Raw genomic sequence first — 72,089 nt, forward strand, 5'->3', positions numbered from 1 at the left:
CACTATGCTCCAGACCATCTCGCAAGACCTTCTGCCCTTCATTACAACTATCGCCAATAGATCCATAGCATCTGGTCAGGTACCAACTACCTTCAAGAGAGCAAGGGTTATTCCCATCCTGAAGAAACCTGCTCTGGATCCATCAGACATCAGTAACTACAGACCAGTATCACTTCTCTCGTTTCTTTCAAAAATTCTTGAACGCATTGTCTTTAATCAACTGTCTGTCTATCTCTCACAGAACAACCTCCAAGACCCCAACCAGTCTGGCTTTAAAGCAGCTCATTCCACAGAGACAGCCCTTTTAGATGTCTCTGAGAAACTACATGCTGCTAGATCAGCCAATCTCTCATCCGTCCTTATCCTCCTTGACCTTTCAGCAGCGTTTGATACGGTCAACCATAAGACTCTCTTAGCCACCCTCAGGAGTCTTGGGATTTGCGGATCAGCTTGGGAATGGTTCGCTTCCTACCTGGAAGGACGCTTATATCAGGTAACATGGAGGGGAGTGACATCTGCTCCACGCAGACTCTCCACTGGCGTCCCACAAGGCTCAGTACTTGGTCCTCTTCTTTTCTTCCTGTATACTCACTCTCTTGGTGAAGTTATTTCCTCACATGGGTTCTCTTCTCTTACCGCTGCTATGCTGATGATACACAACTTATCTTCTCTTTCCCACCCTCAGATGCCACAGCTTCTGACCGGATCTCTGCATGTCTGGCAGAAATTTCATCATGGATGACTGCTCATCAGTTAAAGCTCAATCCTAGCAAAACTGAGCTGCTCTTCATCCCAGGTGATTCATCCCCAGGTCATGATCTTGCTATATCCTTGCACAACGATCTGATCTCCCCTTCAGCCACAGCTCGCCTTTCCTCTCATGTTGCTAATGTGACTCGCTCATGTCGGTTTCTTCTCTACAACATTAGAAGGATTCGACCATTTCTGTCCACACAGGCTGCTCAGGTACTTGTTCAGTCTCTTGTCATTTCTAGACTGGATTACTGCAATGCACTGCTGGCAGGTCTACCTATGAACGCAATCCATCCTCTGCAAATGATCCAAAATGCAGCTGCCCGGCTTGTTTTCAACCTTGCAAAGTTCTCGCATACCACCCCGCTGCTGCGATCCCTCCACTGGCTTCCGGTAGCTGCACGCATCAGATTCAAAACACTGATGCTGGCCTACAAAGCCAAAAATGGACCAGCTCCCTCTTACCTCAAAGCCCTCATCACTCCTCGCACTGCACCCCACACCCTCCGATCTACCAGCACTGCTCGACTGGTTCCACCATCTCTCAGGGTAAGAGGCAAGTATACTACAAGACTCTTCTCAGTACTGGCACCAAGGGTTATTCAGGAAACACTTCAACTAGCACTTCTTTCATTATCTTTTGCATTTAAAAAAAAAAAAAAAACACACACCTTTGACACTTTCATTGTAACTTTGAACAAATGTTTTAAACTCATGGTATCTTAAGTATGTAACTTAGTGAGCCAGCATTAATGTATTCAATGTTAGAGATTTAAGCACTTATGTACGTCACTCTGGATAAGGGAGTCTGCCAAATGCTGTAAATGTAAATGTAAATGTAAATGTAAATAAGAATTTCTATCAGTTACTATACAGGGAGAAAAATGTTAGCACACTTTAAATTATAAAAATAAAAATTATATAATATAGTTTTTTTGTGTTATGTTTCTTATGTTCTGTAAAGCTGCTTTGAGACAATGTCCATAAAATACATTATCTATCTATCTATCTATCTATCTATCTATCTATCTATCTATCTATCTATCTATCTATCTACAAATCAATTTCAGTTGAATTTACTATTAATATTTCTCCCCTTTACAGCAGAAACATTAGAAAGAATGAAAACAAAACCCCAAAACAACAAACTTTTTCTTTGCACATGAACAAAACAACTCACTGTTCCAGTGGCCAAAAACATTACTTAAAAAAATAAATGCTTCAGCTTCTAGTCTTATTTTTCTTATGTAACACAATTTTATTATAAAAACTGAACTTAAACATTTTCCCAACAGACCTAATATTTATGTTCACTTCCAGCACGTCTGACTCCAGGAACATACTGTATGATGGTAGAAGGCTGCTAGAGCTGGATGTTTAGAGACGATCTGATTTGAGGAAAATCCTTTTAAAATAATGAAAACTTGCTTTAATTCTGCAAGCAACAGATCACACCGCTACAACTTCAACACACACTGATGGAAAACATCCTTCACTTTATTTAAACTGAAAAGGTGATCAACCATCTACGATTAGAGCTGGGAAGGTGGGAGTCAGATGCCCAGAGATTTAACTGTTTTTATTTTGTTTTGTTTTATTTGGATTTTTAAAATAAAAGCAAATTTCCAATTTGTTGCTTTTTTTAGTTTGTAATTAACCACTTTGTGTTACAGTCACAGTGTTTCCATTGGTGTTATTATTGCACTGATTGAAGGAAGCAGTTACTCCTGCTGGGCCCTTGAGCAAGGCCCTTAACCCTCTCTGCTACAGTGGTGTTGTATCATGACTGACCTCCAAAGTTGGGATATGTGAAGAAAGAATTTTAATGTGTTGTAATGTAGATGTGACTAAATTAAAGGCTTCTATTCATATTAATTTTTTTTATTAACCCTGAACATCTATCATGTAACCCAATCCTCCTATCAGCTCTCTCTCTCTCTCTCTCTCTCTCTCTCTCTCTCTCTCTCTCTCTCTTTCACACTTTTTAATTAGACTGTTCAAATAATAGATCAATATTCACAACAGTAATCTCATTATTATGCAGAAGTAAATAAAATCTCATGAATAATGTATACAGAACAGAATGTGTTATTTGTAACCTTTATGCAATTCTAATTAACAAATAAATGGTTGGAGATAATCTGATATAAATGCTTTAGATTGTTTGAACTCAAGGTTTAGATTTGTCTGGTCGTGACAGTAAATACGTTTGCTCATCTTATAGATTTAGATGACATGCTATTATAGGATTTAGAGACTCTTAAATGTCTTAATGTCAGTCAACAGTAAACAAGTGGATCAGAGCTTGAGAGCTTACAAAAACATGAACATGAATTACATACATTTGAGTTATATACATGCCACACTGAACCAAGTTCTTTTTTTTTAAAGTGTATTAAATAATTTCATATGTTTAATCTACACATTTAGCTTTGTTTATTTTCCTATGTTTTGATGTTAAAAATCAAATGAAATCTTTTAGATTTAAAAAAATATATATTCTGAGATCTAAATACAAATTCTTAAAATGAAACAAACAAAAATAATTTATGAATACTGATTTTATGGAAATTAGGTTGATAAACCTTATAGAACCTAAATAGAAGCCTGCGTCACCTCTGATTTTATTTAATAACCTAAAATATAACTCATTACATAAATTCTGTATTTATAATTTTGGGGGGATTTTTTTAATGTTTTTTTTTTTTTTTAATTTTAATTTCTGGGATTTTTGTTCAGGGTTGAAGGTTTCAAATATTAAATATAATAAATAAATACATAAATAAAACCACAGCTCTTCCCAGCTCTGTACAGTATGCTTGTTGCTGCATCTCTCTCTCTCTCTCTCTCTCTCTCTCTCTCTCTCTCTCTCTCTCTCTCTCTCTCTCTCTCTCTCTCTATGTTCTCTCTCTCTCTCTCTCTCTCTCTCTCTCTCTCTCTCTCTCTCTCTTTTTCTCTCTCTCTCTCTCTCTCTCTCTCTCTCTTTCTCTCTGTTCTCTCTCTCTCTCTCTCTCTCTCTCTCTGTTCTCTCTCTCTCTCTCTCTATGTTCTCTCTCTCTCTCTCTCTCTCTCTCTCTCTCTCTCTGTCTCTCTCTCTCTCTATGCTCTCTCTCTCTCTCTCTCTCTCTTTCTCTCTCTTTCTCTCTGTTCTCTCTCTCTCTCTCTCTCTCTCTCTCTCTCTCTCTCTCTGTTCTCTCTCTCTCTCTCTCTCTCTCTCTCTCTCTCTCTCTCTCTCTCTCTCTCTCTCTCACTCTCGCTCGCTATAAGACTCGGTAACAGGAGGTGTATGAACAGACCTGCTCGGGGTGACAGAAAGCAGACAGAAAGCAGACAGCGCTCACTTTCCTTTCTCCGTCTTGTTGGTGTTGAGTTTTTGCGCGTCGTTTCTTCAGCTCCGTATAAAAAGCTAGAAGTTTACAGGTCTGAAGCGTTTCTCCCATCACACAGAGCCACCATCACATCATGGAGCTGTCCACTGCTGCTGATGCTGACATTCCCGACCTTTACCCCGTCATCCCGTACAATGTCACCTTTCCGGACGATGTGACAGCCTTCGTTCCGGATGGACAAAACCAAACTGAACAAAACCCCACGAAAGGAACAGCGGGGATGATAATAGCTGTGTCCATTACTGCTCTCTACTCCATCATCTGCGTCGTGGGACTTCTCGGGAACATCCTTGTGATGTATGGGGTGGTCAGGTAAGAGCTCCCAGCACTCACATTCACATTCACGTTTACGACTAGGATGAAGTCGGATTTGTTTGCACTAGATCACAACCGACATGTAAAAATGCAGCACTTTTTTTTTTTTGGTTTTGGTTTAAAATGTACTTGTATAAAGCACGGCATTGCACAGGCTGATGGTAAAAACAGCTATATTTATTATTATTTATTTGTTTGTTTGTTTGTTTATTTATTTATTTATTTTTACAAAAGTGTTTTTAAACATCTTATAAAAACTTATTGATCATTTCTTGGGAGAAAAAAACATTTTCCCATAAAACAAATAGCTTAAATAATAATAATAATAATAATAATAATAAGAAGAAGAAGAAGAAGAAGAAGAAGAAGAAGAAGAACAACAACAACAACAACAACAACAACAACAACAACAACAAGAAGACGAAGAAGAAGAAGAAGAAGAAGAAGAAGAAGAAGAAGAAGAAGAAGAAGAAGAAGAAATAGCAAAAAATCTAATTAGCATGGCAAGGTGCAGTGCTGCTTAGAAGAGAAGAGAAGAGAAGAGAAGAGAAGAGAAGAGAAGAGAAGAGAAGAGAAGAGAAGAGAGAAGGAAAACAACAAAAAATAGAACGGAATAAAATTTCAATTTTATTTATTTAGCATAAATAAATGAAAAATGAACATTGTGAGCATGCTGAATGGCAGCAATGTAAGATGTTCACAGAAGCAGATTACACATCGAGGGTTTTCAGTGCACTCAACATCCCCTGTGTGGAGAAACAGAGGATGTTGTAGTATGATTATGTAGGAGAAGCGAATGAGGGGGTTGAGAAATTTTCCTGAAGTCAAATCCAGACACAAAAGGGATGAGAGCTACTGAAGAAGGAACTTGATCAGTGTTTGTTTATGTTTTTATTTTAGAGAGTTGACAGAAATGCATTTCAATGGTTATTTTTTAGAAAGACAGCCGTGATCTAATTGTCTGATTATTGAAAACCATAAAAGCCATATTGTTATGGGTTTTGCTGTTGGGTATTTTAATAACCATCATTTCTATTTGATATGATGTTACATGACACACATTCCATATGATTGATTTAAGGACCAAAGCAAATTTCCAAATCATAAATATTTCTCAAAAAATAAAAAATAAAAAAACAATTAAAAAAAATATATGTTGTGTAACAGTGTGTTGCATAAGTGTCCACCCTGCTTAAATTTCACATGTTGTAATGTTCAAACTTGAAACTGAAAAGCGTTACTGCATGTGTTCCCTCCATTCCTGTGAAATACAGGATATATCTGTCAGTTACCATGAGAAGTCACATTAAGCTGAACAAAGCAGATCTGCGAGGAAAGTGTCACGTGATATCAAAACAGATTATGGAGAAAGTTCTGGAAATGTATCAATGTAAGAGAAAAATATCCTGAACATTCTCTGGAAATAAACTGACACAGCTGTGATTCTGCCTGTATAGATGCCACCATCCACCAATATTCACATTCAAATAATATCAACATTAGTCAAAGAACCACCAATAAAGCTACTCATGAGTTCCTGGTTTTTATATTTATTCACATTACACTCAGAAATCTTGATTGCGTTATTTTTCTACAAGTCCGACTCTCAGGACTGTCTCGGCGTGTTAAGTGGACTTCGGTGTTACAGAGTTGGCTGGCAGCTGGGCTCTGTGCCCTTGAGTGAGCACCAGACTGAGTTGGGAGATTCCCGCTGAGAGAAATGGAGAGAAATATAGAGCTGGTGGAACTGAAGCCTCTCCTAGATGAATCCTGCTGGGTTTGAGCTTGTTATACTTATGTTTGGTTCTGGATTAAGGGATAAAGTTGTACTGAGTGCTAATATTACAAACCCCACAATATCATATTATATTATATCATAAAGGAGATTGAGCAAGATAGTCCATAAGATAATACAGAAGTAAATAGGTTTTATATCTAAAGTCCATTTCCAACAATAACGGTCCAAAGTGATGCACATATTTAGGAATAAAAAAATAAAAGATTAATGGATACATTAAGAATTATAATTCCAAATAAAATTGGACAAAATCCGAAAGCAAGCACGAAAATAAGCATGTTTAACTGATGAGGCACTCTGATAATATCTAAAATAGCAGATATTTAATAACGGACGGTGTGATGTTTAGTGTCTGTTCATGTGAGAGAATCTCTAATCAAGAACACACATGACTTTATTCAGTCACTGATCTCATTATCTGACCTCAATCTTTCTTCTCTGCATCTGATCCAAAGTGATTTGATACCAAGTTTTTCCCTGGTTTGTTGAGCAGTAGATCAGCAATTTATTTTCTGTTATGTGAAGTGTTTAACAAACACAAACACACACACACACACACACACACACACACACACACACACACACACACACACACACATACTCTCTCACACACCCACACACTCTCTCTCTCTCTCTCTCACTCACTTTCCTTTTATTAACATGCTAAGTGGATGTTAATTCCTAACACTTTTTGTTTTAGCCTACGCTGTGCTTCAGCTTTTAAAGGTAATGGATATGTTGTGACAAGGGATTGTCCTATCCAGGTCTGACTGAAGCACGTTTTAATTATTGCTTGATAAGTACGGCATAGTAATAAGTCACCAAAATTATTAAAGCATACACATGACTGTCAGTGTCACACATCCCATATGTTACCAGTAGAGGTCACCGACTCCAGAATTCTGAAAAGTCAGTATCCAGTGGTTACTGCTGATTATTCTCACCTGCTTGTAATTAGCTTCCATTAGCCCCTGCTTTTACGCACCACCAAAAGATGTTCCTATTGTGTAGCTGTGAATCATCTTTTTTTCACCTTTTATAATTTTTGATGTGTGTGTGTGTGTTGCAGTTCATAGGCTTATTTCCCAGGTTTAGTTTAGCTCACTGCTTTTCACCTTGTCATTCCTCCCATTCAAGATTTGAATGTAACTTCATTCCAGTTTCCATTAGGATTATTCCTTCCTTCTTCATTCTAACTACAGTCCATCTAACCAGTTAACTGATTTGACAGAATAAATCTGTAACAAAGCTCATTGCAGCTTCTACTCTCTGAGCTCTGATCCCAGGCACAGGGTCAGACAGACGGTAAAACCCTGAACATCACGGACGTGCGTGACGTATGGGACACTGGAAAATTAGTGAATGTTGGATATCAATAAACTCGAACTTTTATTCCTCACTGATCCTTTATTTTAACTGGTCATATGTTGTGTTTATCCAGTCACAGTTGTTGACATGGCTGATGAAATGATCAAGCCAGGGTTTAAAAATCTACAGTGTGAAAAATCTGATTATTAATAGCCACGATAAGCCAGGATTGTGCATGAGAAGCCTTGTTGTGGATTGCTGTGTGTTCTCCTCGTTTAAACGGGTTTCTACGGGTGTAACATTGCCGCTGTTGTGTGAATAATTGTCTGTATGCATGTGTGCTTGGGCCATTTAATGGACTGTATAGCTTGTTGTAGTGCAATATTGTGTCCTGGGAGAGAATAAGATAAAAGTTAATAAAGATAAAGGAATTAATGAAATGCTTCTACATCCTGTCTCTTGGAGAAGAATCCCTTTAAATGAAACAGAACTAGAACATATACAGGATATGGGCTCAAGTGGTTAAGAACTCTGGGTTGGTGATTGACGGATTGGCGTTCAAGCCCAAGCACTGCCAAGCTGCCACTGTTGGGCCCTTGATCAAGGCCCTTAAGCCTCCCTGCTCCAGTGGTGCTGTATCATATCTGCCCCTGTGTTCTGACCCCAACCTCCAATGTTGGGATATGTGAAGAAAAAAATTCACTGCGATGTAATGTAGATGTGATAATAATAAAGGTTTCTAAAATACCGAGCATTCTATGTGTTTCTGTATGAGAACATTTGGCCTCCATATTGATAACTGTTGTATTTAAAACAGTGGACGTTGGGTCAAGTTTAAGGTCATTGTGAGGTGAACAAATATATAGCATAGTGGCTCCATAGTTAAGGCTGTGGGCATCTGTTCAGATCCTTAAGCTAGTCTCATAACATTTAACTGCTGAGATCAGCTGTAAGTTTATTTGGCTCAATGCATCTGCCAAATAAATCAGGTGATAATGATTATATCATAACATCATTCCGTTTCAGGTGATCAGAAGGTGCTGAATCATTTTTAGATCAGCACGGCTTTGCCTCTAGTGTTGGCTGTAATCCAATTGAAGCTGACTTTCTATTAACGAGCTCATTTTCATACGTTGTAGTTTCTCTAACACCAGTTCGTTCAGAGGACTAAGAAGGATTGCCTGTTTTATGGACATTTAAAAAAAAAAAAACTTTTATTTGTCACATATTCAACCATACAGAGTACAACATGCAGTGAAATGCTTTTGCATACTCAAGCATCTGAGTCATTCACCATTTTATAAGCTACTCAAAATCAGTCGACTGATAATACATTTTTATCCTGAATGATTTCTTAATGGTGATAAGGAAGAGTTATGTGCTGTATGTAGACACAAGGTTAGGGGCGAGAAAAATAAAACTAATTTTATGCAGGAAAGTGTGTTGAATTTGTTCACAAAACTGCACACTGTTGGCAAATTAGGCTTTCTCTGGGCAAAAAAAGAGTCTACAGAGACTTATCTTATTACAAGCCAAATGAATTTTACTCAACTAATTGACTTTTGTCCCTTTCATTTGGTTGCATATTATGGAAAAAAAAACTGTATTCTCAGATGTACTGTAAATGCCAGTCTGCTTAGGACTTCACAGTTTTGTGATTGCAAAAAAATATCTGGAGCAGCTTGCAATTTTTTTAAATTACCGCAGATTTTCCACAATTTTTCTTCGAAGACGTGTCATGTGATAACATCACAACACACTTTTACAAAAAACGCTGTTAAATGTTGGTGGTGCTGGGGTTGTTGGTGGTATTGATGGTGATAGGGTGTGTGTGTATTTGTGTGTGTGTGTGTGTGTGTTGGTGGTGTGTTTGTGTGTGTTTTTGTGGTGTTGGGGTTGTTAGTGGTATTGGTGGGGTTGGGAGTGTTGGTGTCTGGAGTTGTTGGTGATGTTGGGGTTGTTGGTGGTGTTGGGGTTGTTGGTGGTGTTGGGGTCGTTAGTGGTGTTGGGGTTGTTGGGGTGATGATGTAGGATGGTTCTTAAAGATTATTTTATTTTAAATTATTTTATTTTTACGTTTACTTCCATTAACATGACAAATAATGTGTAAAATTCGCAAATGGTTGCTCAGTCAATCTAAAATCGTTTTCTCAACAGCACAATCACTGTTCACTGAACAGCACTGATCATGTATGAAAATTGGCTTTAATATTTTGTATTATTCAAATGAATTAATAACATTATATTTACAGCTGTAGGTACAATGTGCAGGTGAAAGGTGGACCTGCTCTCTGACGGCCATAACTACCGCACATGCTTCATGTTGTACAGTCACTGGTTCAAATTCTAAAGGATTGTTTTCATAAAAGCTTGTATAATGTCGGGCTCAATATGTGACTAAGTCCTGTAAATGGAATGGCACATTATAATCTTTTCCCCTCTGTAACCTCAAGCTAATCAGAGCTACTGCTGCATGTACACGAATCACAAAAGCCAACATGCTAACAGAACATTTTAGCATCCAAAATTCACAAAAATCTTAATATATGTACTATACATCAAATAAAAAATTACATTCTATCACCATCACACCACACACCAAACCATTACAGTTTTCCACAGATTACTTGTCTATTTTTTCTTATTACTATTATTATAATTATTATTTTTATTTTTAGTTTCGTTTTTAAATGTGCACTGGACAACAAAAAGTAAACAATGTGGCAAAATAAGACTGAGGATTGTCAGAAAATAGGAAAAAGAAACACTAAAGATAACACAAACTAAACCAAAGACGAGGACAACGTGAAGCAACATGCAATGCGGCTGGAATAAAAAGGCAGGGGGAGGCATAAGTGGGAGCGAGTAGCACAGGAAGGCATAGGGGAGGCATAAGGGGGAGCGAGTAGCACAGGGAGGCATAAGGGAGGCATAAGGGGTAGCGAGGAGCACAGGGAGGCATAAGGGGGAGCGAGGAGCCCAGGGAGGCATAAGGGAGGCATAAGGGGGAGCAAGTAGCACAGGGAGGCATAAGAGAGGCATAAGGGGTAGCAAGGAGCACAGGGAGGCATAAGGGAGGCATAAGGGGGAGCGAGTAGCACAGGGATGCATAAGGGAGGCATAAGGGGGAGCGAGGAGCACAGGGAGGCATAAGGGAGGCATAAGGGGGAGTGAGTAGCCCAGAGAGGCATAAGGGGGGAGCGAGGAGCATGGGGAGGAATAAGGGAGGCATAAGGGGGAGCGAGGAGCACAGGGAGGCATAAGGGAGGCATAAGGGGGAGTGAGTAGCACAGGGAGGCATAAGGGGGGAGTGAGGAGCATGGGGAGGAATAAGGGAGGCATAAGGGGGAGTGAGGAGCACAGGGAGGCATAAGGGGGAGTGAGGCACATGGGGAGGCATAAGGGGGAGTTTGGATGTATTGTGTCCGAAATAATAATGTCAGTTACTTGATATCGGTTTCTTGCTAAAAGAACTGTTGCATAAAAGCAATTGTGTGGTTATGCTGAATACCAGCTGTGAAATACAGCACTCTTGCACATATGTTCTTTGTGTACCATGAAAAATCACACGTTTTACATAAAAGGCGACTGGGAACAGCATTCGGTTTCAAAAACAACAAAATACATTGTGTATTTCATGACCCTAGGCTTATCTAACCGACTCCACTAGCTTCTGCTGGGTGGACAAAACGTGTCGAGTTCTGATAGGAAAGGAGACTTTCTATCACCCGGTGGTTTCTGAAAATGAAGAAGCACAGTTTGATTTCTGAGCTGAAGCTGAGCCTGTTTCTCTCTTTATCAAGAACATTAGACTCGAATAAGTGGACTGGAATGTGAAGATTAACGGAAAGGAAATATATATTCAGCTACAGAATATTGGTACCCTTGATAAATAAGGTGCCCAAAAGAAGTCTGTGTTGAATCTCATATTGAAATGAGGACATGCAAAGAGGAGATGCAGATGCAATTTTTTAGGAACACTTTCATGCTGAAGGTGTTTTATTATATTCAGATCAGGTGACTTGGAAGACAAGTGAAGAACACTGAACTTATCTTCACATTCATGAAACCAGACTTTGAGACCTTCTGCTTTGTGACATGGTGTATTATCGTGCTGGACATAGCCATTGGAAGATGAAGAAATTGTTGGCATAAAGAAATACACACAGACAGCAACAATACTCAAATATGCTGTGCCATTCAAGAAACAATTCATGGGCTCAAAGTGTGCCAAGAAATCATCCCCTACACCATTACACCATTGCGTCAGGGGCTGTGGGCAGGGCTACTGTTAGCGCATTTGATAATGTAGCTTAAGTATACTAATGTTTAATACACTTTTACTTTACCGCAATATGATCAATTATCAGCACACGATAGTAGGTAGCTACATGCTAACTTTTTTCTGTTTTAATGATAAAATGATGTTATGTACTTTCTCGATTACAACCTCCGTTTATACAAATTACATGGAGCTGCACGTACATGTTGTATTCGCCGTGTTTGGATACCAGTGTAGGTTCACAAAGCCATGAGCATTAACAGTAAAGCAACATCCGCAATTGTTGATGTTGAGTTGGCAGCTGCTGCGCTAACGTTGCTGTGTAACATGACGCGTATACAGTGCGGTCAGACTCGGCTCTGTGATGGCTCTCTAGCCAATGGAACGGCAAACCGGTTCTTAGAAGGTTCGCCAGTGGAACCAACTTTGAACCAGCACCAGCACTAGCTCTAAACCCTCACCCGGTTCTTTTTGGTGGAAAAGGGGTACATGTTGTTGTCCAGAGGATTGGAGTTCAAGCCCTTGCACTGCCAAGCTGTTGCTGTTGGGCCTTTAGCAAAGCCCTTAACCCTCTCTGCTCCAGGGGTGCTGTATCATGGCTGACCCTCTGTTCTGACTCCAACCTATAAAGTTGTGAACTAAATAATTTCGCTGTAATGTATATACTGTATGACAAAGTTAAAAGGCTTCTATTTTATCTTGGTTCCTTTAAACCTCCTATAATCTTGAACCAGTCTGGTCATTGCAGAACTGCTTTGCACTCGATGTTTTCTCTTTAATGCACTATTCAAATGAAACTCTTGAGACTGTTGTGTGAAAATCTAAGACAAGCAATTACAGAAATATTCAAAACATTGTTTGTAGATCAGACACATTTTCCCCCATTCTGACATGTCGATATGAAGAGCTGTAAAGTCTAGAAGATGATGTTTAGTGTTTTATTCCCCTACACCATATACAGTAGATGGACATGCATTTTGAACATACTTTAAACATACTTTCCCTCCAATGCTTGTTTTAGGACTCCTCCAAAGTATGATACAGCGTAAACAGTGATGGTGTTGTGACTTCCAATAAAGGCTTTGAGGAGCTTGTTCATGGCTTGACATGACCATCCCAGTCACATCACTTTAATTGTAGTGGAAACCTGTGGGCTTGAGTTGAAGAAGGAAGTCAACAAGAGCAGGATCTAGAGTTTCTGGAGAGATTTTGTATTGGTATTTGTATTTGTAACTGGTCTCAGATTCCTTGCTCTGTTTTCCTTTAATACATTACAGTATCTCATGAAGCATTTTAGGAAAAGACTCAGTGCTGTTATGTTGACAAATGTACTGTAGATTGCACAAGAAAGAAAATGCTGGATCACCAATACTTATTTAACCCATATGGTTTTGTTAATGTTATAAACAACACAATCCTAAGGTTAATTATCCATAGAACATCAAGTGCTTTCATTTAATATGCGTGTTCTCTCCCTTAGGAGAATCGCATTGATGTAAAACAGCATTCTGATCTTGAATAATTTAAAGCAATTAAGGAAATAAAACAGCTCCTTATTGACTCTAGCTTCAAACTGGGGGTTATTATAAGAGGATGATTTTTAGTGCTATAAAATACTTTGTTTACAATGAATCAGAATGAATATAATGTGATAGATTTACATCTATTTACACTTATACCATGCCTTTGGAGGACAAATTAAAGGAACTGGCAGGGTTTTAGCTGCAGTATTTCCCTTATGGGTAAAAGGTCACTACAATTCAATACAAATCAAGAGTCACTGCAAATCAATCAAGTTAACCTGACTGATCGGTTTCCTGTAATGGACTATTTTTATACGTATGGGAGTGGTCTCTTCCAGGATGACCCCGCCCCATTCGCAGGGCATTTCGATCTCATTGAATGGTTTATCAAATAACATAAATCACACTGATCAGATCTCAAGGAAGGGTATACAGTGTAAAACCTGTGCCAAAATCAAAACATGAGGATCAAATGATGCTCTGTGGCAAATAATGTGCAGCCGAAGGATAACAACAACAACAACAACAACAACAACAACCTCATTCATCAGATCTCAACTCATTTAAAAATAGGTAGGAAATTTTAGCTGGCATGTTATGCAGTGCTTTTAATCACCATCATCAAAACTAAATATATGGATGAAATACCTTTACAACAGTGTTTATTCCTTGATAACATTTCCAGAAGATGTATAATCTGGGTTTTGAAGCTGTTCTCGCAGCTCACATGGAGGCCCATGACACTTGGATCAGCGTGTCACGTAATGTAATAGCAGGGATTATGGCATGATATTGTGAACAGACGAGCTCCCAAGTTGAACAGCATGTTCATGTTTTTATTGGACAGATAAGATACATTAACTGTAATCCCATGGGCAGACTGTTTACAGAACAGCTAAGAAAATCTGATTTGGCCAACGCACCACTACACACACGAGTCAGCATGGACCATGAAACATATTCTTTTGATTCTGTCAACACAGAGGCTGAATCGACCGCAGGGGCAGATTTACTTGAAGCAGCCTGAAAGTGTGTGCAGATCTCCAAGCTGACTTTTACGATTTGCGTGCTGGCAGGCTAGTGTAATTGAATCAATTTTCACATTCATTTAGAACTAGATTGATTAGAAGAAGGTCTGAATTGACACAAATAATGTAATCGGCAACAGACTGCATGCTTCACACCACAAATCTACACTTGATTCAGTTGATGTCAAAAGTGCAGCCTATTTGTGTTCCAACTGAAATACTCCACATTTAAAGTGGAGTAATATTGATTGTCATTGGACTGCTGCGCTAGCAAAAGTGGAAAGTGCTGTCCCTTTTTATGAGAACTAGAGTATGTGAGCTAGAGTTTGTATGAGTTCACCTTTCATTTCAATGCCATTTTCTCCAAAAATTGCGACAAAATGCATGTTTCTGAATATAGTGTTCAGCAGCAAAACTATACTTCCATGTCAGTAAGTGTAGATCTGTTTCTAGATTAAGAAAAATGCAATATCTACATATCTCTTATATCAGTCTTGGGCTAGCATGGTGGTTTTGTGGTTAGCCTGTCTGCCTGCACCTTGGGGGTTGGTTGCTTTGATTGGCACTCACACCATGTGTGTGGAGTTTGCATGTTCTTCCTGTGCTTCAGGGTTTCCTTCCTCGGTCTAAGGACAATATTTCAGCTGATTGGCATCATTAAATTGTCATTAATGTGTTAATGCGTATCTTACCAGTTGTGCCCAGGACACATTACAGGACACATTACAGCTTTTTTGTGATTTTTTGATTACAGGACACATTACAGCTTTTCTGTGAACATGTGTAGGATGAACGATAGAGAAAATGGATGGATGGATGGATAGATGGAATTCAGTTGTCAGCCACTCGAAAGAAAAACAAGCAACAGCCTCCACATTGCAATTCACTGTGTGATTCTAGAGACAGAACTACACTTGTGGAAGACTACTGTATGTAGTACAAGCACTGCAATTCTTCTCAGTAATAATGTGCAGAAAACATTACTCACTCACAAGCAAAACCTATGTTGCATTGCTGTAGTGTAGACATGAAGATGATATCATTTCACATTCACTTTCATCTCTATTGTAGTAGTTTTACACTGAAATGCAGTCACTGTCCAATCAATTGTAGAGTCGGGGTTGGCATTGTCATCTATATAAAGAATCTCTCTCTCACGTCTCACTTCTCACACTCTCATGTCACACTATATGTCCTATTACTCTCTCTCTCTTGCTCTCTCTCTCTCTCTTTTCAGACATGATCATCCAGGACAGATTTGTTTTGTCTGCCTGTAATTTACTGTTACAGGATTATCAAGGTGACACACAGCAGCTCAGGGACACTGCCTGCAGTCTCTGACTCATTCATACTGATTATGTTTGTTTATTTGCTTTCCTTTTAACCCTGTAAGTATTTATTTCAATTTAAATAAAAAAAAATGTTTTAAATTATTAGCACCCCACTACCAATAGTTGATGTATTGTTTGTAAGTGGATCTTGTTCATTTACTTTTATGGCATTTGACAAATGCACTTATCCAGAGTGAATTTACAACTGAGGGTTAAGGGTCTTGCTTAGGGTCCTGGCAGCCTGGTGGAACAAGGACTCAAACTTTCACCTTAAACACTAGGTTTCCACATCCCCCAAGCACGATTTAGCTTTTTAGAGGTAGAGGGAAAGCAAAGAACCAGCAGGGAACCCCATAGAGACATGCAGAAAACATGCAAAACCTATCATAGAGGAGAACCAAAGCTTGGATTTAAATCCTGGATCCTACAGCTATGCGAATGAAGCACAGCACTACTTGCTTCCACACAGGTTTCCAAATTTGTAAACAGAAAAAGCATGCTGATCTGCAATCATTTCTGTGTTGACATGCAAATGATGTGTTAACATGCAGCCTGTTTGCATATGTTGCATGCAGCCTGTTTGCTAATTACTGAAGATCTTGGCAAAATGCCTTTTTTAATCGTGTGCACTGTTCAGTCATTGTTGGGTACAGTGTGTAAGCTGTTGTTTAACTGATGAACACACAACTGACTGCTGTCAGTACTGCACGATTAAGAAACCGAATGAAGAGTAAAGAAAAGCAACCATGCGTCGATGTCTTTGCTAATTAGCAAGCAAGCCACAGATGACAATGTTGAGAGTCAGTTTGGGCACCATGTGTCATGGCTGGTTAGATGTTTGTGTATTATTTGTAAAGTTGATGATTTTTAAATTTGACAGCCACAAAACTACAGTGTTTGTCATTGTTTCTTGGACTCCTTCACTGTGTCATTTGGTAGTATGTTCATGCATCATGTTCATTCATTCATTCATTCATTCATCTTCTACCGCTTATCCGAACTACCTCGGGTCACGGGGAGCCTGTGCCTATCTCAGGCGTCATTGGGCATCAAGGCAGGATACACCCTGGACGGAGTGCCAACCCATCGCAGGGCACACACACACTCTCATTCACTCACGCAATCACACACTAGGGACAATTTTCCAGAGATGCCAATCAACCTACCATGCATGTCTTTGGACGGGGGGAGGAAACCGGAGTACCCGGAGGAAACCCCCGAGGCATGGGGAGAACATGCAAACTCCACACACACAAGGTGGAGGCGGGAATCAAACCCCGACCCTGGAGGTGTGAGGCGAACGTGCTAACCACTAAGCCACCGTGCCCCCCGTCATGTTCATGTTCCTGTTCCTGGCAAATGTTATATACAGTGGGGGTATGAGACCCTGTTGGAATTCTTGAAATAATCAAAAAGAAAGGAAATGTGCCGAAGAATTTTGCCAGATTTCAAAATATCCAAGTATATTGTTTTTAAGCCATTATGACACAAAAGCAGTGTAGACTCTATACCATTGCCATGGTAGCTCACAAAGGCCATTGAACAACATTTCCCATCAGTCCTCGCAATTCAACTAATCACTTGCACCTGTGGCACATTTTCACCGTAATTAGCTCAATTATATATGTTCCTGTGATTCAGTGTCTATATGCTGCTGTTTGTTGCTGTGCTGTGAACCATTGACTTGCTCATCGTCTACATGCTTTCTGTGTATTTTCTGTTTAGTTTCATGGTTCCTGAGTTCAGATTTAGATGTTGTTTATAGTTCATACATTAAAAATCTGCACTTGCTTCCATCACCTCAAAGAATCCTTTTCAGCCATATTATAGAAAAGCAAAAAAAAAAAATCCTTTTCTAATTGACATCCTGGAGCCAATCCCAGAGGAAACCTCCTAAAGCACAGGGTGAACGTATAAAACTCCACGCTTACAGGACGGAGGTGGGAATCAAATCCCAACCCCAGAGGTGTGAGGTACACATGCCAACAACTAAGCTACTCTTAGTATTACAGTAATAAACATGTATTAATAACAAAATAATAGAAAATTACTGCAAATATTACATTACATTACATATTATTACATAATGCACATCTCTCTGACAATAAAATGCGCTTGACAAAATAATATTTGCTTTGCGTTCTATTGAGTAAGTTAGATAATGAGTTAGGGACCAAGGAGACAGGTCCATAAGCTGCTACAGGTCTTCTGGGCAGACGATCCTCTCAGCAGTTGGCAAATGATTGTGGGATGAGTTCTCTCTTCACGAGAATAAAAACTGCTCAAGATGTTGTGACAGAAGGCAACCCTGACATTATTCGCTGCTATTTCTTGGAACTACATGTTTGGTGTCTCTAGGATTGATTGCTAGTCTCAGTTAGCAGCAGGTAGATTGATGAGATTGAACTGTAAGTCTGACCTCCTACTGGACAGAGGTTAAGGCAGTCAATAAGACAATAATCTGTACCTGTGAACAGTGTAGTTATCACCCTAAGCTTTCTGTTGCACACGTAATTCAGATGTAATAAGGAAAACTGCTACACACCGTAACAAGCGGATTGTTATTGTGGAGTAAATGCTAATAACTCAAGATAATTTGAGCTAATGTTTGTAAATGTATTATTAAAAAGAACAGTGAAATAAATCAGACACCCCGAATAAGTGTGGCTGGATGGACACAAAACAGAAGGCATAATACTAGAATAGGTTTGTTTCTTTGCTTGTGATAAATATTTCATGTATTTATGACTGTGGTTCAATTGAAATATATCTACAAGGTTAGATTTGTAGATATAGACCTTTTTCCATATTGTTATCATGCTGCTACTGCAACTAATCTGACTATTATTACAACATCTACTACTAATACAGTAATACACTATTCCTTCTATTCTGACTTCTACTACTGCAACTACTATTATTATTACTATTAGTAGTTATACTACTAATATTCAAAATAACTAGTAGATATCGGATTAATACCACAACTACTACTACTACTTACTATTATCAACAACAACAATAAGAAGAATAAAAAGAATAATTTGTGGCTGATTATAGGCTGATATTAGCATAAAATAAAAAAGTAATAGCCCATGTTTAATAAGCTACAGTCTTAATAATATTATAGAAATATTATTAATATTCTGCACTCAAATGCAGCCATTATGTCTGCAATGGTGGAAGAAAGAAAGGGCTTCAAAAAGAGCAGATTTAATTAAAAGCAGATAAAAATGTCAGAATAAAAAACGTCCAGAAAGTCGTAGCAGTGATTAATTTAAATGAACATTTTCTTTGTGAAAAGCGAGGCGAGGCGATTAGACGAGCATGTGCAGTGCATGTCAGTGCTTTGTTTGCATACTGATGAATAAAATCCACTGTGATCGATCTGGTACACATGTTCAAATTCTTACTGCAGTTCATATTTATGAACACAGAAGACCCGAGGTGTTTTCTCCATGAAATACCTGTTCAGTTATATACCAATTTGCACTAAAAGCATTGCATACACCTTTTAACTCAACTTAATCAACAAATTCTGCATTCCTGGATTGAGGGAAGGGCATTTAATATGGAGTTGCTATGGTTTGCCTTTACCGCGTTGTTCCCAAGGAAAGAAAGAAAAGTGGGTGATCCTGTAGAGCAATGAAATTACAATTATAATGACAACCAGACACCAGGCACACAACCAGACACCAAGTAAACAACCATACCCCAGATACACATCCAGACAAACCGGCACGCATCCAGACACCAGGTAAACAACCATACCCCAGGTACCTGACCATACACCTGTAACAGTCACTGCCTGTCACAGGGTTTATCACAGTTCATCCTGGCCACTAGGGGGACACATAGGGATATGTCCTGTAGGGGATAAAACAGGAAGTTGAAGAGTAAAATGGGAGATCATTTTTGAAGCTGCCTCATGCTCTGTTGTGATGGTCATCTTAACCATGTTTTGAGAAACTTTATTGTTTTCCTGCTCAAAGAGAATTATTTTGCTCATCTGCTGTGACGATGGTGATGGTTATGGACAAATATGCTGCTTACTTGGCTGAAGAAACTCTCTCTGGGATTTAGTTGGATTCTATGCCACGGGCCTTAACATCCAACGCCTTTTTATTCATCTTCAGATAAGACTTTTCTGTTTACTGGACTGTTTCTGATCTCACCTGTAATAGACTTAATGTCAGTTTACTATATATATACTGAAGCCTATGCTCATGGAAGTCTTAAGGAGTTGTATTTATGTATATATTTGTGTGGTTTGACAAGTTTTGGGATGTGGATATATTAAACATGTAAATATTTTGAATACAAATGATGTAAGCAACAAAAGAAATGTTTCCCCCGTTGTAATTTCTTATAGCATGAACAGTGAAAAGTAACTGAGACTGTTATACATCAGGCACACATACAGTCAAATCGGCACACATCCAGACACCCAGGTACTCAACCAGACACCCAGGTACTCAACCAGACACCAGGCACACAACCAGACACCAGGCACACAACCAGACACCAAGTAAACAACCATACCCCAGGTACACATCCAGACACCAAGTATACAACCATACCCCAGGTACTCAACCAGGCACACATACAGACATCAGGTATACAACCATACACCAGGCACAAATATAGACATCAGGTATACAACCATACGCCAGGTACTCAACCATACACCATTTAAATATCCCAATCACTTTTAAAGGAACTAACCAGTGATCCAGCTTTCCTTGTATTAGCTTCACTTTTCTTCCAGCTATATCAGCGTTGTTTTACTGGTGAATCCATTACAAAAATGAATGACTGCAATCAAAGCCACTGAATTAGTGACACCTATGTTTAAAAACACGATGTCTTGAAGAAATACCTTCAAGGGGCTCTTAACTTGTGAAGGAATAAACATAAAATCTGGAATAAAGCATCAACTTCAAGACAGAATAAAAGGTGGTACACTGAGTTATCTGAGAACAGTAAAACTATAAGAAATAAGAATAAACATTAAAGGGAAAGAGTAAAAAAAGAATTAAAAAACATCATTGGGCACCCTTCACTCTGTCTTTCTGTAATTGACGGTTCGGAGGAGCTGTTAGGAAGAAAGCAGTCAGAGGGAATTTAAAGCATCAGTTTTGCTACTGGCTGCATGCACTTTGCTCATTTTTCTGGTTTGATATAAATAATCCACGAGACAATAAATCCTTTCGCAAAACATTCACCTCTTTTCAACTTCATTGTAGTAAACAGTGAATATGTTCTGATTTAAACCTAACATGGGCGTGGCCTAAACATTGCTTCTGACAGTTTCTCAGCTACGTCACTTAACTCTAGATGTACGTTACACTTCCCAATGTTAATAACTGTATTATTGGGGTCCAATCACTCAGTGCAGGAACATTATTGTTTAGTGATGATTGTCAGACCATGCATTCTTCTCAAACCATGCAAAATAACTGTTTAGAGCATTTAGCTCTACCCCCTCGGAATTGCTAGAATTTGTCTAATGTGGTATACCTACTTCTGCAATCTAGCCCTAGAAGTTTTTGCCAATCTTTCCAATTTACATGTCAAACTACCCAGGAGTGTGTGAGAGTGGATAATTATTATAAATATGTTGAGAAGATGATGATGATGATGATGATAATGATATGGCCACCAGATTTCAATAAATTCTTAAGGCAAAGCTAGTTTACACAGATAGGTGAATGAATGGTTAGAAGGATTTGTACCAAACTTGAGACTTCTGAAGGTTCTGAGGACAGCTGCATAGGTTAGGGTGTGGTAATTGATAAGGGTGGAGTTCAAATGTCTGTTGCTTTTACTAAACTGTACCCAGATTTTTAACCATCACAGGATTACTTTAAAAACATGGCCACTTAGTTTTCACACAGCTAGCATAAATCTATCATCACAAAACTTGTGTATTTATTTATCTGTGGACTTTTTATTGTGTGGTATAAAATGGCAAGAGCTGACAACTGGAAGCTTGCACAACTCCATCATCATCACAATAAACCCATTATATTAACCCAGATAAATGGTGTTGATCTTATTTTCTGATTACATTGTAGCTATTGAAAGAGTATTTTATACATTCATTCAATATTAACAATATGCTACTCTGTGTATTTGTTTTTTGCAGATACACCAAGATGAAAACTGCCACAAATATCTACATTTTTAATCTGGCTTTAGCTGATGCCTTGGCCACGAGCACACTTCCCTTCCAGAGTGCTAAATACCTAATGAACACCTGGCCTTTTGGCGAGCCCCTGTGCAAGCTCGTCATAGCCATCGATTACTACAACATGTTCACTAGCATTTTTACGCTGACCATGATGAGCGTTGATCGCTACATTGCTGTGTGCCACCCAGTCAGGGCGCTCGAGTTCCGAACTCCCGTCAAGGCCAAGTTTATCAACGTGTGTGTTTGGATTCTCTCATCTGCCATTGGAGTGCCCATAATGATTATGGCAGTTACCAAGGTTACAGATCAAGGTAAACAACAATGAATCAAATAATTCCTTTTTTTATAAATTCTTTTCTAACTATAGAGACATATATTGATTTTATACCCAGCTGAATTTTACAAATATTTCCTAACAGGAAAAACAGTCTGCACTCTGAAGTTTCCAGATCCTGACTGGTACTGGGACACAGTGACAAAAATCTGTGTTTTCATCTTTGCCTTTGTGGTGCCAGTTCTCGTCATCACAATCTGCTATGGGTTGATGATCCTTCGCCTTCGCAGTGTTCGGCTTCTCTCTGGTTCCAAGGAGAAGGACAGGAACATGCGTCGCATCACTCGCATGGTGCTAGTGGTGGTGGCAGCTTTTATCATCTGCTGGACCCCCATTCACATCTTCATTATTGTCAAAACCCTGGTGGAGATCGACCAGAGGAATCCCTTTGTCATTGCCAGCTGGCACCTGTGCATCGCCCTTGGTTATACCAACAGCAGTCTCAACCCCATTCTTTATGCCTTCCTAGATGAGAATTTCAAGCGGTGCTTCAGGGAGTTCTGCCTGCCATTCCGTACCAGGATGGAACAAAACAGCCTTTCCAGAACCAGGAATGGCAACCGGGAACCAGCATCAGTTTGTGCTCCATCCCAGGCAGGAAGGACACCGGTATGACTAGGCCTGGAACGGATCCCATCAGGATCCCGCTCACGAGTCCAACAAGACCTGCAGTCAGAGGTCACTCAGATTACCACCACTGAATTTTAGAAATGAATTTAGTATTGAAACGAGGATGAAATGAATACACTTCATATACCAGATATAAAAGTTTCCAGATAATAAGATTCGCATACCAGAGTGAATCCTAACTCTAACTAACTACTTATTGCATCAGGCATGAAGTAAGATACTCACTGTATTCTCACAGTGTATGTCAAAAGAGATGAGCTCAATGGATTTGATCAATCATAGACCATCAGTGGATTGGCTGTGCCATAAAATACAGATCGATTGAATTTTTATTTTGGAACAGACTTTATCCTGAGGCCAACACACACATCATGCTCTATCTTGCTGTATGGATTATTTTGCACCGCCAACTAAAGACTGAATAAATCTGAATGAGATAAAGAATTATATTTTCTGAAGAAACCCAAAACATGAAGAATGTGAATAAGCTTGCATCATTAAGAAAACATTTCAAATACTTAAACAAAACACTTGAGATGAAGAAACAATGTCACTGTTTTCTTGGAGGCCAAAAAGGAATAGTCTGTGATATGAACAGAGACAATATGTGCCAATGCGACGTCATCATATCTTTTTTTGTACTGACCCTAACACATTCATGCTCTGCATTACCACTCATTAAGACTGAAGACAACCTGAAGGTATCACAACCTTATAGTAACTATTCAGTGTTTTTCATCCTCAGAACCATTACCTGGACTTTGTACAGCTCTACGGACTTGGTTACAACATTCACTCTGACTGAATCAGTATAATATCATGAACAATTATATTTAGAAGGTAAAACAATCCAGAAATAATGCAACAAAATGGAATATGGTTGCATTAGATCATTAGTGTTTTCCACTGAGGGCTGGTGTGGCTGTAGGTATTGTTTTATTTCAAGCAAGCAGGAGCCAATCCTGATTCTTCTTCTAGAATTTGAGCTATACAGTCAGTCCAAAGCACTATGCCAAAGTAGTTGTATGTCCATATTCTTACTATTTAACAAAGAATAGGTGAAAACTACAGAATCTTCTACAGCCTCTGCAGTTTAAGAGAAATGGAAATTGCATTATAACCTAAGACAATGGGACTGGTTCTGAAGAGATATAAGAGGTATTAAACATGGCTTCGTAACTTGTTGAATGTTTAAGCTAGATTATGCCATCATAGATCACATGACAATGCCGATATCGCAGATGTAGGATGTCTGGATTGTGTTCATACTACACAAATATACTGATCAGTATGTTTAATGTTTCTAAGGCTGACCAGAAGGTAATGAATCAGATGCAGTATGTGCATGTGTATATGTTATAGTGTTATAGTACATGATATTGGACACAGGCTCCGTTTACAGATCAATTGAAGTCAGGCTCTGAATAAGAATTAGAATAAAAGTGAAATAAAAATCTGCACTCACACCAGCCGATTTTTGGATTGTTTATAGGATCGGCCTTTCCTAATCTAAATCTAAATCTAATGGAAAAACATTACATAAATTTGGTTAGAGGTTTGTAGCAATTATTTGATATTTAAATAGGGCAGCGGCTCATTATGGCTCGAATAAATACCATAAGCAAAACAAAACCTCTGTAGGAGTGTAGACAGTCACATCCCAGTAGTGTATTTAAGCAGTGCAGTAAGTAGTGCTTACATCAGAATAAAGGAACTTCCATTGTATATAGTATAGAGCATATTGTATATTACACTGTGAATATGTGCAAATAGATGCTTACAGAGTAACAATCATAGCGAGGTTGCTTTAGCGTTACACTCAGAGCAGTAGATACCAAGCTCTCTGTGCTTCTACAGAAATATATGTAAAGTGCCTAAAAATCTGTAGTGAAAATATCTTTTTTTTTTGTTTCTTCTTTATGAGCTGGATGTTCTCATTTGCTTGAATGGATGTTAAATGCTTCTAGCACTGTTATTTATTTTTTATTATGTTTATTTTTTCTGAAATAACATGTTTTGACATCACATGGTTGACACTGGTTGGAATTTGCCCTATCAGTTGTAAGATAAAATACAAACACTTCAAAATATTGTATTTACTCCTTGACCCTAACGCTGATCCATGTCCGTATACATAGACACTTACATTTATGGCATTTTGCAAACACTCTTATCCAGAGCTCTCCATGTTAGTTTACTTTCTATGAGCTAACTTTCCATGATCTCGTCCTAGTTATCAAAGATAGCTACAAACATGCAAAGGACATATTGATTTGATATAACTGCCTACAATTATTATAGTCTATTCATTGTCTGAGCACATAACCTGTTGCTCAACATATTTTGATCAGTAAGTGATGCACTGCACATCTCTGAATTCTCAGGATCTATCCTAGCTTGAGTCTCATGCTTTGTCATGTATATAGTGTCTCGCAGCATCAAAGTGACAAGACACTATTTATTTACAATGAGAGCTGGAAACTTCCGGCGACATAAATGACAGCGATCATAGGCTACTTGATGTGGTCATGTCCAGTGACGCGACAAAGTTGAGGAATCTTCATGCAAATTATGAAGGGACTTGTCGATGGAAGCCCAAGAGAGTGGAGCGCTATGATCTGTGACAGGGAGCATGTTATATGATGAATTTTATACACAAAAGCCAAATATCATAATACCAGATACTTCACCCACTGATAACTACCAAAACAACTATGAAGTACAGCGCAGTACAGCACTGCTTGACTGGTCCCACCATCTCAGGGTCGGAGTTCGGTATACAGCAAGACCCTTATCTGTTCTGGCACCAAGGTGGTGGACTGAACGTCCCCTAGATGTCTGAAGAGCTGAGTCACTGGTAATCTTCAAACCACGGGTGAAGACCGACCTCTTCCTGAAACACTTAAACTAAGGTCATCATATACAGTATCATATACAGTACAGTATATATAAACCCTGAACATAGTTTTAGGTTGATGGTATCCTAAGTCTGTTACCTAGTGAATCAGTGTTAATGTATTTTATTGATTATTGAGACTTTTGCACGTTGCTCTGGATAAGGATGTCTGCCAAATGCCATTAATGTAAATGTAAACATAGCCTGTGGCTCAATCTTTAGTCAGTCGAGCAATGATTGATTGTATTTAGAACTGCAGGAGCAGGAAATTAATTAGCATTCTGCCATGCTGTGTTTCCAGTAGCACACACTCATATGATCACAAGCTGGGGATAAACACAGAACTGAGTTAAACCTTGTTAAAAAAAAAGGAAGAAGACGAATTCTGACACTTTACACACTTACTTTTTTTTTAAAACTTGTATATATACAGTACTTTCTTTAAAATAGTATGAATACAGTGTTTAGCAAGATGGTTACCATCTATTCTTTGTTCCTTACTTCTATTCGCATTTGATTCTTTTTCACTGCTGCAAAATTGTTTTAATGCAAAATTGTGGAACTTATAATTGTGCCGCCTGAACTAGACTTATGGTTTCAATATTGTACCCAATTTGCTCTTTTCCTTCTAAGGTATATAACAAGTTTCTGTGCAACATCCTGAGGCTATTTATTTATTTATTTTATTTTATTTATTCTGTTTTCACATTCGGTTCACCGTCCTAAACAGTTTTTTTATGGACCTCGAATCATAAACAGGTGGTCTGTAATTACTTAGTTGTTTTGAAAATCACAAACCAGCATTATTACGCATTATATTTATTCCCGAGGTCCATATTCTACTTTTATTTCAAACCTTTATCATGGAGATTTAGACAAGGTTTTTGTTTTGACATTATTATTTCTGTTATATAATTCTCAGTCACGACAGAATATGCTCATCAGAAAACTGAGCTTTCAGATTAAACCCAACCAACTTATACGGCCCCACTGTTGCTATAGCAACTAGCAACACAACAGAGCAAAATACTCAGCATTAGCTTAAGTGTTTTTAATAAACTTTCAATGCTCATGAATACTGAAACTGACTGAAACTGGGTATCTTAGAGGACATCTTGTACAGTCATGTATAATTAATAATGAGTGCTAGGGTGTGTAAATATATTTATAAATATTCAGGAGAGTTTTGGATTGAATTTTTACAGTGCAGACAGGCCTATTGCAAACAAGTCACTTCAAAATAAAAAGGCACGCTGTTCACCTTCAGAAATGCATTTGTACGAGTTTTGTTCATATTTAACTACAATTTTGGGATGCTAAACCCATTTTTCTACATAATACACTAAGAGTACACACTCAACTAAATAACATGAGGGATTAAAGCACTGGGGAGAACTTTGCAGTAGCTAATCAGTCCCCAAGTGCACAGTTAAAGAGATAGTAGCTCAATGTAGCTTGTGAGTCCATACTGGTGCTCATTTCCCTGATCTAGATACAGCTATAGTATGCTGGTGATCTGGAAGTCCTTGGAGGCAGGAAAAGATCAAACTAAAAGACCTTCTTAAAGTTAATCACAGGCAGATGTGTGTCTAGAGTGGGCATCAGGTTAGTCTGGAAGCAAAGGTAAGATATTATGTTCTCAAATTAGACAAAGTCCATTGTCCTTATTTTCTGTAAGAGATTGTCCAATTATAAGCGTATTAGAATGACTCCACATTTCTGTTCAAAGGATAGCATGGATGATAAGATCCATGGTCCCCATGGATTAAAGGCTTGTTTGACTCGATTGGCACGACATGACATTGTTTGGATAGAAAAAGGGGCTGATGAATTGAGTTGAGCAGAACAGGATGTGGACATGACCACTGATGGAAACATTGCTTTATACTGCCTGTGTAACAGAATTACAGACATGACAATGCCTTAACCCAGTCCACACTAGCCAGGACAGAAATTATGAATCCTTTCTTAAGCATACAAAGCCTGAATGTATCTACACATGCAGCAAGTATGAGAAAAAACTCTGCTATAAGACTACAAAGACCAGTTCCACCTAAATAAAACACGAGTCTATAGAAAAAAACAAAAATAGGCCTAGGGATGAACAGCTTAAGTCCTGGTGATCATGGCAACAGAGCTAAGAAAAAAAATTATCCCCTTGAATCAAAGGGGAAGAAACCTTGGGAGTGATCTAGGTAAGCAGCTAGCAAAGATATAATGGCAGTTGTGGCTTGTAAAGATTTATCTATTTATTTAGATAAATTAGCCATATATTTTGGGTAAAGAATGTTGGTCATGATGGGGGTTAGATGATGAAGATAAATCTGGAGCTAGATGATTAATACTGGTGGGGTTGTTAATGGGTGGAGTTGTACCTGCAAGAGATATTTAGGAGCAGTGACTGACTTCCTTCTGTTGTGAAACTTGCACATAGTTTAAAGGCAATGGAGTAGTTGGACGAACCAGTTACAAGAGATTAAACTAAGCAAGAGAAGAAGATGGATAGAGGGATGGTTAGGATAAGTGAAGATGTGTAAGATGTGCAAGGAATGGAATAGGATGAATTAAGATGTGAAGGGTGTGAAGGTGAAGTTGAATATCATGATAGGGTTGTGATGGGTGATGAGTGATGTGCGATTGGTTTAAATAAAAACATCGATTGAGGGTAGGATGAGGGATGAAGGGAACTGTGAGATGAAGAGGCAATGGAGATGAAGTGGAGAGACATAAGTGTGTAGATAGATATAATAAGAGTATAATAAGAGTATAATAAAAGTAATAAGCTTGCAGTTGTTTAGAAAAAGGGGCCATGGTTCTTGTAGAGAATGACAGAAAGCCATTGCTCATGATTGGGAGTGAGAGAGAGAGAGCGAGAGAGCTCTCTGGGAGAGAGAGAGCATATCTATAATTCAGAGAGAAACAAACTCTGCATCTCTTGAGAGACAAGGAGAGAGAGGATGTCAGTGATGCTTCAGAGACAAGGAATGAGAGGACGTTTAAGATGGACAAGAGGGAGAGGTTTCTGAGGGAGCGGGACTACAGTGTTTCAGGTGGAGTAAGGGCCTTATCTATGCTTCATGTGGAAAAATAAGATGTCTGCACCACTTTAGATGGAGATAGCGTGTCTCTGTGGTACTTCAGAGGGAAAGAAAGAGCATATCTGCAATGAGGAACTGGAAGCACTGAGAAATAAAAGGGCAGCAAAGCTTTGGGAGTCAGAAAGGCTTTGATCTTTGGAGAGACAAAAATGGCTGTAAGCTTAGAGAGAGCAAGTTGCAGCAAGTTGCTCTTTGTCTTTCGGTCCTAAACTTGCTGTTTTCTTCTGTGAGCAAAAGTATTTCCTGTTTCACTAAAGTTAGACAGGCATCTCTTGCCCCTGGTATAATAGGGATGTGGTAGCTTAGTGGTTATGTTGTTGGCCTACCAACTAGAAGGTTCAGAGCTTGAATCCCAGGTCCACCAAGCAGCCACTGCTGGGCCCCTGAGCAAGGACCTTAACCATTTTTTTTTGCTCAGATATATATGTATATAATGAGAATAAATGTAAGTCACTAAGGATAAGGGCATCTGCCAAATGCTTGCTTCCTCCATGTTTTTAAAAACATTCCAGTAGCCGTATTTTTTTCTAGACGATTGTAGAAGTTTATCTTGGCATCTATTTCTGATGAATTACAGCCAAAACAATGTTATTCCTCATCTGCAATGATCATATCTTCGGTTTTCCCATTGACAAGCACAGGGGCTAAATGATGTCAGACATTTTGCAAGCCATGATTGTGTAGATGCAATCAAGCTGGATTTACAAATCCATTTTAACAACATCCCTGGCACCTTTCCTTTGGCTCTCACATCAGAGGCAAAAGTCCATCTACATTAGCATGTTTTGTTCCATAAAAAAAGCTTCTCTCTTATCCCTCATGCATCTGATATCATAAACCCACAACAGTACCATATGGTAAGAAATCATGGAGCTTGATGCATGGATAGGTTGTACTGTATGAGCACATTTTCTGAGGTAATCAGCTCTTTTGTTTGTTTCAATACCCATTCACATATCAAAACCTATTTCCATGAATTGTCTTGTGGCAGCAGATGATTCCATGGATGAACAGCTAAAGAGCAATTTGTAGTAATAGTTCTTTTTAAAAAGCTCACATTACTGTATTTGTGCTGTGATATCTGCATCGAGTGCTTTCTTATCCATTTTATAAGGTCAGGATAATTAATTAATGCCCTGCAGGAACAGATTTTCCTAAAACACAGTTTTCCTGATAAACTGTCCTACCGGGGGCACGGTGGCTTAGTGGTTAGCACGTTTGCCTCACACCTCCAGGGTCGGGGTTCGATTCCCGCCTCCACCTTGTGTGTGTGGAGTTTGCATGTTCTCCCCGTGCCTCGGGGGTTTCCTCCTGGTACTCTGGTTTCCTCCCTCAGTCCAAAGACATGCATGGTAGGTTGATTGGCATCTCTGGAAAATTGTCCCGCGTGAGTGAATGAGTGTGTGTGTGCCCTGCGATGGGTTGGCACTCCGTCCAGGGTGTATCCTGCCTTGATGCCCAATGACGCCTGAGATAGGCACAGACTCCCCGTAACCCGAGATAGTTCGGATAAGTGGTAAAAGATGAATGAATGAATTGAACTGTCCTACCATCAAGATTCATTTATAAATTTTGTATAGTTGATACTCTATCACAATAGGACAAGATCACCATGACTCACATATTGTATATCTGTTTTAATGAGGATTACTTTTCAATAATAATTTAATAAATCTGTAAATAAATAAATAAATGAATAAATACTGATTCAATCAGTCGTTGCTCAATGAGAATTTGGCATGATGTCAAATCTATCTGATGAGCCCGGTCTGGGCCGTTCTAATGAATCATTGAAGATCTCACATTTGTCATTGTTTCCAATCAGTCCAAACTCTGAACATCTGATCAGCACTGCATTAACTTTTATCAGAGGAGCTCATCATCACTGCTGATACTGAATGTATCTTCAATATAAAACTGTGTGTTAAGAACCCCATGAAGTACTTGATTCATAGCAATGTCTACCATACTATAGGAGGCAATCTGCCAATCTCTCTCTGATGCTATTATGAAAAGCTATTCATGTGAAATTGGCTTTCGCTGAACTTCATGGTAGGATACCATTTGGATGACACCATACAGTTTACAATATATAATAAATCTTAAGACATAGAAATTGAAAAGAACAGTTGTCTAACAGCGAATACGCCATGCAATGGATGCTGGCAGTGCATGATTTACTGTTTCATTTTAGATGCCATAGGCAGTACGGCTTTGCAAAGAATCCCTTGATCCACAGTTGGACAAGGGAGTATGACACAAAGACCTTATTACCAGCTGCTCTCTCACATCCCAGGCTTTATGTGCACAGGGGCAGCGGTGGCCCAGTTTGTTAAGGCTCTGGGTTGTTGATCAGAGGATTGGGGCTCAGGCCCCTAACCCTCACTGCTTTAGTGGTGCGGTATCATGGCTGATGCTGCGCTCTGACCCTAATTTCTGTGCTGTACAAAATTGTACAGCATGTACAAAAATGTGACAAAATTAACACTGATGCAGTTTATGTTTCAGTGCATAGAAAATGGTGCACCACCCAACTTTATCCCATTTATGCCATTTGGCAGATGTACTCGTTTATAAAGACAAAAAAATACTAAGTGTGTTGAAGCATGCTTATTATGAGCATCACACCCTTTGTGATTATATACAGCAAATGTTTTAGAGCTACAGACAAAAGTATTTTGTGAAGCAAGGCAAAGTGTTGGATATACACTTATTTTGTTGAGTGTAATCTTTCGGATATCCATGGGGAAACATTCACAGCAGCAGAGAGTGAGTCACACGTTTTTCAGACCACTTTTAACAGATCACTGGTTAAACCCCAGAGAACAGAGTGCATGTTCATGTGGTAATGGAGTCATGGTTTGGTAAAGTGCAGTCGTGAGTCAATAAAGCAAGACCAAAAAGGTAGAAACCCTTCATTTTCTGTTCAACACTTGAAAATGGAACTGAGGTGAACACAAACGAGCACAAGAATAGAAGCTGATGTGTAGCTAATTTTAAATTATAACATAACAGGGATTTAATGGGGAAGTGATAATTGTTTATACACCCTCCAGGCAGCCACAGTCGGCTCAATTGCACACACAGCTGGCTTAAAGTGATTGGCTTTTGTTGAGAGAATGAGCATGACCAAAGCAGGAGCATCCTCTCAGGAGGGAGTATCTCAGATAGTTAAAAAACGTTCACAGCCTGAGGCTCAGGTACAGTAGCTCTAACTGTTTCTAACACAATTATAGAGCCTGAGACTAGCACAGGTATGATGGAGCCCTGATATTTCAGCACCACTTTGATCTACTGTTAGCAGAACGAAGATGGTTCTCTGCCCGTGAACTCCCTGAATATTTTAAGGTCTGAATCTAAGTGTGCTTGTTCCTGGTGCGCCCACAGCATTGGTATGGTTTCAGATTATCATCTGAAATACAGATACAGATACTGTACATCTGCATTCATCTCACATTATCACAAACTCACATGGAGCACTCACTATGACTCACCACTCATTTTGGTGCTATTATGTGCAGTAAGGATCCTCATTTCTTCTATTTCCCACAACCTATCCCTGCCACTGGTGGTACACGTGTGTTGTGGAAACTAATGATGGAATCATCAACTAAAACAGATATGAGTTGTGTTCACATTCACAGGATTTATAGCACAATTCCTTTGCAGCCAAACTCATACCACCTCCTATAGGTAGTCCAGGGTTTGGTAGCACAGTGCACTGACCAGTCCACATAACAGCATTCACATTACCATTTTTCCTGTAAATCGTGTTCTGTTTCAGACTAAACTGCCAGTGTGAAAACCCAGAGAGAGTGCAATTAGCGTTGCCTTGACTAAACAGGTTTTAACAATGAACCCTATGAAAATTTTAACAGTTTATGTTATTGACAATCTGTGTTCAAGGTAATGAAATCAAATGAGGTGTGATGGCTAACATTAGATGTTCTCTTCTGCTAAATAACTTGATTTTAAATCTTAATCTTCTTAGTAAATCTTCTTAAAAACCATTAACCACTGGTGTCAACTTATGTTACATTTTCAATCAGTATAAACAAATGAATCATTTTATGTCCGCAAGTCTGATATAAAATGAATCAGGAAACTGTTGGATTTCAGTCTAAGATGTTTTTAGCTCTGTTGTTAGAGGCTTATGAAGAAAATCTTGGGGCATCTCAGAGAGCAGAAATGGATTTGATATCAGCATTTACTTTGGGTTAAGTTTTTTGGAACTTATGAACTATATGAAAGAGAAATATTTATCCATCCATGCATCCATCCATCCATCCATCATCCAGCCATCCATCCATCCATTCATCCTCTGGAGCTGAAACCTAACCTTGAGCATATTCCAGAAGACTCGGAGCACAAGACATTTTCACACACATTCCACACACATTCACACACGAAAAGTAAATTGAAAAAACATGCTCCGGAAATAATATTGAAAAACTATAAATTCTTTAAAGAATATTTCTGTGTCTATGATTTCCATGTTTCCCTCTGATAAAAAAGAGTTATTCTTCAGTGTGATTTGAATAATACAATTCCCACACATCAGGATTATGTGCCATGTTCAGGTTTAATAGCTTCTAATTGCCAGGATTTAGAATATAGCCATGGCTGAGAGATACCGGGAGATATAGGTCTATCAAATCATTGATTCAGGACATGAGACCTTCTGGCACAGCAGAGGTGGCCGAAAGTCTATTTCTCACCCATCTTCAATGTGTAAGAATAAAAGAGTGGGAAAAAAATCAGTATGGAAAAAATACATTTCTCAAGAGACTGTTAGACAGCAGCAAATGCTCATCACTAAAGCAGTGGTATAATGAAAGATTGATGGAAGGAGCCCTAAGGGACGGACAGATGGGGGTGTGGGGGTGTGCTAGCAGAAGCAGACTGACATATGTAACGTAAACATCATTAAAGTTCATTGAGTCAAACTGTTACACAAGGAGACGTTTTAACGTATATTTGATATATATTTAAACCAGCAGATAGACATTTCTTATAGGAAATATATCAGCGAGAATCAAGGGGAAGGTGTACAGGACAGTGGTGAGACCGGCCGTGCTGTATGGTTTAGAGACTGTCACTGAAGAAGAGACAGACGTCAGAGCTAGAGGTAGCTGAGCTGAAGATGTTGAGGTTCTCTTTGGGAGTGACAAGATTGGACAGGATTAGGAATGAGTACATCAGAGGGACAGCTCATGTTGGACGTTTGGGGGACAAAGTTAGGGAGGCAAGATTAAGATGGTTTGGACATGTTCAGAGGAGGGAGAGTGAGTATATTGGTAGGAGAATGTTGGACATGGAGCTGCCAGGCAGGAGGCAAAGAGGAGGTATATGGATGTAATTAATGAGGATATGAAGCTAGTGGGTGCAAGTGTTGAGGATGCAGAAGATAGGGATAGGTGGAGAGAGATGATTCGCTGTGGCGACCCCTGAAGGGAAAAGCCTAAAGAAGAAGATAGATGTTTCTGCACTTCTTTGTGATGTACATGTATAAGTTTGCTGGCTGGCTTTTCTGTGTTTGTCAATAACAAAGACCATACATGTTTCATCTGTGGATTCAAGAGGGTCAAGAAAATTCATCCTCATGTTTTGGTGGTTTTGGAGTAGTCAGGTTCTTTAACATTCTACCTCTTAAAATGCTCAAAATCCATTTCTTTCTCAGGAGCACATGAAAATGAGTGAAAAATGAGTGAAAGCTCATGTTCGCATGAATTATTCATACATTCGGAGACGCTGAGAGCTGTATTTGCTTATGTTGTTTACTACTTTACAAACTGTTCAAAAAGAACTGGCTTTCAAAAAGAACAAAAAATAATCTCAAGGTTTTTAACACTACTATTATACACTACACTTCCACACCTGTAAAACTGAAATATGAAATATACTAATTAGTAAATGAAATACACAATTTTTTTTTATTTTAATTTCATTTTCTGTGGTTGAAAAGTGTGTTTCTTCTGCTTATTAATGATCCTTAAATTTCTGTTGTTGTTTTTTTTCACACCACATTGGGCATCCCTGCTGGGTCTAATACATTTATTATGAGCATTTGGGGAAATTAGCCTCAGGACATCACTGGTTTGCATTATACCATGTCTGCTGGTTAAAGGAGTAAAATTGATCAGTGTCTGATCTCACTAATGATCCTGTAGCCGAACACAAATCCCCACAGCACAAGCTCTAACATCTAGTGGAAAGCCTTCCTAGAAGAGTGGAGTTTATTATATCATGAAAGGGATCAACTCTGTGATGATTTGGAATGGGTTCATTTAGGTGTGATGATCAGTACAGATGCTGCAGATACTTTTGACCATAGAGTGTAAGAGTGATTTTATACACCATTGATATTTTTGTGAACCTTGGAGAACTTTGTGAGAAGGTTCCAGAGGTAAATGGCTGTATGACTGCACTATTAATTCCATATGCTTTGTGGTGATTCTTGGTGCCCATGGTTGAAATGGTGGAGAAATGTACTATATGTAGGTAAAAGAACTGCTGTATGACAATGTCCATTGATAAAAGTTTATACAAATAACAAAAGGATTGAACAGGAATGTATTCTGAACTACCCAAAAAGTGTACGTAGCTGAGAGAGAGAGAGAGAGAGAGAGAGAGAGAGAGAGAGAGAGAGAGAGAGAGAATATCCACTTTCAGATGCTCATTCACCTTTGGCATCTGCATTGAATTGAAATTGAGATAGATCTTGGTTATTTGGAGGAAGCTTTGTTGATGATTAGAGCTTTTCAGATGAATAATACATTCATCTTTCTTTGGTTTATACTCAAACCTTTCTCCCAATGCAGTGATCAAGATCTATTTGTGGCATCCAAATGCAAACTAGTTTCCATAGTCAGTAGTTTCTCATTTTCTCATCACAAAATGTTGTGAATAGCTTTTTTATTAGCTTTTTGTCTGAATGGGAACTTGCTAAAGAAGGAAACCCTCTTATTAAAAGATATCAAAGAGTATTCATAGATGTGAATTATGAATGCAGCGGTTATATAGCATCAATATCAGGTTAGTAGTGCTTTATTTACTGTTCTCATATACATTATTGTTTCAATGGACCATTCTGGATCATAATAACTACTGTAGCTGGAAGAATCTGGCTGTCAAATCCATGGGTCTATTTAACACAAGAAGATATGGGTTTATCTTAGAAACTACACAAATGTACAGCGATCAGGCATAACATTATGACCAATGATAGGTGAAGGGAATAACACTGATTATCTCTTCATCACAGCACCTATTAGCAGTATAGGGATATATTAGGCAGCAAGTGAACATTTGGTACTTAATGTTGATCTGTTAGAAGCAGGAAAAAATGGGCAAATGAAAGGATTTGAAGTTTGACAAGGATCAAATTATGAGGGCTAGATGTCTGGACCAGAGCATCTCCAAAACTGTGGCTCTTGTTCCCAGTCTGCAGTGGTCTGTATCTATCAAACATTGTTCAACAGTGGTGAACCGGCGACAGGGTTGTGGGCGGCCAAGGCTCAGTGAAGCGCATGGGGAGCGAAGGATTGCCCGTGTGTTTTCCGATCCGACAGACGAGTTACTATAGTTCAAAGTGCTGAAGAAGTTAATGCTGGTTCTAATGGAGAGGTGTCAGAATACACAGTTTTACAGTTTGTTGTGTACAGGGCTGCATAGCCGCAGACTAGTCAGGGTGCCCATGCTGACTCCTGTCCACTTCCGAAAGCACTAACAATGGGAACGAATTTCAGAGTTACTTACTTAGTATTTGGGTCGACCCATTTTTGCTTTAAAGCAAGTGTGAACTTGAAGCTGCATGAAGCTCAAAATTTGGGGTAAAACCTTGCGATCCATTTTAGAACAATTTCATCGGCGTGTTCTCTGGTGACACGCTTCGGTAGAAAAGATCGGACATACACTCTCACTCACTCACTCACTCACTCATTTTCTACCGCTTATCCTAACTACCTCGGGTCACGGGTCTCAGACGTTATCGGGCATCAAGGCAGGATACACCGCGGATGGAGTAGATCAAAAATACAGTAAAGAAAAATCTGGTCTTTTGTACAAATCAGTTAACATGCTCAATACAGCAAATTTACTTACATTTATATAAAGACCTAGAAACAATCTTCATTTTTAAAATCCTTTGTAATGTGCAGTAGCAGTAGTACAAGTGAGAGTTGTACAGTTTTTTTCTATTATTCAATGGGCTGTAAGGAATGTTGATCTTACTCATCTCTTATTAAAAGAAGACATATCCTACCTATTCTAACATGTGTCGAATCGATCGATATGTTCCCATTTGTGCCGCTTTTGCTCCTACCATCTTTACAGTGTACTTCTTTTGGCTTATTAATAAACAAAGCTGCTTCAAAGCTTTTTACCCTAAAAGCCATCTTTCAGGGTGGCCGTATTAGCATCAGTGGACGAGTGTCTGTAATTAGGCTTTGCTGCTCCTCCCAACATGCACATTCATGCTGTTCAAAAGAGCTCTAGTGTCTCTACCCACCTATTGTTATTTATCATCACACACACAAACACAACGTGATCTGTTGCACTATGATTTGACCAAATGTGGCAAGTAGGTAGTGAGAATAAATTGCTGTTAATCACCAATGTTTAGCTATTGGTCTTGATCAGAAGGTGTGAGGTGCAGCAGCATTTTCTTTCCCTAAAGATGGTGATGAATCTAATGATGTATGCTACAAAAGAGAAAACACCGACCTGCTTCATGCTGAAGCCTCTCGAATATAAATTACAGCTCAAAAAAAAAAAAATACCAGGTAATAGATTAGACATTATTATTATATTATAATGAGAAATGAAAATGATTTTTTTAAGTATAGCAGTAATGGTAGTACAGAGTAAAACTGCATGTCACAATGATTTATTTAGTTAAAATTCAACCAGAAAATGTTCTTCACATAAAAGAACTTAATATTCCCCAAAAATATAAACTATAACGTAAGATGGAAAATGATTATTCATGCTTAAAGACATGATTAAAGAACCATGGACCAAAATGTTCTTTAAGAAAATGGATTGGCTTTTTAGTGAACTGACAGAACCTTTTCTGGCACCTTTGCTATTATCCACCATAGGGTTGGAAGCAGTTCAGAAAATTTGTGACATTAAGACAATAGCTTTTTGCAAAAACGCATCAGCAGCAGATGGTAAAACATATAACACACTGGAGGGGGCTGATTGATCCATCAGTGATGCTGCTCAGCATGAGATCAGACTCCTCTGTGAAACACATACACACACCAGACAGACTTTCTCAAATCTGTCATATCCGTTAAAAATCAGAGACCCGTGGGGGCATCCAGCCAGACAAACAGACACACAAACACAGCACCATAAGGGCTTTTGCTCACTGGAGTCTGTTTTTCGCCATCACACTGGTCTAACCCCAGACAGTTTCGGTGGCTCTGTTCACTCCTGCTGTGGACTAGACAGCCAGACAGCAGACAGTCAATTCATTTATTCCTTTCAAATATGCACGGATGGACAGAATGAATGCCCTTTTTCTTGGCTGTCAGCATGAAGCTTTTGGAACCTGTAAAAACGCAGATTGTCCAAATCTGGAGCTTGTTGTGATGATGATTTAAGACATCAAGTGTTTGATAAGAGTGTTTTGTTGATTTAAAACAATCATTTCCTTTTCACACAGACCTAGTTTAAATTTTTCTAAAGATTCCCAATATGTCAAAGAGCCTTTGCCAAAATATCAGATTTACCTAATGGGACTCCAGGTACGTTGTTAATGATCCTCACAATTTGTAATTCTTTCAGAATAATGGACCTGAATGCAGTGATCATACTTTCAAAAACCTCCTCATCAGTACACAATTGTCAAAGTGTATATTTATAATCACACACTCCAGTGTCACCCAAATGAGGATGAGGTTCACTTTTGAGTCTGGTTCCTCTCAAGGGAGTTTTTCCTCACCACAGTCACCTCATTCACCTCAGGCTTTATCACTGGGGATACACAGACATTTAAATATAAGTCTAATATTAATCTTGAATTTTTGTATTATATTAATCTTTGTATAATATAATTTTTTTTGTATTATGTTTCTGATGTTCTGCAAAGCTGCTTTGAGACAATGTCCATTGTTAAAATCACTCTACAAATACATTTAAATTGAATTGAATTCAATTTCTCATTCAATCCTGTCGTATGTTTATAACATGATCGGTAAAGGAAGTAGGAGGAGGGGGGGGGGGTTTATAAAAATTCTACACAACCTCGGTCCAATAGATTTTTGTTATTAATCATTCTAAATTACATACAATCTTTTCCCCACATTTAATATGATAGAGGAAGCAACAAGACTGAAGTAAAAGTAAAAATTTTATTGTAGGGAAAAAAAACATGTTCACACCACATGTGTGTCATTAATGATCTGATTCTGATTAATCCCAAATAAAGAAGATTTCTTGGTATTATCTGACTTCTGAAGCCACGCTGAGATTAAAGCATGTACAGGATCTCTGTTGAAATAGATCGAACAAGAGAGAGTTCCTGAAGCATTAGATATACCATGGAACAGAGTGAAGGCTGTCATTAACAAGTGGAGAAAATGGAGCACAGCGGTAACATCACCAAGAACAAGATGTCCTTCCAAATTTGACAAAAGGACATGGAAGGCTGCCAAGAGACCTACGGCAACATGAAGGAGCTGCAGGAATATCTGGCAAGGACTGTTTACTGTCTGATCTGTGGACTAGGATGGATAGATGGCCCTTAACATGTAGCCTGATGAGACAAAAGTAGACCTAACATTTTTGCATATAATTCAGCACAAAAATCGGACAGATTACTAGTCAGAAAAAAAAAACACCATAAACCAGTGAAGCATGGTGGTGGCAGCATGATGGGAGCATGAGCTGCTTCTCTTTAGCTAGGACTGGGGCTCTAATCAAGATAAAGGGAATCGTTGATATCTCCAAAACCAATTAATTTGAACACAAACCCTGTAAAAGACCTCTTTTAGATAGCTGAAAAGAAAGAAAAAAATCACACAAGCACTATTATAATCGTAACTTAACCTTTAAAGGCGAATATTTAAATGTTAATCCGTTCAGACAATTTATATCAGCATAAATGAGTGAATTTAAATGAGCATTTCCAACATGGAATAATTTCTGTGTATTTATTACAACCCCATTATCACATCTATGGAACGCTTTTTTTTTAATGAAAATCATTAAGCATTGATCACAGGAACATCAATGCTGGTTTGCATTTTGGTACGACAAATCCTTTAATAAGCTGTGTGTGTGTTTGTGTGTGTGTGTGTGTGTGTGTGTGTGTGTGTGTGTGTGTGTGTGTGTGTGTGAGTTTTAAAGATTAGAGATGTGTGAAAAATCTAATTAAAGACAAGTAGTCAGAACGAACAAAAACTAAACCCAGACGATTTGAATTGAATTTGTATGTTGCTCTTGTTTACTATCACTGGCTCGTTTCTGCAGAAGTGTGATGGTGTGTGTGTGTGTGTGTGTATGTGTCTTTGTATCATTTCCCCCTGATGAGAGCCTATTGTATTTCAGTGTCTTTTTGTCATGCTTTTGTTGATGTCGTGTGGTGTTTGTTGCTTTGCCTTCCATCGCCTTGCTCAGTCGGTACGTTCTGCTGTTTATTCATTCACACACTTTGTTATTTGTATGCCGTCCACAATAAAAACCCGCACTCGCATCCGCCGCCTCTGAGAATCCCTGACACGAAGCCATTTGGCGTCTTTACTGTTCTACATACTAAATGCTGGAAATTAATTTTTTTCATTTAGATTTCTGGCATTTGGAACAGCCTTCTCCACAGAGACTTACACATACGTCCCATTTATACAACTCAGCAGTGGAGGGTTAAGGGCCTTGCTTACGGGCCCAGGGGTAGCAGCTTAGCAGTGCTAGTAATTGTAATATTCCAAAATCACAACCATTGTGCTACCACAGAATTGCCTCTCCCCTGAAAACCACAGTACAAAAAAACACACTAGAATTAATTAATTGGCTTAAATCAAAACACATCCTTTAATTTATTTTGTCTTATTATATTTGGAGTATGGGCATGCAAAAAAAATGTATTTTATTTTTTTACTGCACAATACAAGCGACTAAACAATTTCAGGGAGTTTGGTAGCATTCAGAAAAGTGAGGACTGAAAGAATTTACAGGATTCTGCCATTTGCTCATATGTCCTTATGTGTGGATTTGGTAGCCTAGTGGTTAAGCTGTTAGACTATCAATCAGAAGGCCACCAAGGTCCAGGAGTGGGATTTACATTTACAGCATTTGGCAGATGCCTTTATCCTGGTTTTATCTTTTTTTATATAACTGAGCAATTGAGGTTTAAGGGCCTTGCTCAGAGACCCAGGTCCACCAAGCTGCCATTGCTGGGACCCTGAGCAAGGCCCTTAAACCCTCAACTGCTCAGTTGTGTAAGTCAGGACAAGGGCGTCTGCCAAATGCTGTAAATGTAAATCCCACTCACCCCAGCCTAAGCATAACAATCTTATCCTCCGAGTGATTTAATCATCATAGGTTCATCCAGCTGTTTCAGGACAACCTTAACAACTGTTCTCAGACCAAGTAGCGACACTGATGGATTACAGTGGACCATCAAGGACAAAAGGAGTTTCAGGCGCTCGGTAATTCAATTCAATTCAATTCAATTCAAGTTTATTTGTATAGCGCTTTTTACAATGGACATTGTCACAAAGCAGCTTTACAGAACATAAACATAGAACAAAAGATAACATAAGGAGTAGTATAAAGAATTACTATAATAAAAATTCAAGATATATATAGTTCACAGTGTGTATGTATGTATGCATGTATGAATGTATGTATGTGTGTATATGTATTTGTCCCCAATGAGCAAGTCTGAGGAGGCTCAGGCAGCAGTGGCAAGGAAAAACTCCCTTAGATTGGTAAAGGAAGAAACCTTGAGAGGAACCAGACTCAAGGGGAACCCATCCTCATATGGGTGACACTAGATGGTGTGGTTACAAATATACAAGTATCACAGAGTCCAACTGGAGCCGGTAGATCTGTAGATGTCTCAGGATTCTCACAGAGTCAGCCTTGTTTCAGTGGAGGTCCAAAAATTTCACATACAGTAACATACAGTAGAGAGCGTAAGTCATGATTCTGATGGCATTTTAGGTTTAGTGTTTGAATGTTTGGGTTTCAGTTGAACTCCACTGAACAGAAGGTGTTTGTATCACAGGAGACTGCAATAAAGACTTCTTCTTCTCTGCACCAAGAAAGACCAACATCCTTAAACAGCAGCCTACTGTGAAATCCAAAGAGAAAATCTTCTACTATGTAGATACTCTGTAGATGCCTACTGTACAGGATTATTCAAATCCTCGTCTGTGGAAAGACATCACCTTCCTGCTCTCAACTCGCATTTGATCACGAACACACAGACTATAGGGTGCGTCATACACTATCTGTGCAGCATCTTTGATCTGAGGTGTATTAAAAGCATAGAGGACATATTCTCCTTAGCAAATACTTACACTTAAAAGTGCAGTCAGCAGCTCAACCCATACCGTTCGAACTGTATTACATTAGAATAAAATTTCGTATTAGCAGTCACGCTCTCAATCCATACGCTTCCTGACGTGTACTGTATTCCTTTCAGGTCTATAGAGAATAATCTATGCATTATAGATCGTTATAGATTCTATACTGGCTTCCAAACCTTGGTCTCTTGGATATTTCTCTCTCATCTCTCAGGTTATTTTCTTGCCGGATGGCTGCTTGATGAATATTTCTCTTACTTCTGCTAGCTGTAACTCGTTCTAAAAGATTTATCATAAATAAATAAATAAATAATCCATCCACACAATTCCTTTTATCTGTGAGTCTGTTAATTAATAAATCATAAATCATGACTAAATCACACGCATGAACAAGTGAGCCGAATCTACCTAGGAAATGTTCTCGGATTCACATGTCGCTGTATATAGTGCTACACAAACTGGAGCGAGTGCTGGTTAGAGAATTAGTCATTAGACAGAAAAATGGCTTTGTGTATCCTGTAATGACCACGGACGCAGGATAAAAGGGACCCAGATGCAGGATAGACAAACAAACAGGTTTTAATAACTAAAAAACACAAAACATAACACAAACTAACAACAGGACAACACAACAGTAGATCCACCGCGCTGCACCAGGCAACGAGGCTTAACTAAATACTACTAACAATCAAGACACGTGAGGGACAGGTGTGCAGACAGGGAGGAGCAGACGAAGGCAGGGCAGACATGTGACAGAGAACGTAAACAACAGGCACATGGCCAGAGTCCAGGCTGAGTCCTGACAGAGCTCCCCCCAAGGCGCGGCTCCCGACGCACCAACCCGTCTTGACAGTCCCGACGGGGTCCGGGTGGGGGGAGCAAGGCACACGGCGAGGCGGGTGGGGGGGAGCAAGGCACACAGCGAGGCGGGTCGGGGAAGCAAGGCACACGGCGAGGCGGGTGGGGGGAGCAAGGCACTCGGCGGCGTAGCCAGAGAGGGCCGAGCGACGTCCACAGCCGAGCTGAAGGGCCGAGCGATGTCCACAGCCGAGCTGAAGGGCCGAGCGCAACCCCCTACACCAGTCCAGAAAACCAGGAGGGGGGGAGGGCAGGAAAAGTCCTCCACCATGGGACAAACAAAAAAAAACAAACAAATAAAACAAAAATCCCCCTAGGGCAAAAACACACGGGCCTGCCACACCCCCCGCGGACAGAAAGTGGGGCGGCGTCCTCCACGGGAAAACCAGGAAGTGGAGCGATGTCCCCCACCGGACAGATGCGGGGCGATGTAGCAGAACACCGAGAGAAACAGAAAAACCAAAAAATTGGGCAGGTGACATGGACCGCAACCAGGAAGTGAGGCGATGCCCCCCGCCGAATACCGGAAGCGGAGCGGCGTCCCTCACCGGACCCATGTCACCCACAAAACAAAAACCCCAAAAAACAAAACAGTCCAAAAGAAAATAAATACTCCCACAAGAAGCCGGTCCAAGCTGGCGCTATCCTGTTGGGTTTTAGTTCGGCGGGATCTTCTGTAATGACCGCAGACGCAGGATAAAAGGGACCCAGATGCAGGATAGACAAACACAAACAGGGTTTAATAACCAAAAAACACAAAACATAACACAAACTAACAACAGGACAAAACAACAGTAGATCCCCCGCACTGCACCAGGCAACACGGCTTAACTAAATACTACTAACAATCAAGACACGTGAGGGACAGGTGTGCAGACAGGGAGGAGGAGACGAAGGCAGGGCAGACATGTGACAGAGAACGTAAACAACTGACAAGTCCTGACAAGTCCTGACGAGTCCTGACAAGCCTATAGCTGAGACATCACTCAACATCATGGGCAAAAAAAAAAAAAAAAAGACTAAATGATCTTAGAAAGCATGCTCGCTGTATAGAGCACCATTAGTAAAGAGAGATAGAGAACACAGCTATGACTCACACGTTTATTCATTTGTAACGTATTGTCCCATTTATTCAGCAGGAATTTGATGTTCAGTACAGACCTTTTGTTCCTCGTGCTCTGAACCATGGGGCAGATTTGGGTGATGTCCCAACCAATAATTTTAGCAATATAAAAACTTATTTCCCTAGAAATACAAAGCCTAGATATAAAGATCTAATGAACATTTGATGTCGTTGGTGGGAATTTATGTGAAATTTATGATTTTAGAAATCACACTCATTTATATATTGCTCAATAGCTCCTAGTTACACAATTCCACCTGATTATAAACAGTTATAGAAAAGACATTATTTAGAAATCACACTATCTGGGTGTAACCGGTGCGGTCGCGATGCCCAGTGGGACTTATGTGGTAACACAGTTGTAGACGGCTTCGAACCACCAGCTAAAAACTATCACTTCTGCATTGTGTTGAAAAACCTGAGACAAACAGATACTGTACTGAAGGGATTCACTCATCTGAACCTTTTATTCTGTGGCCTCCTTCTCCCATACTATCACACAAAGGAAAGGGTAAATTTAAGTAAAGAAAAACATAGGTAGCAAACACACAGATTAGCAGCGTCTTTAATCAAGCTGCCTTCACATGTTCTGCCTCAAATACCTTCATTTCCATGTGCCTCAATTTTCCAGACTTGGTAAAAGGGTAAAACATATCTTAAACAGGGTAAAATTACTTTTATGAAAGTACTGAAGTCTCTGAAATAGGATTATTAAGAGCAAAAATGAAATCTACCACTTCCATACAATCACACAATGAAAAGGGAAAAGGTGGAGCTAAAACAGGAAATTAAATGAAGCCATAATTTATATAATTTAAAGGAACGCACTCATTCAAACACCCCTTAAGCCAGTGGTCTTCACTATTTTTTTCATGTGAGCCACACTGATAGGACAAAGTCAATAGGAGAGCCACTTTCACTGCAAAGTATGCCAAGTTATTCAGTCTTAAGTAGCTTATCTGCTTAAATACAATGTACAATATTGCAATACAATAATTACTCGAATTGCGCATGATGCATGCTCCCCATCAGTTACCTCTTTTGTCACTGTCACATTGCTTTGTTGCTGTTCATTTTGTGCGTGGGATTGTTTTGATAAGAAATCGATCCATTTTTTAGTCCGTGTGTACAGTAAACACAAGTTGTTAACTAGCATGAAACACAAACTAGCTTCTGGCAGGCCGCCAAAAACTGGCTATTGTGCAGAACGCAGTGAGTCAGTGACGAGTCAAATAATATATAAATATATATTATTATTTGTAATAGAGCACATTCATTTTTCTATGCTTCCCTGATTGTTTTTAATGTTATTTAAATGAAAAATACATTTTAACCACATGATCATATCATCGTATTATTTACTGCCAAGCATATTAAAGCTTGGTGAGCCACAGAGGGCTCGCGAGCCGCGCAATGAATAACACTGCCTTAAGCACATAGGTTCAGACATTCACATTTTGTGTGGATTCTAGGCACATTTAGCAATATAATTGCTTTAGCGATTACCCAGATGGGGATGGGATCTCTTTGGAGTCTGTGCTATACAAATAAAAATGAACTGAATTAAATATATTGTATGCGAGTGATGGAAGGAGAACTGCTTAACTCCTTAAAGACATACTGTGTCTTCTGGAAGCAGTGACACAAAGATCTGTTGATTTGTAATGAAGCTCTGTAGCTGATCTTCAAATCAGCGCGGCTGCTGGGATGATGACATTTTTCTGGAGATGCTGAAGGCACTGGATGGTGTTGCTGTTGTCATGTCAACGCCTTTTGTTTGCTGATTATGAGATCTGAAGCCTGTTTCTTGGTTGCCTAGCGTGAACTCGTTCGGACCTGTTTGCCTGTCCGTCTTTTCAATTACAGCCATGCTTACAACCGCAGCTGTGTCTGCTGCCTTACATCCATTTTTAGCATTTATAGCATTTGGCAGAAGCCGTTATACTAAGCAGCTTACTTTTATGTTCTGCTACACATGCTACTCCAGAGATACCAGAGATCCTGAGCACTTCTGCTTTCCAGACCTGTCTGACGATGGCTTCTCATGGACAACCTGGAGATGCGTTGGATGACCTTAGAGAGCATGGTATTGGTGTGGCTCTGCATATGCCATGATCAGATTTGCACTCAAGTCTCCATCAGTTTACACCTGATAGTTTCAATGTTGTTCAATACCGTCAGACTGGCAATCTGGACTGGTGGTCCCTGTTTTGACAAGGGAACTTAAGTGGATGTTCCAATTACAGGACTCCCTCCATCTCTCAGGAAAGAGGTCTCTACTTCAGTGCTCCAAAGAGGAGCTGCAGGCTAATATTGAACCTAGCATTTATGGTATACAATATGTCTTCCAAGCATGGACCAGAGTCACTTGGCTAATAAGTGATCTGGTCTCTGTTTGAGTGACATCTATCTGAAACAGAGAGATGTCCGTTATGATGGGGTTTTCAGGTATCATCCCTCTTATTTGAAGGTGATGATGTTCTTTTGGCTTTGTGTTGACCTCTGATAAACACAAGCTTTTAGTCCATAGTTCAGGGTCTTCAAAACATCCACAAGGGCACAAGGGTTTTTCTTCAGGTTTATTAGGTATATAAGATTTATAAGACAATATGCAAGAATTAACACTAAGGTAAATAAGTTAATACTCGTATCATCTTTGTAATTATAAATGTGTATAGTGATAATGTGCAGTTGCAAAGGAAAGACATTCTGCGGCAATTTGGTCTCTATCTATCTATCTATCTATAGCTGAATGCACACCGGTAGGACTCCAGTGTCACATAGAGAGAGAGAGAGAGAGAGAGAGAGAGAGAGAGAGAGAGAGAAAAATATTTCAGAAACTTTAAGGATTAAAAATAATGAATCTGTAAGACACATTTAGTGAAACACAACCAATGAATTGACACGAGGTTGGACAAAGGCGAGTGAGGATCCAAATGCAGTTTTAGATTTTACTTAAACCAAAACAAGAAACAGGTAATACAAACAAGCAAACAAACAGGCAGGCAAAACAGAGCAGAATACAGAGCAGACAGGAGACCGGAACATCCACAACATACATACAAGCACAATGCAATAACGACCAACAAAAGGGAAGTGAACACACAGAGTATAAATAACAGACAAGAACCAATCACAGAGCAGAACCAATTAGAGACAAAGACAAGACACCTGAAGGAGAGAAGGAGTACAATTAATGTCCATGGAAACCAAAGAGTGGGCGGAGCAAACAATTAACCACAGGAAAAGACAGCAGACAGAAACAGGACAGAAACACAGACAGACTCATTACAGAGCCCCCCCCAGGAGTGGATTCCAGACACTCCAACGCAGAACCGGAGGGCGGTGGAGCGGAGGCGGAACAGGGGGCGGGAAGGCGGGCCAGGTCCATGGGGCGGCAGAGGGCAGGGCAGAGCCGGCGAAGCTGGAGGCCAGGGCGGAGCCGGCAGAGCAGGGGGCCAGGGCGGAGCCGGCAGAGCAGGAGGCCAGGGCGGAGCCGGCAGAGCAGGGGGCCAGGGCGGAGCCGGCAGAGCAGGGGGCCAGGGCGGAGCCGGCAGAGCAGGGGGCCAGGGCGGAGCCGGCAGAGCAGGGGGCCAGGGCGGAGCCGGCAGAGCCAGCGACCAGAGCAGGGCCGGAGGCCAGGGTGGTGCAGGAGGCGCTTTGAACCTATCAAGATGGACAGGAGAGGGAGAGACAGACAGAGACAGGGAGACAAAGCTGGGGATCGCTGGTTCTGTCGACCCGGTCGGTCCGGCTGGTTCTGTCGACCCGGTCGGTCCGGCTGGTTCTGTCGACCCGGTCGGTTCTGTTGACCCGGTCGGTTCCGTTGACCCGGTCGGTCCGGCTGGCTCGGTTGACCTGGTCGGACCCACCGATCCGGTCGGTTCGGCTGGTTCTGTTGACCTGGTAGGACCGGCTGGTTCTGATGACCCGGTCGGTTCGGCTGGTTCTGTCGACCTGGTAGGCCCGGCTGGTTCTGTTGACCCGGTCGGTTCCGTTGACCCGGTCGGTCCGGCTGGCTCGGTTGACCCGGTCGGACCCATCGACCCGGTCGGTCCGGCTGGTTCTGTCAACCCGGTCGGTTCCGTCGACCCGGTCGGCCCGGTCGGATCCGGTGTCTCAGCGGGTTCGGCGGGTTCGGGCGCTTCGGCAGGTTCGGGCGCTTCGGCAGGTTCGGGCGTTTCGGCAGGTTCGGGCGTTTCGGCAGGTTCGGGCGCCTCAACAGGTTCATGTTCTTCAGCAGGTTCGGGCGCTTCGGCAGGTTCGGGCGCTTCGGCAGGTTCGGGCGCTTCGGCAGGTTCGGGCGCTTCGGCAGGCTCAGGCGTTTCGGCAGGCTCGGGCGCCTCAACAGGTTCATGTTCTTCAGCAGGTTCGGGCGCTTCAGCAGGTTCGGGCGCTTCAGCAGGTTCGGGCGCGTCGGCGGGTTCGGGTGCTTCAGCAGGTTCGGGCGCTTCGGCAGGTTCGGGCGCTTCGGCAGGTTCGGGCGCTTCGGCAGGCTCAGGCGTTTCGGCAGGCTCGGGCGCCTCAACAGGTTCATGTTCTTCAGCAGGTTCGGGCGCTTCAGCAGGTTCGGGCGCTTCAGCAGGTTCGGGCGCGTCGGCGGGTTCGGGTGCTTCAGCAGGTTCATGTGCGTCGGCAGGTTCAGGTGCGTCGGCAGGTTCAGGTGCGTCGGCAGGTTCAGGTGCGTCGGCGGGTTCGGATGCTTCAGGTGCCTTAGGTGCTCCAGCCGGTGCCGTAGGGATGCCGGCCGCCCGAACCGGCACCATCGGGGTGTCCGCCAGCTTGGCGATCAGCCGGTTCCCCCGGGCCTCGTCCGAGCTCTCCGGTCTGGCACCCATGTGGACGGGTTCGGTCACCGGCGTACACAGGCTTGGGTCGGGCCGAGGTACCGTAGGGGCCTCGGGCGTCCGTGGCTGGCCTGGATCCGCAGCCCACGGACCCCGATGCCTACTGCCCCCCCCCAAAAAATATTTAGGGCCGGTGTCCAACTCTGTCCTGTGCACGGTTAGGGAGGACCCGCCCAGGAGCAACGCTACGTTGGCCAGGTCCGTGAAAGGCCCCACCTCTCGGCCCAATGGCACTAGGTAGCGCAGCCCGTCCTTCAAACCATGCCGGAACAGGTCCTTGAGGGCCCTCTCCCCAAAATCCACCTGATTGGACAAGTCCAAGAACACCTCTACATATTCCTCCAGTTTGGAATCCCCCTGACATAACCGGAACAAAATCTCTGCTGGATCCATGTGGTTGGTCGTTCTGACACGAGGTTGGACAAAGGCGAGTGAGGATCCAAATGCAGTTTTAGATTTTACTTAAACCAAAACAAGAAACAGGTAATACAAACAAGCAAACAAACAGGCAGGCAAAACAGAGCAGAATACAGAGCAGACAGGAGACCGGAACATCCACAACATACATACAAGCACAATGCAATAACGACCAACAAAAGGGAAGTGAACACACAGAGTATAAATAACAGACAAGAACCAATCACAGAGCAGAACCAATTAGAGACAAAGACAAGACACCTGAAGGAGAGAAGGAGTACAATTAATGTCCATGGAAACCAAAGAGTGGGCGGAGCAAACAATTAACCACAGGAAAAGACAGCAGACAGAAACAGGACAGAAACACAGACAGACTCATTACATGAATAAAGCCTCTAATTAGATTGCTGTACAATTAGAAATCTCTGTTTTCATTAAATCTAGGACTAGTTTTTCATTTACAGTAGAACATTTAACTGGTACAAGGATTCTCTCTGCCTTATTTAAAAGAACTTACCATTTAAAGATGAGACAGAGATAAAAAAAACAATGCTCCAGATAACTTACTGCAATTCTACTGCAATGTTGTTGATGTTGTTATTGTTTTTAAACCATGGATGCCGATAAACACTGTGCTTTTGATTGAAATATAATTATTCTACTCATGAAGGGATATTATACATACACTACATTAATTCAGTAGCTAATATGAATAAAATGGTAGAGATCTGGCAACCGTGTCATGTTTCACATCAAATCGTTGATAGGTTGACAGCATAACTGTATTATTAAATATGTTATAAAATATGTGAATTATATAGCAAAAATAAAAAAGGAAAGCAAAAATAATTCCAAATGTTCCAAAAATAAATGAATAAATTAGCAAATATTTAAATTAATTAGCTCATTTAAATAATCAGGTTGTAATAATGACAATACAAAAATGTAATAATAATAATAATAATAATAATAATAATAATAATAATAATAATAATAATAATAATAATAATAATAATAGGGGGGCATGGTGGCTTAGTGGTTAGCACGTTCGCCTCACACCTCCAGGGTCGGGGTTCGATTCCCGCCTCCACCTTGTGTGTGTGGAGTTTGCATGTTCTCCCCGTGCCTCGGGGGTTTCCTCCGGGTACTCCGGTTTCCTCCCCCGGTCCAAAGACATGCATGGTAGGTTGATTGGCATCTCTGGAAAATTGTCCCTAGTGTGTGATTGCGTGAGTGAATGAGAGTGTGTGTGTGCCCTGCGATGGGTTGGCACTCCGTCCAGGGTGTATCCTGCCTTGATGCCCGATGACGCCTGAGATAGGCACAGGCTCCCCGTGACCCGAGGTAGTTCGGATAAGCGGTAGAAGATGAATGAATGAATGAATATAATAATAATAATAATAATAATAATAATAATAATAATAATAATAAAATCTACATATTAAAATCAATAACAAAATCTGAGAGACACAACCTCACTTCCTGATTAGAGGCTTCACAGGAGATAGATTTTTGTGCAGGAGGAGTAGCATAAAAAAGTTTTTGACAATAGGTAGTAGGTTTGTTAGGTTGTGTTGGATGGTGGCGTTTAAATAGTTTTGGCCACACGGTTCAAAATTTATGACTATAAATATACATCCATATTAGACCTGGTGAAGAACTGGGGCTTTTCTGTTCCTAGCCAGTATTAGCATGCTCTATATAGTAATGTTTCATCTATATCCTCCATGGGAGAGGAGATTTTATAAAAATAAATAATAAAGAAATAATTTGACGCGTTTGATCAGTAAACGTTTGGCTGGTCGCACAGCAAACAGATCAGAAACTAAAGAGAACTGGCATAGCTGTAGTGATGCTTTCCTTGGGGGACGTGGCTTATGTAGCGAGTATAATTAACTGAATTTGTATCTCTGCAGCAAAACGTTTTCTTCTCATCTCATGGGAACACACTTTTTTGTAATGCATCAAAGCTTTGACAAAGACACTTTTGTTATACAGTATATTCATTTATGGATCTTTTTTTGTTGTTGTTTTGTTTGTTTTTCCTTTTTCATGCATGCAGTCACTTTCACTTGAGGAAATCCTTGACCGCTTAGAAACAACTATGACTGCACTTGGCATTACTCCTTACATCTAGAAAGTTTTTTTCCAAAAAAACCTCCTGTGTGGTGAAGGAGATGAAGGAGAACCAGCTGAAGAAATGTAGAGAAGGATATTAGGGAAAAAAAAATAACTTTGAGGATGAAAATGATAACTCCAGACACAATTAAGCCAACTAATTAAGGTATTAATATTAGTCTTAATAGTATTTGTGAAGTTAAGCTGAGTTTCTAGACCAAATTCTGCTCTACAAATAAAACTTGCTGTTTTATGGTATGTTTTTAAATCTCGGAAAATAGAAAAAGAAGAATATTTAAAATGAGATAATTAGTCCCTCTGCTAATAAAAAAAACCTCACGCATATTGTCACATCCACGGATGTCCTGGTGTCACCCAGTAACTACCTGCACTTCCTCCTTCCCAGTCGCTTTCTATCTAATTATTTTAGATAGTGTTTGATTAGTATGTCATGGTTCATCCCTGTTTGTTCCAGGTTTTTAAACTTTTATTATATTTTGCTTTTTTGATGATAGTTTTTTGCCTAATTGCAATTGTACCTCATATTCTGACCTGTTCTGTGATCCCCCTTCGAGATAAATGAACGTGGCGTGATTCCGTTTTAAAATAAATGCTTAAATAGACAGATACAGCATGTTCTTAACTGGAATATGAACATAACGATAAAGGGATATTGTCTCACAGTTGGATGTCTAATATTCTAATATTCAAATTCTAATACCTGCTCAACTAAGTGCAGAGCTTTTAATAAGTTAGAAATAAAGTTATGTCATGGCTCATTGCAAGATCCTAAATTCCCTACCACATATTTCAAATATTTCACGATCATATGAGATACTTCTGTAATAACGACATAGGTGCAGTGGAGATGGAATCCATATACAGAGCTTTAATCAGTAATCTGAGCATACAAATTCAAATGGTGAGAAAACAAACAGGAAACAGGCAGAGTCCAAAAAAGCAAAAAAGATCAATCAGCGTGGGAACAAATCCAAATAGACGCAAAGACAAAAGCGCAAAACAGGAAAACCTGGTCATACACGGAAAGTAAAGGAGAACGGTGCATACAAACGGTTTGGTGATGAAGGTCAACAGGTAAAACTGTGAGTCTGTGGTATATAAGCCCCACAGACAGGAAGTGAAGCATCATGTATTTGAGCGAGGAGGAGAAAGTGCCCCTGATGTCAATACAAGAATTTCAGCAACTAATATGACTAAGATCTGGCAACTCTGAGCTGTTCTAAGAGTAAACCTGGGTAAAGTCATCACTTCTTTACGAAACATCTTCATGAAGCCATCACTTCTTCATGAAGCCTCTTCATGAAGCCATCACTTCTTCATGAAACCTCTTCATGAAGCCATCACTTCTTCATGAAACCTCTTCATGAAGCCATCACTTCTTCATGAAACCTCTTCATGAAGCCATCACTTCTTCATGAAACCTCTTCATGAAGCCATCACTTCTTCATGAAATCTCATCTTCCATAGATGACCTGGAGGAAACGGTTATAAAAGTCGTGTTATATACAGAATGGAAATTTCATGAAGAAATGATGGCGCTGCTTTTGGACTGAAGTATCTAGTTTTATCTGCATACTAAAAGTTTGGCTAATTGCACAGCAAGCAGATGAGAAAATATAGAGATCTGGCATAGCTATAATGTGGTTTATGTAGCAAGTTTAATGACCTGAATCTTTGGAGGTTTTCTTCTCATCTCACGGGAACACATTTGCTCTTTCAACGTCACAGTAAAGCGATCATATGTTTCCCAAGGCAATGACAAACAAACAGCGTTGACAAAGATGTTCCACAGCTGTTTGGTTAAATGCGTTTCTTCTTTTTTTTTTCAATCCATGCAGTCACTTTCACTTGAGGAGAATCTTGACTGTTTCTAATTAGTCCAGAACTAAGAGCATTGTTTTATATCACAGAGAAAAATGTCTCATGACCCTTTTGTGTAACATGATGATAAGTAACGAAAGAGAAGGTGAAAGTGTGGAGGCAAAAGGAACCGGCACAAAGAAACATCTTTCCCGTATTATTTAATCTGCAGATGGAGATTAAGAAAACAACTTTGATTAAAAAAACAAGGTGTGCACTATCAGACTATGAGACTTATTTTCTCCTCTTTTCATTTAGCCAGAGATGGAAATTTAGGAGATGGAATCTGCTTCATCTGCTTTCTGATTAGACCAAGACGAAATAAAGGGGCCTTTCAGTTATTCTATGATTAATGCTTCAGTACATTTATACAAGTACTCCATTTTCCTCCTCCGCTTTTCACTAGTGCTTTATAGAATCTCATCTCCATCCCTTAATATTCCTTCTCATCAAGAACACGTGTTGCTTCATTGTCCTTTTTCGGCTGCTTTACAAAATCCCGTCAGTTCCCAAATCCCACCATATCCATTTATTCCGTTTAATTTTTAAACGTAAAGGCTACGCAGAATTCTTTATTCAACAAATATTACAAAAGAATATTGATGTATTCTATTTATGTAAGCTTGGTTCGGGGGGGGGGGGGGGGGGGGGGGGGGGGGTAAATTTGTCACTGCATAAACACTTTTGCTTTTATTTATCACATGCACAATCATGCACAGTAGGACATGCAGAGATTGTGGTGTCTGTGCCAGAAAGGAGAATACAAATGGAATAAAAATAGTTACACTTAAATTAGAAATAGAATAATCTGAATTTATAGAAATAATTGAGTATACAAATCCCTTCATCCATTCACCCATCCATGCAGCTTTTTGTCCATCTGTCCATCCATCCATACATCTATCCATTGATCTTTTCATCCATACATCCATCCATCCATACATACATCTATCCATTGATCTTTTCATCCATACATACATACATACATCTATCCATTAATCTTTCCATCCATCATCCATCCATCCATCCATCCATCCATCAATCCATCAATCCATCCATCCTTCTGCTTATCCAACCATAAACCCATTCATCCATCTTTCTGCCCTTCCAGTCTATCCATCCATCCAGCCATCCATCTGTCCATCCATTCATTCCTTCCATCTGACCACTGATCTATCCTTCTGTAAATTTACCTTCTGTCTATCTATATATCTATTAGAGATGAGCCGGATACTCGGCTGAAACGAGTATCCGGTACGGATAAAGCACTTCTGCCGAGTACGAGTATTATATGAGTAATACGAGTCAATATCTGTGCTCGGATTGAATGAAAATCATCATTGGGTAGCTGATTGTGTCAGCGTTCTGTGATAGGCTAGTCACAGCGCCCCTCCCCTACACACATACAGCTTCAGCTTTTTACTTCGGGTTGTAACGTTAATAATACGTACTTACTAACCAGTAGAGTTCTGGTAAACGTGGGTTCGTTCAGACGTGGTGCTTGTTTGGTAGAATGCGACTCGCATTGCGTCTCTGCCTGTCGGAGATTTTTTTTCTTTTTTAAACCTTCAGCTGTCTCTAACCAGTAACCAGACACTGAGTGTCTGACACGTTTTTGCTGTATTTCATAAAAACATAAAGGTAGTAAGCTAGTGTTATAAATATTACAAATTAATTATTAAGCTACACACACACACACACACACACACACACACACACACACACACACACACACACACCTGGTGTGGAAATAAAAAAATAAAAAAGAACCAAAAAAATAAAAAAAAAATCATACTGATCATAAAAAAATTAAAAGTTAAAAAAGAAAGTTATGTTGTTCATTACATTTTACTTCATAATTGCACTGCATTGTTTTGTTTTCATTGTTGCAAAATGAAACAAACTTGTTCTGTAATATAGTTCGTTTGCTATCGTGATCAAAACCATTGATCTGAAGCTCAATCCTGATGCTGTCCTGTAAATATTTTTCTAATCAGCAATAAATATAACAATTTCTGATCAACCCATATCAATTTCAAGTACACATTTCAAGACAAGCCCCTACTTCCGGGTTATGCCCCACCCACTCCGAGTACAGATACAGATACAGATAATTCATATGGTTAACAGATACAGATACAGATACAGATAATGCTGTACTCGCTCATCCCTAATATCTATCCATCCATAAATCCATCCATCCATCCCAGATCTCATTCTCTCTAGCCACCTCATCTAGCAGTTCCACAGGAATACCCAGGCACTCCAGGACAAGAGACATTGTAATGTATGTACTATATAACGTGAGTCATAGTTTTGTGATAAACCTGCCCCCTAGTGGTGATCTATATAATGATGTATTATTTTGCATTCAGTTCCGGTTCAGTAAAAGAAATAGCTGAGTTGCACCGCAAGCGATGGTGTCGCGTTATTATTTATCTGACAGCAGACACAACAGAATTGGCGACGAGTTTTCGGACCGACAAACACGGATGCAACAAAGAGACCTGAATGGACTAGAAACGGAAAGGAATATTCACGAAAAGAGCGCGTGAGTTACATTGAACAGAAAGAGAAGCCAATTAATGTCTAATGTGAAACTGCAAACCAGCAAAAATGTCAATGATTGGAACTATCACCGCATTTGATAGTAATGCTGAGGATTGGGGAACTTATGTGGAAAGGGTGGAGCTATACTGTGAGGCCAATGACATTGAAAATGATAAGAAAGTGGCTGTTTTGCTGAGCGTGATGGGAGCGAAAACTTATGGACTACTTCGTAGTCTGTTAACCCCTGAAAAGCCAGCGGATAAATCGTTCCAGCAAGTAGTGGACATTTTAAATGAACATTTGAGCCCCAAACCCTTACTAATTGCGGAAAGATTCAGATTCCACAAGCGGAACCAAGCTAAAGGAGAAAGTGTTTCCGAATATATAGCTGAGTTACGCCGATTGTCAGAACATTGTCAATTCGGAGCTGGACTGGCAGATGCATTACGAGACAGACTTGTTTGTGGTATGCATAATGAAAGTACACAAAAAAGACTGCTGACAGAAAAAGATTTGACACTCGATCGTGCATTGAACATTGCAATATCCATGGAGACTGCAGCAAAAGATGCATTAGAATTGCAACAAAAATCAATAGAATGTGCAACAAATAAACTGGCATTGAAATCGGAAAGAAAACAGAAATGCTATCGCTGTGGAAAAGTGTCTCATGATGCAAATGACTGCTGGTTCAAGGATAAAGAGTGTAGAAGATGCCATAAAAAGGGGCACATCGAGAGAGCATGCAAAATGGATAAACAGAAGGTACAGAAAGACAGAATGTACAAAGTGAAAAGTAAATCTGCCACTGTACATCAAGTAACTGAAAATGAAGCGAACACAAGTTCAGATACTGATGATCTCTCGTGCCTGGAACTGTACAGTATTAAAGAGACAGATCGAAGAGTTATTTGGCTTATGCCAGAAGTGTCAGGTGTTAAACTCAAGATGGAGTTCTGACACTGGATCTGCCTTATCGGTCATCTCAGCAGCTGATTACAAACGACTGTTTTCAAAAATACCACCGCAACAGACATCAGTGATATTAAAGACTTATACTGGTAAAAAAGTGTCTCCAAAAGGAAAATTACCAGTAACTGTGAATTACAAAGAAAATCAGCAACAGCTCAACCTGTATGTACTGGAAAATGGAGGGCCTGCATTGTTCGGACGCGAATGGCTGAGGAAAATACCTCTGGACTGGCACGCAATAAAAAACTTGGATGTGTCCCAGCAAATTACAAACAAAGAGACACAAATGACTTTAACGCAAATTGTACAAAATGCAGAACCTGTGTTTCGGAAAGGGATAGGAACACTTAAAGGAATAAAAGGGACTCTGGAGTTAAAAGAAGACACTTCTCCAAAATTCTTTAAAGCCCGCCCAGTCCCATATGCAATTCGTCCCAAGGTGGAGGCAGAGCTGGATCATTTGGAAAAAACAGGAATCCTGACTAAAATTGAACGGAGTGAATGGGCAACGCCCATAGTTCCTGTGATCAAAAAGGGTAAGACAGGGGATGTGCGTATTTGTGGGGACTTTAAAGTGACCATTAATCCAGCTCTTCATGCAGTACAGTATCCCCTGCCATGCATTGAAGATATTTTCGCATCCTTGTCCAGTGGAGAACACTTCTCAAAAATTGACCTGGCCAAAGCATACCTCCAGATGGAGATGGATGAGCAATCCAAGAAATTCTTGACCATCAACACACATAAAGGGCTCTATCAGTACAACCGTCTTGTTTTTAGAATTGCATCAGCCCCTGCCTTGTGGCAGAGAGCGATGGACCAGGTGCTGCAGGGTATTCCAGGAACGCAGTGTTACCTGGACGATGTCATTGTAACAGGGAAGGACGATGCAGATCACCTCCAAAACTTACAACGTGTGCTGACTCGACTGTGTGAGTATGGACTAAGAGCTAACAAAGAAAAATGTGAGTTCTTCAAGTCTCGGATTTCTTATTGTGGTCATGTGATAGACAAAGATGGTCTACACAAGTCACAGGACAAAATTGAAGCTGTGTTAAATGCACCACACCCACAGAATCTGTCTCAACTCCAATCATATCTCGGACTTGTGAACTATTATCACAAATTTCTTCCAAACCTCTCGACTGTGCTACACCCATTGAACGCACTATTGCAAACAAGAACACAGTGGAAATGGTCAGACAGTTGCGAACAAGCTTTCCAAAAGACCAAGATGCTCATAACTTCTGATATAGTGCTGACACATTTCAATCCATCCATACCCATCAGGCTGGCATGTGATGCATCACCGTATGGAATTGGCGCTGTGCTGTCACACAAGTTTCCAAAAGGCACAGAAAAACCGATAGCCTTTGCATCGAGATCACTAACGGCAGCAGAACGTAACTACGCACAAATAGACAGAGAAGCACTTAGTCTTGTGTGGGGTGTAAAAAAGTTCCACCATTACCTATATGGTCAAAGATTCACCCTGATCACAGACCATCAGCCCTTGGTCTCGATCTTTAATGTGCGGAGGGGTGTCTCAGCGATGGCCTCAGCTAGGCTGCAGCGTTGGTTACTCTTCTTGGGTGCTCACCAATATGATATTGAGTACAAAGGCACCAAACTACATGGTAACGCGGATGGCTTGTCACGTCTGCCTCTGAAGTCAACAGACGAGTCACATAGTGTGGATCCAGCTGACGTGTTTCACACCACAATTGTGAGTCAGTTACCTGTAACAAATGCCACTATTCAGAAAGAAACCCGTAATGACCCCACATTGTCCAAAGTCTATGACATCACAGTTCTCGGGTGGCCAGCACAAGGCAACTCACTGTATCCAGCATTCTCAGCGAGAAGAGAACAGCTTTCTGTGTGTCAAGGAACGCTGATGTGTGGATTAAGAGTTGTCGTTCCCTCCAAATTGCGTAGTAAGATGTTGGACACGTTACATGAAGGGCATTTGGGCACAGTAAAAATGAAGAATCTTGCACGTAGTTATATGTGGTGGCCGGGAATCGACAAGCAGATTGAGGATCTGGCAAGGGCTTGTCCTGGATGTCAAAGGACCCAGAACTCTCCACCATTAGCTCCTTTGCATCCCTGGGAATGGCCATCAACACCATGGCAACGAGTGCACGTTGACTTTGCTGGACCATTTAGGGACTTCATGTTCTTGATCGCCGTGGACGCACATTCTAAATGGCCTGAAGTTGTTCCGATGAAGACAACCACATCTGAAAACACTGTTTCGGTATTGAAAACAATATTCTCCACGAACGGGTTGCCAGAGCAGATATGCACAGATAATGGACGACAGTTCGTCTCAGATGAGTTTCGGAAATTCATGAAGCTGAATGGAGTCAAACACATCACTTCTGCGCCATACCATCCTGCCACTAATGGCTTGGCGGAAAGGTTTGTACAGACTTTCAAGAAAGCAATAAAAGCAATGGACAATGACAGCATTTCACTACAACACAAAATAGACAACTTTCTTTTCATGTACAGGAATGCAACACACACCACGACAGGCCAAACACCAGCGATGATGTTCCTTAAGAGAAACTTAAGATCTCGCTTGGATCTCATCAAACCCAATGTTCGACGTGACGTGGAAAACAAACAATTTGAGCAGATAAAGGACAGACCTACAAGAAATTTCCGAGTTGGACAAGAGGTCTTAGCACGCGACTACAGACTAGAAAAGTGGCAACCAGGTACTATCACCACCAGAACTGGACCCTTGACGTACACAGTGAAGGTTGGAGAAAATACTTGGAGACGCCATGTAGATCAGTTGGTGGATCGCCAGACAAAATCCTCACCTTTACCTGCCCCTGATTCGCATGTCAAGGACAACAATGCTGTCGACACTGTCCCTCCTACATCAGTTAACGTGAATGAATCTGAGTCGCATGAAGATGAACCAGATGTCACAATGCCGGTTGCACCTGCACCTGCACCTGAATCTCACCTAGGCTTACAGAGACGTTATCCTAAGAGATATAGAAAACCTCCTCAAAGGCTTGATTTGTAGCTATGTTTAATTAGAAACATTTTGTTAGAGTACCTGTTGATGTAATACAGTACGTTTTGGTTTTGTATTTCATGTTTCTCAGTATAATTAATCTAGTGGGGGAGGAAAGTGTAATGTATGTACTATATAACGTGAGTCATAGTTTTGTGATAAACCTGCCCCCTAGTGGTGATCTATATAATGATGTATTATTTTGCATTCAGTTCCGGTTCAGTAAAAGAAATAGCTGAGTTCCACCGCAAGCGATGGTGTCGCGTTATTATTTATCTGACAGCAGACACAACAGACATAATCTCTCTATCTAGTCCATATTCTGCCTCTGGGGTCTTCTCAATGTAGGACATGCCTTGAAACATCTCTCAAAGGATTTAAATACCACTTGGAGATGACTGTGGACTGAAATTGCGATGAAGTTTTGCATCCTTGCAAAAACAAAATTAATCAGGCACTGTTTTTTTTCTACAGAGGCACTAACACATAAGGCAGACGTCTCGCCCACACAAAGAAAAATGAAAAGGGAGCAAAGGGAGGTCCAGAAAAGTTCCTTGTAGTATTATGTTGTCCTGGTTAAGGGTACGAATAACCTGCAGGAAAAAGCTCCTCATCATTCTCTCTGTTGACCTTCAGGGAAAAGAAAGGCTGAGAAGATCCCATTGTTTGGGTGGCTGTGATCCTTCACTATCTTCCTGGCCTCCATCCAGCACCACTCGCAGTAGCTTCAGTAGATTTTTAATCCTGCTCCCTCTTTTCTGGTTCATTCATTAACTTCACTGAGGCAACAGAACCTAAGGATTAAAGCCAGTGAGGTTCATCGGCCATATCAGAATGCTTACAAAGCCCTTTTTAGCAACCTGCAACCTAGCAGGCTAAAACTGTATGCGTTATTATATATACATTATACATCCAGAGAGTAGTGGACACCTGATCATGAAGCACAAGCACAAAGAATGTGCATTACTTTCTGAACATCCCATTCAAGATGTATTACCTCTCTCTCAGTCATCTGAGAAGTCTTTCCACTAGATGTTGTTGTGTGTCTGTGTGGATTTGTGTTCATTCAGCTACAAGAGCATCAGTGAGATCAGACACTGATGATGTAAGAGTGAGGAGGTCTGGGGTTCAGTCTGTGTTCCAGTTCATCACAAAGTTGTTCAGTGGTGTTGAGTCAGAGTCAGGGCTCCGTGCAGGACACTCGAGTTCTTCACTCCAACCTTCACACACCATGTCTTCATGGAGCGCTGTGCTTTGTGTACATCGGCATTGTCATGCTGGGACAGGGTTAATTCCTAGATAGATATCATATAGAAAATATAGATAAATATAAATATGTTATAGAAATACTCTTACATTGATACAGGAATATTAGAGGAAACTGAAGTGTGTAACTGATGAATGGAAACATTTCATAACAGAAATTTGTCTGATCACTGAATACAAGAATGAAAAAATTGTATTCATGATAAAATAGGAGAAGGACATCATCATCTCCAAAGTCTGCTTCTCTAACACTTTCTTAACCTTGTGGTATAGATATTATGTTCTATTTTGTCCAGAAGATATGGCCTGAGATTTTTTCATAGCATTATGATTGTTAGCAAAGGAGCAAACTTGCACTGGTAATATGGTTTACTTTTATTATTAGACATTTCAGTCATAACTACAGCAACACGGTTCAACATTGTGCTGTTGAGGGACGTGACCGCTCAGTGACCCTGCCGTCTCTCTACACTCATCCCACACAGGATTGTACCAGCCTGAGAGTTTATGCTAAGTGTCTCTCTCTTAGGGATTTGCTCAGTAAGAACTTTACTGGCTTGTTATAGGAAACTAATCAACAGCCAGGTGGTGAGAAACAGACAGATTTATTAGAAATTACAATATGAATGATTTGTTTTGTTCCCACACACACGTTATTGCAGGGTAAGTGGGCACTCTGTACATGTGAACAGCCCTCATGGCTCAGAACATTCATTGTACGATTAGAAAGAGCCCTGCAGTTCATAATCCATTAAACAGCTTCTACTTGCACATGTCCTTTCATCCAGCCATCCATCTTTCAGTTTATCTGACCATCCTTCCAGTTATCCATCCTTCCATATTTCTATCCATCCATCCATCCATCCATCCATCCATCCACATTTCCATCTATCTGTCCATTCAAACATTCTTCCATACATCTATCTTTCATTCCATCTTTCCATCCTTCCATCCATCCATCTGCTCGTCCAACCACCCATCTTTCTATCCATCCGCCCATCTGTCCATCCATCTATCCACACATTCATCCATCTCTCCATTCATCCATCTTTCTGTCCATCTGTCTCTGTACATCTGTCTGTCTGTCCATCCATCCATTGCTAATTGTTCTGTCCATCCACCTGTCCATCCATCCCTCCATCTGTCTATTCATCCATCCTTCCATATTTCTGTCCATCCTTCCTCACATCCATCCTTTCAGCTTTCTGTTTATCCATCCATCCATCCATCCATCCATCCATCCATCCATCCATCCATCCATCCATCCATCCATCCATCCATCCATCCATCTTCATCTGCTTATAATCTCTCCATCTAGACCATATTCTCCTTCTCCATATTCTCCATGTAGGACCTGCCCTGAAACACCTCTCAAAGGAAGCTTATTTACTGTAAATACCACTTATAATCCATGGAGATGACTTGGGACTGCAATTGACATGAAGTTTTGCTCTAATGTCTTCTGTCAGTATCTCAATTCTAACCTAGTAGGAACATTCATTCATCTTCTACCGCTTATCCGAACTACCTCGGGTCACGGGGAGCCTGTGCCAATCTCAGGCGTCATCGGGCATTAAGGCAGGATACACCCTGGACGGAGTGCCAACCCATCGCAGGGCACACACACACACACTCACTCATTCACTCACGCAACCACACTAGGGACAATTTTCCAGAGATGCCAATCAACCTCTAGTAGGAAAACTCAGCCTTTTTCTTCTAAACATTGACATGTAAATTCTTATCGTTGAAAAAAGCGTATAAACCAGTAAACGTTTTTTTTTCTGCAGAGGCACTAACACGTAAGCCAGACGTCTCACCCACACAAAACTCTCACCTCACCCTGTTTACTCCCACTGTCTGTCACCGACAAACACAGGTAGTTGGCTAGATGCTTGCTCACCACACACAAAGAGAAAGCTCTAATATAACACATATTTACTATTCTCTGTTCACTTTATTAGGAACACAATGGAACGTTTGTTGAAACATTTATCATTTGTTTTACTTTTCTTGTTCTGGGCTGACAGGAGTGATAGGAAGCTCATGCTTGTATCACCACCTCTTTCACCAACAAGGCATTTTATATTCCCTGAACTGATGCTCACTGACTGTTGTGAAAATAGCAATAGATCCAAACATGGAACAGTGAAAGCTAAGAGACAAGAGAAGAAATGTGCTAGAATTTTTGTTTGATTTGATTTATTTTTAGTTTATTTATTTATTTATTTATTTATTTATTTTTACAGCTGAGCACATGATAACATGGATCTCTGATCTCATCAATTGCAAATGAGCTTGAGCATAAAGAACAACGACTCCAGCTTGTTAATTAAAATTTCAAAAGCTTTAAAGTGGTGCGAGCCCAAGCACAAGCACGAGCAGGAGCACAACTACACACTGTAACTCAAGTGTTCACAGACTCACACTCATAAAAAAATATATGTGCAACACACTAAGCACGTATTGACTTGAAATGATGGTTGTAGCAGAGGAACGATTTATAATCACTGGTATCACTTAGAAGATAATAAGCTCTATTTTCTCCCTCTACGGTTCCTCTCGAGATGTCTTCCTCAGGTAATCCTACATGTTCTGCATGTTAGGATTTAGAGCTAGAGGAAATCTACCTTCAGGTTTCTTCGTGACAGCGTCTGTGGTTGAAAATGCAACCGAAATCAAATTAAACTGAACTGAATTTGCTAACAGAAGAGACTCAATTGAATACTGAGAGAAAGAAGAGACGGAGAGCTTCGGTCTCGTGCAGAGATTAATCTCTGCATCCAATTTCATCTGGTAACAGATCGGCCGCAGAACAACGGGTTTGTTTCGAGATGGATGGAGGAAGCTTAAGCTAGAGCTCCCTCAACAGATCGAGCAGAGCATAACTTCTCACGAGCAGGACTTCAGCTTCACAGTAAAGCAAGATGTTCATCACCTGCTGGTAAAATGTGCTGTGTGTTTAAACCAGTGCTTCTTAAAGATTTCCCAGCTAGAGACAGACAAAAACAACTAAACTACTACAACAACTAAATAACTAACTAACTAAATAATTAAAATCAAATAAATAAACATTAATAATAAAGTGAATGCATTAATTAATAAATAATTAAATAAAGCTTAAAAAAAATTGAAAAAAAAAGTTACACAGTAAAGATTTATTTTATGAATGATTCAAATATTAAACAATTAAAATAAAATAAATAAACACCAATAATAAAATGAACGCATTAATTAAGTAAATAAAGCTTAAAAAAATCTGACAAAAAAGTTACACAGTAAAGATTTATTTTATGAATGATTCAAATATTAAACAATTATCCACATGTAAAGTATTTTTTCCAAGTACTCACTTGGCCTCACTAACTGCTTACCTTATAAACGTTTTTTTTTCTGCTTTGTCACTGTATAAAGTCATTCTTATTTATTTTAAAAAAGTTAATGATTTAAGGACAGTGAGTGATTTTCCTTCTGATGTTTGATTAACATTATTGACACAAGGCAACAGTGGCTTTATTGGACTGCTGTCACTTTATAACCTCTGGATCACGAAATACCCTTTAATGGAATATACTGTAGAGGTTTGTTCAAACACAAAAAGCAATACAGATGCATCAGGTAAGTTAATACTAAACTAATCTAAACTCTGTGTGCATGATGACGACCATGTGGTTTTTATCAAGGTGCTGAGGGCACGTCACTTTATTTATATAAGGGGAGCTGAGCCATTACATATAATATCTGCAAAACAGGTCTTGGGCTACTGTCATTTCCACTAGAAGCGAAATCTGAACTAGAACTACAACTACGAGGTCGCTCATCCCGCACAAGGAACCGCTCCAGTGTAGCTGCAACACGTGTCACATGACGTGACGTTACGCATGCGTAATAAGTAAACGTTAAAATAAATAACATCACAGATATTAGTGGAAAAGCTGTCATTAAGAAGACATCTAACAGACAACTTAAAGGTGGGGTCTTCGTTGTTTGAGAAATGCTTCAGAAAACTGCGTTGGGCCGCCAAACAAAACAAAAACAAACTTAACGTGTAGCCAATGAGCAGAAAGGGGCGGGGCTTGTCGAGACATGGAGGATAAAAACAAAGAAAGAAAGCGAAGAAAGGCTTACGATAAGGACCCATGTTAGTATAGGATCAGCTTTCCAGCGCCGGAGAGAAATGAACATCTTCCGTGTAAAACGGAGCTAAACCTTTCACGGTACAACACACAGTACTACAAAAACATATTTGTATTACCATAGTATTACTCATGGGGTTCATTTATTGATAAAAATATTGTGTGGGGCGGGGCTATCAAAACAGGGGTGGGACCCATTTGGGTTAGGGGCGTGTTTGTTTTGGTGATTTCAAATGTCAACATTGGCTTTCAAACAACGGAGACCCCACATTTAACAAAAGAGTAAACTTTTCCACCAGAGGGCACAAAAACTCAGCTGTACTAATTCTAATACACAACAGGACACAACAACGTATCTGAAATTAAGTTTTAATCAATTTATGAAGTGAACATTTCTCAGTCTTTTCTTTCACCATAAAAAATGACGAATAAAAGTTTTTCAGAGTACCATTTTGCTCTACTTACACTGTTATATCATTTTTTTTACCTTGTATCTTTTAGTAATACCGTAAATACAATAAAAACATCTTTTAAACATTTGAAAGACATAATTACACAATGATCAGAATCTACAGTGTATATCTGTACAAAAGAGGCAAGAAACAGCCTTGAAAACAGTGTCATAAAATTAACTCAGACCAAAAAAAAAAAAAAGCATATAAATGTACAAAAAAAGTGTGCATCATTGTGTCATTTTTCGGTTCACTAACAGTTTGTGCTTGTAACAAAAATTTTAACAGATCACTTTAGACTAAAGATCTGTGTTGTATTTAAGCTCATTTCAACTCAGGAGAAGAAGAAGAAGAGTCGTCACGCTGCTGTTTGGCAGCAAGGAAAGGAAATGAACATGACAGTGTTGTACAAATCTGAAATCAAAGAAAAAACAGTACAATGCACATTGAGAGAAGACGATACCCTTGAGCATTAATCCTGAGATTCATACAGATGTGTGTGAGAAACAGAAGTGGGAAATAGAATGTCATTACTTTATTTACAGGCTCTTTCTATTGATTCGTTTTAAATTGTGTGCAACGGTTTGTCAGCATTTATAAGGCAGAGGGTTAGAGCATGTGCAGAAAAATACACACCTCTGTTCTCTCTCTCTCTTACACACACAGGCTCAAAGTGACACCCACACACCCACCGACATTCACCCACCCACACAGGCTAAAAATGACACACACACACATTCATCCACCCACAACACAACACCCACCCACCCACACACACTTGTGCACATTCACACACGCATTCATCCAGCCACACACAGGTCCAAAGTGACAGATACACCGAGAGAAACCCGGTCACAACAAACTGTCTGTCACACACACAGACTGACACACACATATGCGCGGACGTACACACACACACAGACACACTTATGGACACACACGTGAACATTAGCTCATACGTTCACTATTCACACTGTGAGATGTTTATGTGTACAGGACTGTTCATTGCCACTGATCAATCCCCACCTTGTCCACTTCAGCTAGTTTAGTTAGTACAGACCTGTCTTTAAACATTACTAATGCTGCTCATTCAACATGAGCCTTGATGTGAGCCTCGAACACTGCGGATCCAAGGACCATATCCAAGGAGCACAGGCACACTGAGCTATAGAGCGAGCTCTGCTCTCTCTGTACGTGAGCTTCAGTGCTGCATGCCCTCAGTTTCAGAATCAAAGGTTCAGCTTAGGCCACAGGTTGGCCTTTATATGTTGTAATTAGATACACAGATCTAATGTTTACTCCTGTATCGTGTCATTCTATTGAGTTATTATTGTTCTACCTTAAAAAAAAAACAAACAAAAAAAAAACTTGGAATTTCATATATATAGCCTGTGCATGGTTGTTAACTAAAGTGCAGTTGAACGCATTTTTGTTTTTGAATCTAACCACAATAATAAAACAGTCTAAAACTAAAATAAGATAACTAGTCAACCTTTTAAATCATTAGTTGACTGGTAAAAATGAATGGTAATGCAAGCCCTAACCCACAATACGTTGATGCCACCGTCACATTTTGTTCATAGCACAAAGATCACACCTCACCATAAATAAAAAGAAATCGATATGTTGTAAATAAATTCCAGATGTGAAAAAGGACAGTGTTGCTTCTGTCTGTGCATCAATGTAACCATGAATCAAGGCTGTTGGGGCAGTGAGGTGAGCAGACAGAGAGACTGATGCGGCGTCAGCACGCCAGAGCTCTGTGCAGCTTCCTGCGTGCTGCCTTAAGTCCTAGCACCAACTGATATAAAGTCAGAGTCCATGGTAGCGTAGATCCTAGTAGATTGGCACTGCACACCAATCCTCAACAGACAAAAACGACACACACCAGCATCTTGTACAGTTTGTATGGCTTCCATAGCTTCCTTGGATTTCCAGTGGTTTGTACTTTCCGCGTTCTCGTGTCTCCGGCACTGTTGGCTAAGGCCGATGAAACCTGGAGGAAGAGACAAGAGGACACACAGGAGACAGTTTAAAAACAGAACTACACGAGTGTTGCATGGTTAATGGTGCATGGTGTAGCTATTGATGCAAGAAACTCCCCTGTGGATTGTGTGCATTCTGCAGAATCAGGCGTCAAAATGCATCTGATATTCAAGCACACTGCTGACTTCACAACAATCCCACTGACTACTGAGCTGCACAACATCTCTGTTAGTCTCTCTAAGATCTAGTCTCCAGGGCCTGTATTCATAAAGAGTCTAAGAATGATCTCAGAGAGCTCCTAATTTAGCTTAAACATTACTAACTAGGAATCTTACCTTAAAGAGTGATTCAGGACCTCAGATCAACTCTTATCTTATAGATACAACCAAACCTTTATCTTAGAGAGGGGGCGGGGCTTAACCTGTTACTAGGTATGACACATTGTGTTGAAGACTGTGATTGGTTGTCTAATAAAAAAGGAGCGTTTTTAAAATCTGGTCTACTATAAGCCTTCACTTTGTCTCTAGGTTAAGATATTTGAGTCCATATTGTGTAGGGATTACGTTCATGACCGATCATATTAGAGATGTTCTAACATCTGTATGTTATAAATGTAATAAATGTAAACATCTCTGACACAAAGCAGAAATGTCAGAGACAAATTACATCAGTTCTGATGTTATAGCGGCAGAATAAATCTACAGTCTACAGTCATGTGAGAAAATTAGGACACCCTATGAAAGCCTGTGTTTTTTTTTAATAGTTAAACATTTGGGCATTTGATCTTCATGTTAACAGTATTGGAAGCTTAAATTAATATAAATAAACAAATAAAACCAAAGAAAAGTCTTTTTTTTTATTATCTGTAAAATGTAATTTATCTATAAAAATCTCATTTCTCGCAAAAACTTAAAATGGACAAAATGGACTACAGGTGTCTCACATCAGGTGTAAATTATTAGAATATTGTTACAGAGCATTTTGAAGAAGGCTTGAATTATTTAAACCTGGTTTGCACTTAATTGTTGAAGTGAGAGGTCTCAGCATGGTGAGATCCAAAGAGCTCTCTGAAGCCTTCAGAAAGAAGATTGTTGATGATTATGAGTCTGGGATATAAAAAGATCTCAAAAAATTTGTAATCAGCCTTTCTACTGTCCAGAAATCATTTACAAGTTTAGAGGATTTAAAACATCTGCCAATATGACCAGGTAGGACAGCCAAGCAAATTCACCCCAAGAGCAGACAGTAAGATGCTTAAAGAAGTCTCCAAAAACAATAAAATATCATCACGGGACCTACAGCAAGCTCTTGCTTCAGTTAATGTCAAAGTGCATGAATCTACAATCAGAAAAAGACTGAACATCTGTATTTATCATGGGAGGTGTGAAGGAGGAAACCTTTGCTGTATTGAGAATTCATGACACAGAGACAAAGGCCAAGACTTGTGGAATGATGTGATTTGGACAGATGAGAAATGTAATTATTTGGACACGATACCAGACGGCATGTTTGGCGTTTCAGTAAAAGAACCTCATATCAACTGTGAAACATGGAGGTGGAAGTGTTTTGGTTTGGAGATGTTTTGCTGCAGCAGGACCTGACCAGCTCATAATCACTGAATCCACTATGAATTCTATAGTACGTTGTATCAGAAGATGTCTGAGGAACACGTTAGACCATCTGTCAAAAAATCGAAGCTCAAGCAGAACTGGACCTTGCAAGATGACAACGGTCTAAAACATAACAGTAAATCCATCAAAGACTGGCTGATATCTGGAGTGACCCAGTCAAAGCTGATCTAAATCCTATTGAGATCCTGTGTGGTGATGTGAAACATACTGTGCATGTAAGAAACCCCTCAAATATCACACAGCAAAAAAAAACAAAAAGAATTCTGCTTTGAGGAGTGGGGGAAACTTTCTTCCAGCTGATGTCAGAAACTGGTTGATGGCTACAAGAAACATCTCACTGGGGTTATTTCAGCTGAAAGAGGGAAACACTGACTATTAGGGCACAGGGTGTACTAACTTTTTCCTCAGATCAAAGATGTTGATTTCTTTTGTTTATCAAGTGAAAAAGTGATTTTTCTTATTGTTTACATGCAATAACATCACTTTCATCTACAGGTATAAATTAAAACAGGATCAGAAATTGACATGTTGACATTTCTTAATAAAGGACTGAATATTATTGGGGTGTCCTAATTTTTTCCACACAACTGTGTATAGATATACGATTTCTGTGCTGTGTCAGACGTAATCTCTAATCAATCACAAAAATAATCCCTACACGATCTAATCTGTATCATCTTATGAACTCTGTCATTATTAAATATTGTATACAACACATTTCTTCTCCCTCGTCACCTTTCAGCCATTTTCTCCTCTGATAAAAAAACTCTTAATCCTCTTAAAAGTCCTCCTCACTTCTCCTAACACTGTTTGACCTTCTGAGCTCTTTTAAGGGTTAAGATTTTCTTAGTATTTCAACCCTAGTAGGTCTTTACGCTAAGACTTGCCATGAATATGAGTTCCCTGCTGTATTACAGACAGGACTGAACAGTAATGCAGGTGTAGATGTTTCACCTGGTGTATATCCTGCTGTCCTCATGGACCTCCATCTCTGAACTCTTAAACTCATTCAGCTCCTTTCTGATGGCAGCCTGCAGGGACAAAAAGAGAAGGCAAACATCCTGAGTGAACAAAGTGACATGCAAACTAGGCGACATTCATATTCATGCTTAGGGATCAGTGGAGCGTGTGAGTAAGTCATAATCTATGCTAGAGTGCAACACGGAGCGATGATATCAGCCACAGGTTCACAAATCTTATGGTCCAACGCTTATTCAAATCCACTCACACCATTAGCTCCTACCTGCATTAGTGACTATTTACTGATTTAAAACAGAAAAATCCAATTAAATCAGACATTATGTTGAAAAATGTAAATCATGGAAGAAAGTAGCAGAGAGCAGGGCTGCCTCAGGTATGTAGCATAAGTAGCTAGTTAGCTTTGACTGTCTGCAAACAAAGCCTGGGATGTTACATGTAAATCCATCCATCCACTTTCTCTACTGCTTATACACAGGTGACACAGGACACAAGGCAAGTAACACACAGCACATTCTCTCTCTCTCTCTCTAATGTGCACACACACAGAGACACACAGACACACACACAGACAGAGACACATACACACAGACACATACACACAGAGACACACACACACACACACACAGAGACACACACACACACACACACACAGACAGACAGAGACAGACACACACAGAGACAGACACACACAGAGACAGACACACACAGAGACAGACACACACAGAGACAGACACAGACACACAGACAGACACAGACACACAGACAGACACAGACAGAGACAGACACAGACACACACAGACAGACAGAGACACACAGACAGAGACACACAGACAGAGACACACAGACACAGCCACAAACACAGCCACAGACACACACAGACAGAGACACACAGACACAGCCACAGCCACAGCGCCACACGCAGACAGCCACAGCGCCACGCACGCAGACAGCCACAGCGCCACGCACGCAGACAGCCACAGCGCCACGCACGCAGACAGCCACAGCGCCACGCACGCAGACAGCCACAGCGCCACGCACGCAGACAGCCACAGCGCCACGCACGCAGACAGCCACAGCGCCACACACGCAGACAGCCACAGCGCCACACACGCAGACAGCCACAGCGCCACACACGCAGACAGCCACAGCGCCACACACGCAGACAGCCACAGCGCCACACACGCAGACAGCCACAGCGCCACACACGCAGACAGCCACAGCGCCACACACGCAGACAGCCACAGCGCCACACACGCAGACAGCCACAGCGCCACACACGCAGACAGCCAGCGCCACACGCAGACAGCCACAGTGCTACACAGACACACAGACAGACAGACAGACAGACAGCGCCACACACACAGACAGACTGCGCCACACAGACACAGCCACAGAGACACAGACACAGCCCTATAGAT

The 72,089-nt window shown here is 40.2% G+C and overlaps 2 protein-coding genes across 10 annotated transcripts in view; one reads left to right on the forward strand and one right to left on the reverse strand.

Annotated features, from left to right (window-relative positions):
• The first annotated feature begins 4,199 nt into the window (after nucleotides 1-4,199).
• LOC132842866 (delta-type opioid receptor-like) lies at nucleotides 4,200-26,928 on the forward strand. The gene is made up of 3 exons (XM_060865796.1): nucleotides 4,200-4,454; nucleotides 21,876-22,231; nucleotides 22,340-26,928. The coding sequence occupies exons 1-3, from the start codon at nucleotides 4,216-4,218 to the stop codon at nucleotides 22,867-22,869; spliced, it is 1,125 nt and encodes a 374-aa protein (XP_060721779.1). The 5' UTR covers nucleotides 4,200-4,215; the 3' UTR covers nucleotides 22,870-26,928.
• Nucleotides 26,929-65,974: 39,046 nt separating this feature from the next.
• Nucleotides 65,975-72,089, reverse strand: part of phactr4a (phosphatase and actin regulator 4a) — a 47,018-nt gene continuing 40,903 nt past the window's right edge. For all 9 annotated transcript variants that reach the window (XM_060865803.1, XM_060865804.1, XM_060865805.1 and 6 more), the window contains 2 exons: nucleotides 70,645-70,721; nucleotides 65,975-68,069 (listed from right to left, as the gene is read on the reverse strand). In XM_060865803.1, coding sequence (XP_060721786.1) covers nucleotides 68,054-68,069; nucleotides 70,645-70,721 — 93 coding nt within the window. In that variant the 3' untranslated portion in view covers nucleotides 65,975-68,053. The remainder of the gene's footprint in view (nucleotides 68,070-70,644; nucleotides 70,722-72,089) is intronic.

This window comes from Tachysurus vachellii, chromosome 3, assembly GCF_030014155.1.
Source record: "Tachysurus vachellii isolate PV-2020 chromosome 3, HZAU_Pvac_v1, whole genome shotgun sequence".
Taxonomy (NCBI): Eukaryota; Metazoa; Chordata; class Actinopteri; order Siluriformes; family Bagridae; genus Tachysurus; species Tachysurus vachellii.

Coding starts and splice junctions, on each gene's coding strand:
- LOC132842866 (XM_060865796.1), top strand. CDS start 4,216: ATGGAGCTGTCCACTGCTGCTGATGCTGACATTCCCGACCTTTACCCC. Junction 4,455..21,875: donor GTGATGTATGGGGTGGTCAG/GTAAGAGCTCCC, acceptor TGTTTTTTGCAG/ATACACCAAGATGAAAACTG. Junction 22,232..22,339: donor TACCAAGGTTACAGATCAAG/GTAAACAACAAT, acceptor ATTTCCTAACAG/GAAAAACAGTCTGCACTCTG.